General features: G+C 32.5%; 4 protein-coding genes across 5 annotated transcripts; 2 read left to right on the top strand and 2 right to left on the bottom strand.

Annotated features, from left to right (window-relative positions):
• Positions 1-19,872: 19,872 nt before the first annotated feature.
• Positions 19,873-24,130, top strand: LOC124935952 (respiratory burst oxidase homolog protein E-like). The gene is made up of 14 exons (XM_047476396.1): positions 19,873-20,484; positions 20,558-20,720; positions 20,809-20,857; positions 20,961-21,074; positions 21,159-21,587; positions 21,688-22,071; positions 22,158-22,253; positions 22,334-22,449; positions 22,545-22,718; positions 22,788-22,947; positions 23,048-23,236; positions 23,329-23,457; positions 23,630-23,708; positions 23,816-24,130. The coding sequence occupies exons 1-14, from the start codon at positions 19,929-19,931 to the stop codon at positions 23,923-23,925; spliced, it is 2,748 nt and encodes a 915-aa protein (XP_047332352.1). The 5' UTR covers positions 19,873-19,928; the 3' UTR covers positions 23,926-24,130.
• A 10,612-nt stretch (positions 24,131-34,742) lies between these two features.
• On the bottom strand, positions 34,743-35,826 carry LOC124933481. 2 transcript variants are annotated; one of them, XM_047473890.1, is made up of 3 exons: positions 35,511-35,826; positions 35,270-35,446; positions 34,743-35,206 (listed from the first exon to the last, which is right to left on the bottom strand). In XM_047473890.1, the coding sequence occupies exons 1-3, from the start codon at positions 35,708-35,710 to the stop codon at positions 34,957-34,959; spliced, it is 627 nt and encodes a 208-aa protein (XP_047329846.1). In that variant the 5' UTR covers positions 35,711-35,826; the 3' UTR covers positions 34,743-34,956. The 2 variants fall into 2 exon arrangements, with proteins under 2 accessions (XP_047329846.1, XP_047329847.1); XM_047473891.1 differs by having other exon boundaries at positions 35,270-35,437; positions 35,511-35,817.
• A 9,171-nt stretch (positions 35,827-44,997) lies between these two features.
• LOC124935097 (agamous-like MADS-box protein AGL61) lies at positions 44,998-45,708 on the bottom strand. The gene has a single exon (XM_047475557.1). It carries the CDS (start codon positions 45,691-45,693, stop codon positions 44,998-45,000), a length of 696 nt encoding a protein of 231 aa, XP_047331513.1. The 5' UTR covers positions 45,694-45,708.
• A 4,831-nt stretch (positions 45,709-50,539) lies between these two features.
• LOC124934252 (inorganic phosphate transporter 2-1, chloroplastic) lies at positions 50,540-53,531 on the top strand. Its single transcript, XM_047474753.1, has 4 exons — positions 50,540-51,250; positions 51,326-51,447; positions 52,102-52,293; positions 52,382-53,531. The coding sequence occupies exons 1-4, from the start codon at positions 50,698-50,700 to the stop codon at positions 53,213-53,215; spliced, it is 1,701 nt and encodes a 566-aa protein (XP_047330709.1). The 5' UTR covers positions 50,540-50,697; the 3' UTR covers positions 53,216-53,531.
• Positions 53,532-69,377: the final 15,846 nt, after the last annotated feature.

Here is a 69,377-nt window from a genome sequence, read left to right as displayed (position 1 = left end):
GTTGACTTTAGTGTAAGGCCGACATTAATAAAATAGAGCTACTACCGAAATTGACACATTTTTTTTGTAAAAGATTATTAATGTCGACTTTAGTGTAAGACCGACGTTAATAAAGCAGAGCTACTACCAAAATTAAAACCTTTATTTGGAAAAGATTAATAGTTCGACTTTAGTGTAAGGTCGGTGTTAATAAAGCAAAGATACTGCCAAAATTGAAACATTTTTTTGGAAAAGATTATTAATGTTGGATTTAGTGAAATGTCGACGTTAATAAAGTAGACCTACTATCGAAATATAAACCTATTTTTGGAAAATATTAATAACGTCGCATTCAATGTAAGGCTAACATTTATAAAGTAAAGTTACTACCGAAATTCAATCTTTTTTTTGGAAAAGATTAACATCGATTTTAGTGTAAGACCAGCGTTAATAAAGAAAAGCTACTATTGAAATTGAAACCTTTTTCTAGAAAATATTATTAACACTGCCTTTAGTGTAAGGTCGACATTAATAAAGCAAAGCTAATACCAAAATTGAAATGTTTTTTGGAAAACATTATTAATGTTGGTTTAGTGTAAGGACGACATTAATAAAGTAGAACTACTGCCGAAATTGAAACCTTTTTTTGGAAAAGATTATTAACGTCGACTTTAGTGTAAGGCCGACGTTAATAAAGCAAAGCTACTACCAAAATTGAAACATTTTTTTGGAAAAGATTATTAACGTCGGCTTTAGTGTAAGGCTTGAATATTAACGTCATCACACGATAACACCGACATTGATAATCATTTTATATAAAACGGTACACTTTTTTTTGTTCTTTATTTCTTCTCCACATTGGCCATCGCGATTTTCATCTCTCACTCTCTATCGATTCAGCATTCCATTGCGATTCTCCTCTCTCACTCTCTATCGATTTAGCCTTCCACCTTTCGTCGTTCATCCGCCGATCAGCTTTCCGTCGTTGAGCTTGTCGTCGTTCTCCCGTCGTTCACCCGCCGTTTGCTCGCCATTCGTCTGCCTCTATTCGTCCACCGTTCGTCCACTAGGAAATAATCTTTCAATTAATGTTTAGATTTTAGTTTTAATTTAGGTTTAATTTATTGATAGATTAAGGTTGATAAATATTATTAATATATTTATGTTTGAATTAGGTTTGAACGTTTTATCTATTTGATAAGTTGTTTGATTTTGGTTGATTTAGGTTATTTGATTTTGTTTGAGATAGGTTGTTTGATTTAAGTTGTTTGATAGGTATTATTGATATATTTAGGTTTGATTTTGGTTGATAGATATTATTGATAGATTTATGTTTGATTTTGGTTGATATATATGTTGTCTCTATGTTCGCTCATAGATTGTCGTTGTTTTTTATTTTAAATTTTACCGGTCGAAATCAAATATGTATTCAACATTTACTCTTTGTCGGCATTCTCCATTTGGTAAGTTTTAAAGTTTGCCTATGTTTTATTATTATTAGGGTTACATGTTTAGTGAAATGACTTATTTGGATTATTACAGTTGCATGTTTAGAGAAATGACTTACTTGAGTTATTGGGATTGCATGTTTAGAGAAATAACTTATTTGGATTAATATGTTAGGTTTTTTCATTGTGTTTTGGTAAGTATGTTGATTAATTGATTATATGTTACTATTAATTAAATATGTAGATGTTAATTCCAGTATTGGTTGTTAATTTATAGTTAAAATGGAAGTCCCCGATAAAAGATGGATGACTCAACGCCAATATGATCCAAATTATATTCAAGGGGTTAAAATGTTCATAGACTTCGCGATTAGTTCTACTAACAGAAATTTGATTGCTTGTCCGTGTGTAAAGTGTACAAATCGAACTTATGAGAATAGAGCAGTGTTGAGAGATCATCTAATTACGTTTGTTATTTGTCAAAATCACAATTTTTGGTACTTTCATGAACAAATGAGATCTTCAAATGAAAAAGATGATGAGGGGGTGATGATGATGAATTATATGACCTTAGAGATAAGAATCCGGGTGGAGTATGAGAGAATGTCGTTAATGATGAAATGAATAAAGAAATTGACCAAGATGATCAAATTATGGAAGACATTATCAATGATTCGTATCCAACCGTTGAAGCCTCAAATAATGAATGTCTTGTTGACGATGCTAAAGTATTCTACCAGTTTTTGGATGATTGAAAACTTCCCTTGTACAAAGGATCTCGAAGTTCAAAAGCCTTCACCTTACTTAAATTACTTCACATAAAAAATGTTAGTCAATGGACCAACACGTCATTTGATTTTTTATTAAAATTGATCAAAGAGAAAATATTACCAGTAAATTCTGAGTTGCCAAGTTCATACTATGAGTGTAAGAAATTTATTATAGATATCGGATTAATGTATGATAAAATCAAAGCTTGTAAGAATGATTGTATGTTCTTCCGTAAAGAAGATAAAGATTTGGACGAGTATAAAGTTTGTGGTGTGTCTAGATGGAAGATCAACTAATCAAGTAGTACGCTTCGAAAAAATGTGAATGGGAAGTTCATTCCAAATAAAAATTTATGATATTTCCCATTAGCACCGAGGTTACAAAGGTTGTACATGTGCTCTAAAACCGCTCTCCGATGACTTGGAATAAAGATAATATTAATGTTTATGATGAAGTCTAAAGGCATCCAGCTAGTTCAATGACATGGACGTCCTTCGATGAAAAGTTCAAATATTTCTCCTCAAAACCTCACAACGTAAGACTTTCTCTCACAAGTGACGGGTTTCAACCATTTGTCAATGTAAAGACTTTTTATAAAATTTGACCGGTTATTATTATCCTTTACAACTTTTATTATTACTCTATGTATGGACAAAAATAACTTCATTCTTTCCATGTTAATCCCCGGGCTAAAAAGTTTCGGGGATTCGATTGACATGTTTCTCCAGCCATTGATTGATGAGCTAAAAGACTTGTGGCATACTTGTGTAATGACTTGACGCGAGCTATAAAGAATATTTCAATATGAGCGCATCTATGTTGTGGATTATAAATAATTTTCCGACATATGCAAATTTATCTAGATGGAGTACGAAGGGTAAACTAGCATGTCAGTGTTGTAATAAGGATATAGCTTCGCTGAGATTGGTACACTGCCAGAAAGAAAGCTACATGAGTCATCGAGAATTTCTTACGCCTACTCATCGTTGGCACAAGGAAATAGATTATTTTGATGGTAATATAAAGTTAAGATCGGCACCTAATCTTTTGTTTGGAATTGAATTATTAACTCAGAAAAGATATTTGAAAGGCATGTGTTTGACTAAATACCGTCCTAAAAAGAGAAAAATTTCAAATCAATCTCAGGGTGATAATTGGAATAAACTCAGCATATGTTTCGAACTACTATATACTAGAAAACGTTTCTATCTAAGGCATAATTTGGATGTGATGCATATTAAGAAAAACATTTTTGATAGCGTGTTGGGAACTATAATGGATTGTAAAGAAAAAATGAAGGATGGACTCAGAGCTCATAAAGATTTGAAATAATTGAACATAAATCATTCATTGTATCTCATTGAGGTTAATGGTATTCTTCAATGTCCGACAGCCACATACGCACTTTTCTCGCATCAGAAGAAACGATTATGTATGTTTCTTAATGATGTAAAAATGATAGAAGGATTCTGCTCCAATATTGGAGGGTGTGTAAACGTAATTTTTAAGAAAGTTTTCGGATTGAAGAGTCACGATTGTCACATCCTATTACAGTATTTGATTTCACTTGTCACACATGCTTTACTTCCGAATGATGTGTACGATGCTCTAGTGGACTTGTCTAGGTTCTTCCGATTGTTGTGTCAAAAATCCTTAAATCGTGATGAATTTGAAGAGTTGCAAGATAACATTGTTTTGATTCTTTATAAATTGGAAAAGATATTTCCACCTTCATTCTTTGATATAAAGGTACATTTTCCTGTACACTTGTCCATTGAGGCTTTGCTTAAGGGGCTATTTAGTATCGATGAATGTATGCAATTGAACAATATATCGATACCTTGAAAAAGTACCTTCGGAACAAAAAAAATCATGAAAGGTCATTTAGTGAGAGTTACCTTTTACACGAGAGTATGAATTTATGTGCTCGATATTTAGAAGATCACGATTAAATGGAGACATCGATAAAACAAACTTTAACTAATTTCTATATTCTTGGAAATGGAAGATTTATCTATTATAACACTTTACACATACGAACCAGGCGATCGGGAGCGTGTTCACATATACATTTTGATAAATTATATGGAAGTTGAATAATATTACAAGTAAGAGTTCATAAGTTGATTAGTGACTAAGTGTGAATTTTGTAATTAACTAAGTAGAATTAAATTTCATTATATGTAGCGAATTCACGCAAGAGTTGACCGATATAGGGCGATTCAATCTTTCTAATCTTGAACGTGATAAACTTTACATAAGTTTTCTAGACGAAAGTGGGGCAATTGAATGATAAATCAGATCGAACTTTGAGTCTAAAGATTCTTGGGAGTGGTCCGACAATTTATGCTAAAAAGTATAAATTCTGTAAAATAAATGGGTACAAGTTCAACACTGAGAAGCATGACATAGAGTTAAACACGCAAAATAGTGGTGTATGTGTAATTGGCAACCATGGGGCCGAAACAATAAATTACTACGGAGTACTTACAAATATCATAGAAGTTTAGTATTTTAGTGGTAATCGAGTAATTCTTTCAAGTGTGGATGGTTTGATGTACATTCCAAAGATCGTGGTATAAAAGTAAATAATTATGAGTTTGTAAGTGTTAATGTGAATAGGACATTGAGAACATAGAGCCATGATCCGTTTGTAATGGCAAGTCAAGAACACTAGGTTTTCTATTCTACGGATATGGCATCTAGACATGGATGGAAAATTGTCACAAAGATAAATCTCTATTATTCGAACATCTATATATGTTTTATTTGTGTGTGTCAAATAGGATGACTTCTTTAAAGTTTTAGCTTTGTTTTTTTCAAATATCATGGAATCTAAACGGCCTATAAGACGAGCATTATCGAGACATTTAAACGATCTCAGAGCTCGTACAGATGACGTCCAGTCCGATGAGAATAGGAGTTATTTTGGATCACTTCTAAACATTGAGGGATGGGATGATTCAACCATTCCCGATGTGTCTGTCACACCGAGGAGGATTCCTCTATTCCCGAGACTACAAGTAGTTAATTACAACTTATATGTGATATTTAAATGATTATATAAATTTTAAAAAATGTTGTTTCACTTTTATTTTGTAGGGTCTTCATCGAGGAGGGGACGGAGGAAGAATAAAAACATGATTCTCGAGAATCTGGCAATAGGGGACAAGATGGGCTTGGAGTTTAGGGAGATTGATGGAAAGCCCACATGCGATAACACATGCTATTGGTCTCGACGTATTAGTAGCATTGTCCGGAATTCCGGGGTGGTGCCTCATCGTCTAAAAAATTGGTCTGATTTGTCACATTCCCAATTAAATCTTATATGACATTCCATCTCCGTGAGATTGGTATTTTTAACGCGTTATCTTATAATTTAAAGTTTTCTTAATCCTAAAATCTTTTGTTATTTTTCATGATCCTTTCAGATCGGTAATAGTCAATCTTATTGACTCCTACAGAGATAGGGTAATGCCACAAGTGAAGAAAGCATGGGATATGTGGAGATATACGAACAAGAAGAAATACATCGACCCACATAATGAGGAAGGGGAGAGAATCAAACTAAACCCTACTCTTAAATTTGACTTCGAAGATTGGAATTATATCATTGACCGTCATTACTTCACGGCTGAATTTAAGGGATAGTAGTCATTTAAAATTCATTATATGTTTAATCGACTATTAATTAAGAACTATAACTATCTTATAATTGCAGAAAAAAGTACGACCAACACTGGATATAGAGCAAAATATTTATATGCAGACTACACCGACAGTAGACCATTTTCGTAAGTGGAGTAACATATGGTAAATTTTAGTAAGAGTATTAAATTTTCATAATATCTAACAGATGGTATGTATATTATTTGTAAAGGATAGAATAATGGACAAGCCCTTAGTTATGTAGACTTCTTCCTACATACGCATACTAGGAGAGCGACCGTCAAGGATCCAACTCTCGTGCCTTCTCTACATGTTCAACAGGCCGTCATAAGTTGTAATCCTTTCTATCGTTTTAGTTTTCATTTTTAAGTTTAAAATTACTAACAATGTTGTATATGATTGTAGATTGTGATGCGCGAGCAGTTGCAAGAAAACCCTGATATGTCGCCATTTGATGCGTATGAGGCTGTTTTGGGACCACATGGACACGAGAGGGTGACGGGGAATGAGATCAGAAATACGTCCAATGCAATTTAGACCCGATCAACGGGGATGTTCTTCCTTGAGCGTCAATAGCTCACACGTGTCACAACGTCAATAGACAAAATCGATGGTCTAGGAGAACAAGAACATGCAAGTACGGATGTAGGAGATGAAGAGATGCGCGCACAATAGGCACATCAAAAGGAAGAGATGCGCGCACAAAAGGGACGTCAAATGAAGAAGATGCGCACACAACAGGAACGTTAAATGGAAGAGAAAAATGCGTTAATGTGAGCACAATAAGAGGTTATACAAACACTTATGTCTAGGATGCCCCATCCTCCCCCGATTTGTAGTTATTGACATACAATTCGAGATTTTTGTATTATTACTATTTGAGATTTTTGTTGAAACTTAGAATTGATTTTTATTTATGAATGATCTTTTTTTCTAATAGTAGTACAATAACATATGAAACAAGTTTAATAAAATTCAAAAAAAATGCCAAAAACCCAAGAGCATGCATTATCAACGTTGGCGTTAAGGGAGCACAGACGTTAATGAAGAAAAACATTAATATCGGTGTTAGGTGAATGCCGATGTTAATAAGAGAACAAGAAATTTCACAAAAACCCAAAAGCACGCATTATCAACGTCGACGTTAGGGGAGCACTAACGTTGATGAAGAACAACATTAACGCCGGTGTTAAGGGAGCGTCGATGTTGATAAAAATTGGTATTAACGTCAGCATTCCCCTAACTCTAACGTTAATAAAATTCGATATTAACGTCAGCATTCCTCTAACGCTGACGTTGATAAAAATTGATATTAACGTCGGCATTCCTCTAACGTCGACGTTAATAATAGAATCATAAATTATTATCAATGTCGGCGTTAAGGGAATATCGTCGTTAATGATGTATTTTCCACTAGTGTTATGAACGCCATCTCAAGGTGTGATTCAACATGGATGATGTTCATTTTTATCAAAAATAATTTAGGGCCAAAAATTGGGTTTTTGGTTTAAAAGTTTTAATGAAGTGTTAGGAGCTTTTCAATAACTTCTTTATACTTCATATGATTGATTGATACCAAAATATGAACACTGTCTATTCATTTGGACCAATTCTAGAACTCAAAATATTCATTTATTTTGAAATTTTTGATATTGACCAAACATGATCGAGATGGATCAAACATGATCCAAATAGTTGTTCAACATCATTAAAAACATCTTGGGAAACTTTTTGGGGTGTTATTATTGGGGATTATTTTAGGAAAAGAAAATCCTTTTTTTCATTTTTCCAAATTGAAATTTGGATTTTTTTTTTAAGACTGATTGATCGGTCTTGGATTTCACAAAAAGGTTGTAAATGATCTTATGATCAATTTCCAATCAACAAATTCAAAACCAGATACTATACAAGCTTGTGAAAACTAAAATTTATACATTTCTATTTTAAACTGGAAGTATGAATTAAAGGGTGATTGGAAGCATAACAAGGATTGGAGAAAACTCTTTCGACATTAGGAAAGCTTTTAGGATCTTGTTAGGATCGGGGACGCCCTTGGAGGACCGGGGTGTTTTCCGGTTTCGGTAAGGGTGGCCGCTTACGCAACACACAACTCTTTTGGTGATAGTCCGGTTAGAGACTAAAACCTTTCTCAGCACTGCACAACCTGTCACAGACTCTTGAACCGGGTTCAAGGGCGGAAGTGTCTGTTTCAGGTTGAAGCAACGAATGCGACTTTTAGATGATGTTTTAGGAAGAAGTCGGTTTAATGGAGGTAAGTAACCGGTTTTGGAAGTATGATTAGTTTGCGGCTTACGTTAAGAAAGCAAGAAATGAAAGCGAAGGAAAGAACACGAGACAGGAAATTTGTTTATGGATGTTCGGAGCAAACCCTCCTACGTCACCCCTTCTTCTCAGGTTATGAGAAGGATCTCCACTAACTCTTTAGAGTTACAATTACACTTCCGGTCGAGCCCAACTTCGCTACTCGCCGGTTACACCAAACTCACACTTTTGATGTAATACAACAACACAACACAATAACACACACAAAGCTTTCCGGTTTTAGGCACACCGGTTATAGAATACAGAACTTTATCTCTCTAGAATTGAATGCTTTATGACTTTCAGAATTTATGATGCTCACAACTTCAACTACCGAACTGCATTGAATGAAGACGATCCGTCTTCCTTTTATAGCTGAAAGTAGCTAACGGCTACTTTCTTCTCTCTCTTCTGGATTGGTTAATCGTCATCACGCCTGTTTGCAGAGAGATTGCTTGCACGCTTCAACTTCCTCAACACCTGGCATTCATGCAGGTGACTCTGAGCATATGATGACATAGCCGGTTTTTCAGATTGTAACACGTGTTGAACATCCGCCTCCGGTTGTCAGCATCGGATCAACAAAGCATCATTGCTTTCCTCGCATGCTTCTGATCGGATCCGATCTTCTTTTATTCTTTCGAGACACGTTTCTTCCGTCATGGTACGTCACTCTTGAAATTTGAATCTTCTGACTTTTGATCTGTACTATCCGGTTTCTGTGTCTTGTGCATTATGATCCGGTTGGAGTGTAATCTTTTGTTCTTCGTTAACCGGTTGCTTGAGAAAGTGGAACCGGTTCCTCTGATCTTTAGCTTGATCACTTGAAGCTGGTTTCTTTGAAGTATATCAGCAACCGGTTTCTGATGCCCCAACCGGTTCATGCGGTTTTTAGAGGTGCCTGCACATGAAGATTAACCTCTGTTTAGTTTGTCTGGCCGGTTCCAAAAATTAATCTACTTAATTTTTTCTATCAATTTCTCCCTTTTTGATTATTTAGAATAAATATTCAAAAATTGTAATGTATGGCCGGTTCCAAAATTAATCTTCTTAATTTTTCTATCAGTCTGGATCCAAACTTTAAGGCCTTATACAAAAATTCCAAAAATATAGAAGCCTAGAGCTTCAATGGCAGATTTTTTGAAAATTTTGATTCCTGGCTTGAGTTCTTATCTCTTGAATTCAGAATTGTTGAGGAGACTATTTATAACATCCCAAAGTCAGTTGAGGAAGACAAGTGGCTTGAATCAGTCAAACACCACTTAAGGTGTTTTGGCTGTTATTTTGGCCAGTTGTCGATGTAGGTGGTAATTACCATTCTAGATGTATGGGAAATGATCATCATAGTAGGGTGATCATTTCAATTTTCGAATGAAGTGAAACCATCCAGAAACAACTGAATTCCATATTTGAAAAATCAAAGATGGTTGTGGATGTCTATCCTCTTAGTGATCGCGATGAATACGACGATCCAGGAAAAACGATGTCGTTTTGGGCGCATTTGGCAAACACGGAGCATTCCGTTTGTGCTGAAGGAGACGATGTTGGAGTGGTCGTTTGATTATCTGTTGCTTCGTGTGCGTGTCTCCTTCTACGACAGCAGGCGACGCAGGCTGCTCTTGGGCATTTGATCAAGATCCAATGCTCATCTGATGGTCGCGGTTTTAGTTGTAGCCATTCTTTCGAATTTCGGCTACTCCCGATTTCGAATTTAATTTTTTATTTAAAAACTTTAAGAGTTTGTTTGAAATTGATTTTTATTTTACCCTTTTAATTTTATTTGTAAATCTTTAAAAAACACAAAAAAAAAATATTTCAAATAAATATGAAAAATATTTTGTCAATTTATTTTATTTTGTATATTTTTGGGTTAATTAAAAAACATTTGGGACCCATTTTATCCTAAATTATTTATTTTAATCTCTTCCATTTTTCTAAAATTAATTTGAGATCAAATGAGTAAAACATATATCCAACATTATTTTATTTGGCCATTATTCTTAATTAATTAGATTTTAATTATCAATGATAATCTAATTAATTATTTAATTAGGTTTTGGATTTAATTATTTTGATTTATTTATTCGAAAATAATTAAAATAGTTATTTTTCAATTTATAAATTAAATAGGTAGATTTTGATTACAACATTTAAAAGTAATGTTTTTATCTATTTTCTCTATTTAAAAGGCAATGTATTTAAAAGGCAATGTTTTTATCTATCTTCTTCCAAATACTATGCATAAATACATACAAAATTATTATATTTTAAAATATGATATAATCTTATTTCATAATATTATTAATAATAATATAAACATAAAATTAATATATATATATAATGAGCTCTACTAAAATATAATATATATAAAATCTATTAAATATTTTATTTATGAGTAGTTGTTGCCTTCTCTTCCAATCAATTGAAAACATTATATATATATATATATATATATAAGGTTAATATATAAATATATAATGAGTTAAAGCAAAATAATTTATATAAAAGATATTTAGATAATTTATTGATAATTTAAACTATATTAGTAATGAAAACAATATAAAAACGGTTAACAAAAATTAAAATAATTATTTAAAAATAAATATTATATTTAAATATATATATATATATATATATCATTAACTATTAAAACAAGTTTGATTAATATCAAAATTACTTATAAAATAAACCGGAAAAATAAACTAAATCAAACTAACCTACTGGCTACTATATAAAAAGTCGGACAAAAGTACAATTGGTAATGGAAAGAACCCTGTACCATTGGCATAAATGAAAAAGTAAAAGTACCAATCCTTTCCCGTGTTCCAACTCTTCTAGAATTTATTGCCGTGTTAGTTATTCTTCTCACGACAATTATTAAACATTAAATTAAATTACTTTGACCAAACATGTTGCTTTAACAATTTTATTTATTATAAATTAGTAGTCTAATAATATTAATTATTTTCTCATTTTAGATACTTAACCATTTGATATAAATTTTATGGAGTCACAATATAAATTATCTAAGAGAGCTTGTTGAGTTGCAAGTTCTTAATTATCATTTAAGTTAAAAAAATAATCGAATTAGATGTATAAAAAATATATAAAAAATAGAAATTATAAATATTTCTAAAATTATAAATAAATAGAAATTAGTTTAAAAAAATAGATATTTTATATTTTAATTGATAATAGAATAATTTTGATCATTATTATTAAATAAATATTATTAAAATTTAAATAGTGAAATAAAGTAAATAATTAGAAAAAATGCATATTATGCATAACAATTGAAAAAAAAATTTACATTCGAATCTCAAAGGTGAGCTAAGAAGATAATTTTTGCATCGTACATTCTTTTTATTTAGAGAAATGATTTGGACAACGAAACTAATAACACGAATCCGATGTGGTCGGTTACATTTGTAGAATAGAGAAAATTTTAAAAATAATTAAAAATAATTTTATATTTTTTTTAGCCATCCTCTTCGTGTTCTTTTTTTTCTCCCCGCCCATCTCTTCAATTTCTTCTTCGGCTATTTCTTCAACGATTTTGGCGTTTCCATATTCTTTGATTTCGACAACTTATTCCTCTTCAGTTTCTTCTTCGGCTATTTCTTTTTTTCCAGCTATTTCTTCTTTTTCAACTATTTCTTCAACTTCTTCATCCTTCAGCGACTTCTTCCTTCTTTCGCGACTTCATCCACTTCGGCGATTTTCTTCCTTCGAAAATGGGAATCCTTCAATGACCATGTTCATGATTTGATTAACCATAACATGACATTAACCCTATGTCTCTTCGTTTCTTTTCAGGAGAATGAGATTCCTATAACTTCATCCAATTCTATCGAACGCACTAATAAAAGGTAAGTTCATGAACTTTTTGTTAGGTTTATCCCGAACATGACCATGTTTAAGAACTTTTTGTTTTTGTTTCTAGATCTGGCCAAATCTGGAGATTTTTAAATCTGCCAAGGAAATATTTTTTATTTCTATTTCTAGATATGTATCATGATCTTACAAAACGTTACAAAACGTTTGTTTATAATGATATATCTATTTATAAACGTTCCATTTCCGTATATATTTCCCAAGTCTTTTTAAACTTTGCAGTTATATAGGTTTAAAAATGAATGGCACCAGCATGAATTTGAAGAGATATGAATTTTATTTCTTAAATAATTTGTTTAGATATATGTTTCACTCACATGCTTCACCAAATCATGCATTTTGAATAATCTCAAATAGTGTTATCATTTCTCAACAAGCCCATGAATTCCAATTCTATGTTTATATCTTGGAGTAGTGTTTAATTTTGGTCATGTTCAGGACTTTTTGGGCCAAGTGTTTAAATAAAATTTGAATTTTTAGCACTTTTATATTTGTTAAGCGTGGTTCATTTATCTATTTTTTACAGTATATAAAAGGATTCCTCAGTCCTTGATAATATATTTGTCACTACTGGCCACAACTGCTACAATTGATGTTCAATGGTATGAAACTCCCTCCCCAAAAAGGAAAAAAATGTAGTCACAACATATTTTTGACTAGGACCTTGTTAATGAACCTTTACAATCTACTTCATTAATTATCAAATGAACAAAAAGAGGTCGTGAAGGTCAATGACTTCAGAGGGCTTCTATCACTTTGCCTTTCAAAATGTCCGGGTGAACTCTCTCGACACCCTCATCAAGTCATTCAACTGTATTAAGTTTTTGATCATCCTACGAAATGGCAAGAAAGTCAAAATAGATGAAAATAATATTTAGTGCATATTAGGAATCCATAGAAGGGATATTAAAATTATCGAGTCAGTTGGATACGAGACAATATATCCCGAATATGATGATTAGTTGAGGAAGTGGAGGAAACTATGGGGAATGAAACAAAACATCGACGATCCTAAAACAACCGAAATGCTAAAGAAGATTCAAAACAATCGAGCAGATGATAATAAATTTTCAAGATAGACTTTGTAGTTTATATTGTCAGCAACTTTCTCTAGACCTCGTAGAATTAGCAATGGAGGTATAAAGTTGTTCCCAAATCTTACATTTCAAAGCATCCTTAAATTTCTTATCCAATTTTTTTATGACAAGTGCAGTTATAAAATCTTGAAATCTATATTTAATGTCAATAATTCATGAAATTTGAATTAATGTCAATTCACAATTAATGGCTTACTTGATGCCTACAAAAAATGGTAGATCGATGAAAAAAAATTCATTTTCATAGATCGCAGACATTTCTCATTGTAAGTAACCTTTGTCAGTACTTTAATTGACTATTGTTTTACAATTAATGTTCTAAGATATTGATTATTGTTTCAGTTGTGCTGCATGAATAGGGTTGTAGACTTTGAACTCCAATTACCTTACAAACAGAAATTTCCGATATTGTCATGTTGGAATGACAATAAGCGAAAAGTATGATGGAGATGGAATTCAGACGAGGGTGATTCATATTTAAAAGGAATATTGGATGTCATCCACTTTTAAGCACTCACCAAAATGAGCCTAAGACGGTGGTAAATGAGGTGGAGAATAAGTTCTGGCCTTAGATGGTAGAGGATGAGCCTCAAATTGTAGTGGATGTGCCTCATATTATAGAGTATGAGCTTCAGATTGTAGTGGATGGTTAAGGGAAATGACAGAAAGACCAATTTGCACCTTTATTCACCTCCTTCATTGTTAAATATGCATTAATATATATTGTTATATATGCAAAGAATATGGCTACATCTAAAAAGAATATGAAAAAATCCACACAAGTGTTAACAGATATAACATCATCAACATAACAACATAAAATAAACCCATCTGTCTTATTTGATTCTTCGATCCATGTATTATATGAGGCTATGGACACAAATAAATTTCTCAAGGATGTCATGCACAAGTACTTCAAAAAGGCACCCCCTATAAAAGAACCTCAACCCACAAAGGTTAGAGTTGAAATACCACCCAAAGTGATGATGGTTGCCATACATTCTTAGATGGAAGAAGTTCGAGTTCAAAGATCACCGAAGTGGTAGTTGGGGTAGGAAAATATGCCTCAATTAGAACAAAGTCTAAGAGAAAGTTTATAGTTGAATTACCACCGAAGTGGTGGTTGGGGTAGGAAAAGATGCCCTAAAAATAACACAACCTAAGAGAAAGATTAAGAAACTTCGGACAGTTCGAGTTGAAACACCACCCGACATGGTTGTTATACAACCTCAGCATGTAGAGGTTGGAGTAGCAAAAGAAGTCTCACTCCCACTTAAAACACAACTTAAGAGGAAGATTAAGATTAATAAATTTAGGGTGGCGGTTCGAGTTGAAACACTAGATGTGGTGGTGGTTGGCATTGATTCTCAACCCACATATGTTTGAGTATAAAAACCACCTAAAGTGGTGGAAATTGCTATACAATCTTAACCCATAGAGGTTGGTGTAGCAAAAGAAGCCCCACTCCCAATCAGAACACAACCTAAAAGGATTAAAAAACTTTCGTCGATGTTAGCTCTCCATACATGGCAACAACTTCGAAGAAATATGCCATATACTTCAAATCGATCAAAATATATATAAAAGAAAATTTAATTACGGAAATAATTTTTTCCAATTTGGACTTAATGTAATATCTTTAGAACTCTTCATAGTCATTATAAAGTTTCGACTTATAATATGTTTCTTCAATTTCTTTGTAGTGAAGAGTTATTTCGGAGTGAGCGAGTCACGCTAACTAGAGACCATATGATTTCAATGAAAAGTGAAAATATGTGGAATGTTGAGTAATTGATGTATGGGCACAAATTATCAATTTAAAGAATAGTAAACAACCTAGCGTGACCGTCCAGAGAATTTGCTTCTCTTCATTTTTATATTTAAGCTTGTTTTATTTTATTATTATCTTTATTTTTTAATTTGATGTTCATTTGCAGATGACACATTGTTATGAATATACTTTTTCCATTACACTTAAAGACAAAATGTAATTATTTAATATATCATTTCAAGACTTAAAGATGACTAACATTGTATGTAACCTCTCCAATATTTTATTTTTTCGGCTACCTAACAATATGACATCTTAAATAAAATTGTCCTTTGCAGATATTCTTCTCAATTTTAGAACATTCTCATTTTTATGTTTTCTGTATTAATATGGCAAACAAAGAATAATTGACAACCTTCTATTGTTGGAAGATTTACATTGGGAGGAAAAATATCACACATCTCAGGCCTTAGTAATAAACTTAACTTCTCTATCTAAAAGTGTTTATATTTCCCCTCTATGTTTATATTTTTTTTCTTACGTTGGTAAAAAAAACATGCATTTGTGGAGTTAATAAAAAGTGTTGACTCGGGTATCGCCGCTTCAGTGGTTGAATTCACGTTCAACGTTTTCAAATTTCTTATGCAAGACCCAGATAATAAAATAGATTGTGGAATCTATTGTGTATGTCATCTGCTAACATATAGGGGAGATGAAACAAGATTGGATTTTCTTAAGAACAAACAAATGTAAGTTATATAATTTTAACATGTTGATTGATTATCATTTTGATTGATTGAGAATTCTCTTTACTAGCCTACTAAAACTTATTTTTTGAAGTTCAAGGGAATAATTGAGGCGTTCGGGATAAAATACAGTGTGGGGATCCTGATGTTAGAGGTGAACACTTTGAAGAAGGAGTTGAATCAAAGATTACGTCTCCTTCATCAAGAAATGATAGAAAATATAAATGGATGAACACAAATTATAATATGATATATGAAATGAATTGTAACATTATATATTAATACCATTTAGGTGGCATATTATTGCTACATTATACATCCTTATATATTTCTAAATTATCATAAAGTCAATAATTTCATGATCTAAATTAAATAAAATTATGGAACAAATTAACATTTTTGTCCCGAACATTATCATGTTCGGGCTATTTTTTGTCCTGAATATGACCATATTTAGAACTTTTTTGTCCTGAACATGGCCATATTCACGATATTTTTGCTTCGAGCATTACCATATTCGGAACTTTTTTGTCCCGAATATGACCATGTTCAAGACATTTACATAATTCATTTTTAGTAAAAATCAAGTTTTTTTAATAAAATCCAATTTGTAAGTTTTTAATTAATAATAAACACGAACATAAAAAAGTCCCGAACATACTAAATTAACACCTACATAAGTTTTTTAATAATCCACTATCTTATGAAAGTTTGAGTTATAACATTTTACAAAATTAACATTCTTAATGTAGTTTGAGTTACAATATGTTTCTAAAATTAACATCTTTAATCTTTTGTGTTGTCAATGGGATATTAGATATTTACGTCTATTTGTGCATTCATTATCGACCCTATCTGCGAAAGTTGAGATGACAAGAGAAACGTCAATGAAGGATCAAGCATGTCAATGGAGTAGTAGTCCTTCATGTTTAGTTGTGGAGATGATGTTGGAAATTAAAGTTGTAGGTTGAAACAAAAAAACATTTATAAAAATTTTATTAAATATAACATGGTAAATAATTAAGATAAGAATATTGCAGTCAAACATTCGTTCGAGATCTTGAGTTGGCGGTCGACTTACTCACAATTTATTTTAGGAAAACGGTTAAAATCATTTCATTAAAATCACAAAAGTGGGAGGGTCATAAATCAAAGCTAGAAAAACCCTAGATGTGATTAAGGATGACAATAAAATGACCCTAAAAAAACTTATTAGTAGCATACATACATTCTAAAAAACAGAGATTACAAACAGAAAATACTACATTCAAACCTAACCATCCCAACCTGGGATTTTCGCATGTCGTCTATCTTCATTGAGAGACCTTCTTCCCATTCCTCTTCCTTTAACGATAAAAGGAGATTGTATTGAAGAGGATGATGAGTATTATTGTTTCTCATTTTGAATTCTCTCTTTGTACGTGCCCGTTCTGATTTGATAGAAAAAATTGTTTTTTGAGAATTTCAGGGCTTTTACCTTTGTTATCTTCGACTTAAATTTTTGTATTTTTGTCTTCCTTATCTTCAGCTTCAGACTCCACATTGGTTTTGGAATCTTCTTTATCAGCTTTAGAATTCTCTATTTCGGCTTTGAAATTCTGGGTGTTTTTCATCTTGATTTTCCTCATCAACAACTTGAGGTTCATCTTCCATTTTAGGCCTAATCTTTTGTATTACAGAATTTTTTTTTTATCTTAATTCCCTTTACTTTCTTTCTTTCGCTACTTTCCTTTTTCTCAAAATCCTTCTTTCTTTCTTTTACAAATGTTTGATCTTTGAGTTTAGACTCCCATGTTTCCTTCTTTTTCTTTTTTGTTTCCTAACTTTTCTACTCTTCTTCTTTAGCTTTATCACATTTATTGTGCATAAAAGTGTTACATAAAGCACGCCTTTTTGGTTTCCATTCATAAGAGATCTCCATGATATTGCGCTTTCATTTTCTGTCAACAACTGTCATTTTCAGTGGCAGGACACTCTTAAGATGCACTTCAATGCTAATTCTAGCAAAGAACAAGTGCTCTATCCTTCAGTTATTGGATCTATATATAATGGTTTCCCAATTGTACCTGCAAAGTGACTAATCGCTTCAGCATTGTACATGTGGGCTGGAATGTTCCAGAGCTTGAACCAAATCTGGACAGTTTCCTTTGGTTTTCTCTATAGATTCATCTCTTCTGACCACTTTTCCAACTTCATGCAATTTGATCTAATGTAAGTATGCATATTCTCGAATATTTCTTTCAGATTTGAGCTATTTTTGTACTGCAGGATGTAGAGGTCATGTATGTTTGCAGAAAATTTTTCAAGTCCCTTTTCTCCCCAATGTTTAATTAGAAGCTCTTTGGTAGTTGAGAATGATACTCTGTTTTTCCCAATGAAGTTTCCAACCACCACAAACTCTCAGTCTTCAATAGATTTCTCCTCTACATTAGAAGACAGTTTAAATTCAAAAGGAGAGTCGAGTACCTCTACCTTTGTTTGGACTTACTCGCATTTTTCTCAATGAAAGATTATTTCCTCTTAGTTGATGGTCGATCTCGAGTTCTAACTTCCACATGAAAGTGTATCAAAATTCATGTTAATGGAGATACTTCTATGCCTTTGTTTGGAGATAGTTTTATACATTTATCTTCCATAAACAAAAAAATTTCTTTGAAGGCAAATAAGTTGTTGAGAAATACAGAATAATTTTTTTTTTCAGATTTTGCCTCAATGTGTTGAACCTGTTGCATTAATGTGGTTAGACTGTTGTAACGTTTTCTTCTTCCATAGACATATCAAAATCGTAAATGTTGGTGATAGTTTAATACTCACACTTAATATATTTACGTTACCAATCCATGATAAAATACATTGGTACCTCATTCACCCTTAATTTTTTTAACACAGTCATGAAATGCCTACACAGAATACTTTTGAACTCAAACATTTGACATTCACATTTAACATTGTCGTCTAGTTCGGTACAGTGTACTTTGTAAGAAATATCTCTTAAATTTTCTCCATTAATCCCCAAAATGCTCTCCTCAACTTGTAATATAATAGTTTTCCTTTCCTCTTTCAATACAGAGATATTGTAGAACATCAAACCTCTAACCTCTTGTTGGAACAATTTAAATATCTCTTGAGTATAGAAACTTTGGACGAATTGTTTCGGGGATATTTTGGAGTGTACAAAGTCGTTAAAAAAAACGTTCATACTTTCACTCCGTTGAGATGTGGACATTCCCTATCCAAAAGTGACATTTCACATAAATAAATATATTCATTTATATATTTCCAAAAATAAAAAATTCAACTTGTCTCGTCAAATCGCCTTCGCATTGTTGAATAAATTAGTAGCTTGTTTAATAAATAAAATAATCTACGATGGAGGTAACTATGTTAATAAGAAAAAACAATAATTAGAGATCGGAATTTAAAGAAATGCGGAAGTTATTGAATTAAAATATGAATATCACAAATAATAATATATATTTATTTTTGTCTTTAATGTGTCTATGCTATTTTAGTCTAGTTTGGTGTCCAATGGAATGAGCTTTTTATTGAGTAATTTTGTTGGTCGAGTGATTAATAAATTCTTGTAAAATAGAAAAATAAGTAACATTTGAAAGATATTATACCAAGCTCAGCCTCCCTAAAAATAAGACCATGAGCTAATAGTGGTCTTCTCTCTTACTTATTGTAATAAAAGTAGTAGTTTTCTGTCAACTACAACTAACTAATTGATATGATATTGTTAAAATAAATAATAAAAAGGGTTTTATTTGCTAGGATATAAAAATAGTTTAATTACAATATTAAAGATATTTAAAATAAACATAAAGTAATTAGGTAGTATTATTAGTTGAATAGCTGGACAACATGTAATAATAATTTTTGTAAGCGCACATACATGCAGGTGGCATATTCCAGAAAGAGAGAATGAATGGTAAGGAAGGAAGAGTCGAGCTCAACTAACTACCCCCATGGAAGAAGAAAGCTAAGGTGAAAGTTAAAAGGGCGCTGTAATCGTGCACACAGATTGGTTGAGAAGTGCCTGTTTTCACAACTTTCAACCAAGTGTGCGAAGAACCAATCATCCATATTCTCCCCTTTTCTCCTAATTTACTTGCACATCACCCAGAGAGAGAAAACTACGTGTCTACTACATGTTTTTTGTTCGTTTCATAACTGGTCGTTGAGAGAAACAGAGAGAGCAGAGAATTTCTTTCCCCTGATACGAACCGGGATGAGGTCGTCATCCGTTGGTAGCAGCTCAAGACGATCAAATTACAGTCGTGGGTTTGATTTGCCAGATGATCAGGATGATCAAGATGCGAGAGAATCAACAAACGAGCGTGGTACCGTCGGGGGAGCAATGCTGCCGGTCTTTCTAAATGATTTGAAGCACAACGACCAGCATGATTTTGTAGAAATCACTTTGGAAATCGAGGATGATTCAATCGTTGTTTGTAGTGTTACTCCAACTTCTGATAATCGGAAGAGCCACTCTGTTTCATCACGAATACGCCGTAAGTTCCCGTGGCTTACATCTCCTAATTCCGTGTCCTTGCGAAGAGATCACGAGGTTGAGGTTGAGCAGGAGATAGTAGTACTACCGCCGCCTGATAGAGGACTTGATCGAACGACATCCAGCGCACAGCGGGCATTGAAAGGACTTCGGTTCATTAGCAAGACCACCGGTACATCGGAAGCCAATGATCTGTGGAAGAAAGTAGAGTTAAGGTTCCAGAAGCTGGCCAAACAAGGTTTTCTTTCTAGAGAGGATTTCGGAGAATGCATTGGTAAAATTTGAATTTCAATTGAATGAATATGATGAAAGAACTAAAGTTTCTTATTTGATCATTGTTTCATCAGGAATGGTTGACTCGAAAGAGTTTGCGTTGGGGATATTTGACGCTCTGGCCAGAAGAAGAGGTGACCACAAACTGAGTAAGATCACCAAAAACGAACTTCAACACTTCTGGTCACAAATATCAGACCAGAGTTTCGACGCTCGTCTTGGGATCTTCTTTGACATGTGAGTCTCTTCTTCGCACTCTCTTTCTCTGATCTTAATGTTTTCCTCTGATCTGTTTAATTTTCTTTGGGTACCTCACAAAATTCAGGGTAGATCGTAATGGAGATAAGAAAATATCAAGGGAAGAAATTCAAGAGGTAATAAAATCTTATTTGAAAGATTTAACGAGTTTTTATGATAATTAAACTCGTGATCTTGGTTCTTTTATGTATGACATTTCATCCTTCTTTTTTTGGGTAGCTTTTGATTTTAAGTGCTTCTGCAAACAAATTGAGTAAATTAAAAGAGCAGGCAGAAGAATATGCTTCATTAATAATGGAAGAGTTGAATATTGATGGTACAGATGAAATTGAGGTAACAAATCTATAACACCTTTATTAAATTAGTTTACCATTTAATTCTAAGAAAAAACATAGAGTTTTTGTTTGGACTAAGCAGATATGGCAGTTGGAAACACTTCTCCTGCAAAGGGAAAATTACATGAACTATAGTAGACCCCTCAGCAGCACGTCAACCGTTGGCTGGAGTCAGAATTTAGCCAATAAATTCTTCATTAAAAATGTATTGCGGAGAATGTGCTATAGAATGAATTGCCTGATATTAGAAAACTGGCAAATGGGTTGGATCTTGCTGCTATGGATCATAGTAATGGCCGGACTCTTCACATGGAAATTCATTCAGTACAAGGAAAAAGCAGCGTTTCAAATTATGGGTTATTGTTTAACGACTGCAAAAGGTGCTGCCGAGACTCTCAAGTTGAACATGGCTCTCATCCTTCTTCCAGTTTGTCGCAATACACTTACATGGCTTCGGGCAACAAGAGCTAGACGATTTATACCTTTTGATGACAACATCAACTTTCATAAGGTAATAGTTAATTACATCAATTATACATGCCATTGTAATCAATCATATCTTTACCTAATCAACATCAATTAATATTATGTTTATCAATTTGATTGTACAGATAATTTCATGTGCCTTAATAATTGGGATTGTACTGCATGCGGGGAACCATTTGGTCTGTGACTTTCCTCGTTTAATCAGATCAAGTCCCGAAGAATTTGCACGTGTAGCATCGGATTTCAATAATGTAAAGCCCACTTACATAGGTATTCTGACTAGTGTAGAAGGTGTCACAGGGATCTCCATGGTGATTTTAATGATAATTGCCTTCACATTAGCAACAAGTCGGTTTAGAAGAAATGATGTGAAGCTACCTCCACCATTAAATAAGTTTACAGGATTCAATGCATTCTGGTTTTCTCATCATCTCCTTGCACTAGTATATGTGCTGTTATTAGTCCATGGAACTTTCTTATTCTTAGTCCACAAATGGTATCAGAAAACGGTATGAAACTGTTACAATTTAGTTAATTTATACTATTTTGAGAAATTATGATTCCATGTTACTTATATACAGAAGATTTCTCTCAGACTTGGATGTACATCTCTGTTCCCCTTTTCCTCTATATATCAGAGCGAAGTCTTAGAACATGTCGGTCCGAAAATTATTCAGTTAGGATCATCAAGGTAATAGTTCCATCCTCATTTTATATTCGTTTCTTAAAATGTGTAAATTATCGTGATGGTATGGATAAATTGTCTTTCAGGTGTCGTCACTACCAGGAGATGTCTTCAGTTTAACCATGTCTAAACCGAATGGGTTCAAGTTTCAAAGTGGGCAGTATATATTTCTGCAATGTCCAAAAATATCACCATTTCAATGGTAAGTAAATAAGCCATTAATTATTAGTTGTTCCTGAAATTTTAGTACATATTTGAAGCATTTTTCTCACATTGTAATCATCTATATCTATCAAGGCACCCCTTTTCAATAACTTCAGCACCAGGAGATGATGACCTTTGCATCCACATTCGGACTGTAGGAGATTGGACTAAAGAAATGAAACGAGTTTTCATTGATGATATTGGATCAACGAGTGTAATTGGGCGAGCCAAGTTTGGAGAACTTAACAATAATGTGGATCACAAAGGGTAACTAATTCCTAATTATCACCTAGAATATTGCTAGCTTAGCCATTTTAACATGATTCCCAAATGCAGCTTGCCTAGATTACTAGTTGATGGCCCCTATGGTGCTCCAGCACAAGAGTATAAAAATTATGATGTCTTACTAATGGTGGGGCTTGGAATTGGAGCAACGCCTTTTATAAGCATACTTAAAGATCTAATAAGCAACACAAGTGTTCAAGATCATCATCAGGTACTCTCCTTTACATCTATCCTACAGTTGCAGCTCCTTACAACTTACTTTTTTGTTTAAACAAATATAATATCTTGAAATTTTTATTTTGTGGCGATAGGATTTGTTCACGGAATCAAGTAACACAGATGATAGTCTGACCAGTTCTGGTTCCTCGAGTTTGGAATCTAGCAGAAAAAGAAAGCAGACAAGGATTAGTCGAGCACATTTTTATTGGGTCACTAGGGAAGCCGGATCTTTTGAATGGTTCAAAGGAGTAATGGACGAAGTCGCAGAAATGGATCAAAAGGTAAAAATTTACAAGCAAATGATTGAGAATCACATAATATGAAATGGTTGTTGAGTGTCTGTTTTTTTAATGTAATATTTTTGGTGATGAAGGGTCAAATTGAGATGCATAACTACCTTACAAGTGTATACGAGGAGGGTGATGCAAGGTCAACCCTTATCACCATGGTGCAAGCTCTTAGTCATGCCAAACATGGTGTTGACATTTTATCTGGCACCAGAGTATGAATTATTATTATTATTCTGAAAATTGCTAGATTAATATTATTTATTAAATTTGGTTTGGTCATGAAGAGTGGTGGGAATTGAATTATCATCATTATCTCACAACAGCACCAACCCAAAGGAGTGGTTAGCATGTTATTTAATCTGGTTGACTATTCCTTTGTTGCAGGCAAGAACACATTTTGCAAGACCCAAATGGCCTGAAGTTTTCAAGAAAATTGCTTCAAAACATCCTTGTGCTACAATTGGTAAATATTCTAATAACACATATTACTATAATAATAAAATACAACTCAATGTATGGATTATGAACCATAAGTATTTATTTCATCATCTTCCATGCAAATAAAAACAGGAGTTTTCTATTGTGGGACTCCAGTGTTGGCAAAGGAGCTAAAGAAGCTATCACATGAATTTACCCACAAGACTACAACACGGTTTGAGTTTCATAAAGAGTACTTCTAAAGTAATAATTTAAAAACTTCATGAATGTATAACATCTTTACCTTTTTACATCTGTAAGCAACTTATTCCAATTGAAGGAATATATATAGAAAGAAATGAAATCTCCATATATGTAAATTGCGTATTATATATGCAGATATCCAATTGTATTGCCCGAGAGACCCACAACATTTACCATGTGCAAATTTTTTTCTGCATTATTGCCTCCAAACAAATATTCTTGTAACTGGAACTGCAGTAATAATTTCTTGAGCATATATAAGAAGTCTTAACACCGCCATGCATTGTGTTAAGGGACATTACTTCTTTAAATAACTATATGTTTTACCCCACGAGCCCTCGGGTATTATTATCCATGAGGAAAATAAATTACAAATTTTCGAACAAACTATTGGGTCACCATACCCAATCTCAAAAGGTACCCTTAAATGTATTTATAGTCTCTATTAATCTCACTCTTATAAAACTTCATATTTGCTGTGATTTTTCGATGTTGGACAAATGATGTTCTAAATAAAAAATAATAATAAATATGAACTTCTTATAAGAGTGATCACTACAAGAGAATGAGCCATTTGTGAAGTATATTTTCTACATAATTTTTGACGAATCTATAATTAGTGACATATTTTCCATTTTTATAATAAACGTCGGTATACCGTATTTCATTGGAAACTTTTCGTAGGAATATACGTCGGAAACTTTGTGATAAATCCGTTGGAATATCCGTCGGAAACTTCGAGTTAATTCCGTTGGAATATCCGTCGGAAACTTCGAGTTAATTCCGTAATAATATCTGTCGGAAAATTCGTGCTAATTCCGTATGAAAAAATCGTGATAATTCCATAGAAATATTCGTCGGAAAGTAATATATTTCTTTAAAAATTTATTTTCCTAATTAATTATCATATTACATTACATATTTTTCTTAATTATGGTTAGATTAAATTAAATAAAAAAAGAAAATTAATTAACTTAAAAGAACATGTATTACATAATTTTGATGATGAGGTTTGAACAAAACTAAGTTGGGTAATCTACACTTGTGCATGTACAAATATAAAAGACGTCTAACCTCTTCAGACTTGGTCTGACGCAAGCGAAAGTAGACGTCTTAGCATATAGACGTCTCAAGTCGTGACACGCAGTTAGACGTCGTCTAACTCCTTTAGACGCGATCTAAGGAGTGTGCGAGTAGACGCCGTCCAAATCTTTTAGACGCGATCTAAGGAGTGTGCGAGTAGACGCCGTCCAAATCTTTTAGACGCGATCTAAGGAGTGCGCGAGTAGACGTCGTACAACTCCTTTAGACGTGGTCTAAGGAGTGAGCAAGTAGACGTCGTCTAACTTCTTTAGACATGGTCTAAGGAGTGCGCGGGTAGACGTCGTCTAACTCCTTTAGACGTGGTCTAAGGAGTGCGCGTGTAGACATTGTCTAACTCTTTTAGACGCGGTCTAAGGAGTGCGCGAGTAAACGTCTTCTAACTCTTTTAGACGTGATCTAAGGAGTGCACGAGAAGACATCGTCTAAATCCTTTAGACGTGGTCTAAGTAGTGCGCAAGTAGACGTCGCCGAATCTTCTTAGATGTGGTATGAAGAAGAGCGTCGGATGCCTTACTTCAGTATGCGTCTAAAGAAGGCATTTGTCTACTCATCCAGTTCATCTGCAGTGCTTGTTATCAACATTCTAGCAAGCTAGCCGACCTTAATAAATGAACAACTTCCACGTACGCCAGTATTCAAATTGCCAACGATATGTTATACGTTCCAGTATAACTTTATATCAAAGAATATTCGGCGCACTACTTGTCCGGTAGGACCACGATCCCAATGCTCATGCTCTGCTGTATGTTTGTACTATTATCGGTCGTCCAACAATAAGAGGACACGTGTCCACAAAGAAGATTCGACCGTTGGTGTACTTCAAGTATAAATAGAAGCTCAAGGACAATAGACGAATGGCTGAATCTTTCTCACTTACTCTTGTTATCTTACTGTGTAATCTCGCTCAAGCTCAAGTGCAAACTAACTACTCATTGTGTGATTACTCTGTAATTTATCTACTGTCTTTTCTGTGTGAAATCTCAGTGTTGTAAGTTGAACAAAAGTTGTTCTATTCAACAGAGAGTTAACTAGAAGTTTAGAAGTAGGCATTTATTAAGTCCTGTAGTTTCTAACTATGTTTGTGTAGTGTGTTCTATACCAATCAAAGCCTTCTAGTGAATATCTGTCTTGTTAAGGAAGAAGGGGTGACGTAGGAGTTTTATCTCCGAATATCCATAAAACTCCATATTTTCTTTACCTTCTGTTGATTGCATTCATCTGTCTGACGTTTCAAATCCAACAAACTATTCCGCACTTGAACTTGTTTAAGAGTTTGTGAAGATTTGCGAAGAATATAAATAGATTTTAACTTCTAATAGAATTAAAATCGAATAGAAAGTCATAAGCTATTCATAATAGTCAGACCCCGTCTCTATTGTCAACACCGATCCTAACAAGTGGTATCAGAGCCTCGCTTTCTATTCTCAAGCATCACTAGATTTTTGAATCATGTATATGGCTGTCATAAAAAAGGTTCCCATGTTCTCAAAAGAAAACTACAACGGGTGGAAGGTGAGAGTCCAAGCTCATCTAGCTGCCATAGATGATGACATGTGGTATGTCATCACCGATGGTCCAATAATGATTGAGAAGCCAAGGTATGAGTGGACTAGAAAAGATAAGAGGAAGAACAACCTCGACAACATGGAAAAGTATATTCTCTACAAGACATTGGATGATAAAATGTTCAACAAGATTATCTCATGCACATCTTCCAAAGAAATCGGGGAGAGGTTGACTCAACTGTGTGAGGGCAATGAGCAAACAAAAGAAAACAAACTCATGGTTGTCACACAGTAGTTTGATAACATCAAGATGCGTCCTGGAGAGACGATGAATGAATTCGATAAGAGATTCAGTAAAATTATCATTACTCTCTCCACTTTGGGCAAGACTTACAGCAACAAAGAGGTTGCGATCAAAGTCATGCGTGCTCTGCCCAGAGAGTGGGATATTAAGACGATGGCGATGAGGGAGTCTAAAGACCTCAACAAGATGGAGCTCTATTATTTGTTACCCGATCTGAAGGCCTACGAGTTTGAGATAAATTCTAGAAATGAAGAGGAGCCTTCCACATCTGACATCTCTACCAAGGCGCTGATGACTGCTGAGGAGCCACCTACTTCCACTACTGTGAAGATTGCTGTCGAGCAGATCAGTAGCGACTGTTGTTTTTGGCACAATTAGAATCCCACATCGGAAGATGATGGGAGTGAAAGAAGTTTCTTAGTATATAAAAGAAACTATATTCACAATTAGCAGAAATCCCACATCGGAAGATGATGGGAGTTGGGGAAGTTTCTTAGTGTATAAAAGAAACTCTCCCCTCTTTGGTTTATTACACCCAAATTTGTATCTCTTCTTCCTTATTAATTGATAGCCTTAGTGCTCGGAGACGTAGGCAACATTTTGGCCGAACTCCGTTATCAAATTTTGTTAGTGTTTATTCTTTTGTTTTCTTCTTTCGTGGTTCTGTTAGGGATTTCCCCAACAAGTGGTATTAGAGCCGAAGGTTCGTCCTTGGCATGGTGGAGTCTTCAAAAGGGGCGTCAACTCCTTCGTCATCCTGGACGAAGACACCGATGTCGAATTTGAAGTTTGCGGTGGAGATCTTTGATGGAACTGGGCATTTCGGCATGTGGCAATGTGAGGTTCTAGATTGTCTTTTTCAGCAGGGTCTAGATGTTGCTATTGAGGTCGGAAAGCCAGATGGTATAAAAGAAAAAGAGTGGAGTATCATGAATCGGTTGGCGTGCGGAACAATTCGGTCGTGCCTGTCCAAAGAGTAGAAGTATGCTGTGAAGAATGAAACTTCTGCACAGAAGCTGTGGCAAGCATTGGAGGACAAGTTTATGAAGAAGAGTGGTCAGAATAAGCTCCTTATGAAGAAGCGACTGTTCCGGTTTGAATACCAATCAGGTACTACGATGAATGAGCATATAACTAAGTTTAATCAGTTAGTAGCGGATTTGTTAAACCTTGACGTTAGGTTTGAGGATGAAGATTTGGCTTTGATGTTGCTATTGTCCCTTCCTGATGAATTTGAACACTTAGAAACAACGTTACTTCATGGGAAGGGAAATGTTTCTCTTGATGCTGTAAGTTCTGCTTTATATAGTCATGAATTGAGAAAGCAGGATAAAAGAAAAAGCAAAGTAGGTACAGCAGATGAAGCATTGATGGTCAGGGGCCGTCAACAGAGCAAATCAAAAGGGAAAGGAAGAAGATCTGAAAGTAGAGTTGCCAAAGATGAATGTGCTTTCTGTCGTGAGAAAGGACATTGGAAGATTAACTGCCCAAAGTTGAAGAAGAAAGAGAAAGATTTTGAAGATGCGAATGTTGTAGAAAACAAAGGTGATGCAGATTCAGAATACTCTTTATCGATGTCACACACAACATCACATCCTGATGCGTGGATATTGGACTCAGCCTGCACTTATCATATGACACCAGTTCGAAAGTGGTTCTTTGACTTTAAGGAGCAAGATGGTGGAGTTGTTTACATGGGAGATGCTAATACATGTAAAATAAAGGGGATAGGTTCAATCAAGCTGAGGAATGATGACGGATCCACCAGAATTATTAGAGATGTTCGGTACATACCGAATATGAAAAAGAATCTCATTTCTTTGGGGGCCTTGGAGTCGAAAGGCCTACATGTGAAATTAGAAAATGAAGTTCTTAAGGTAATATCTGGAGCGCTAGTGATGTTGAAAGCTATCAGGAAGAGTAATAATTTGTATTACTATCAAGGTAGTACAGTTAATGGGACATCATGTGTATCAACTTCCGGGAGTAGTAAGGAATTAGAGGCAACAAAGTTATGGCATATGCGATTGGGGCACGCTGGTGAGAAATCTATGCAAACTCTTGTCAAGCAAGGATTATTGAAAGGTATAAAAGTTTGTAAGTTAGATTTTTGTGAACATTGTATTCTGGGAAAACAAAGGCGAGTAAAATCTGGCACTGCAATTCATAACACCGAGGGTATTTTGGATTATGTGCACTCAGATGTCTGGGGACTTGCCAAGACTCCTTCTCTTGGAGGTAGACATTACTTTGTTACTTTTGTTGACGATTTTTCCAGAAGAGTATGGGTGTTTACGATGAAGAACAAAGGTGAAGTGTTTGAGATTTTTCTTAAATGGAAAACTCAAGTTGAAGACGAGACATGAAGAAAGATCAAAATTCTCCGAACTGATAACGGTGGAGAATACAAGAATGATCCATTCCAAAAGTTATGCCAAGAGTGTGGCATAGTTCGACACTTCACAGTCAGAAAAACACCACAGCAGAATGGAGTATCGGAACGTATGAACAGGACATTGGTGGAGAAAGTTCGATGTATGTTGTCTAATGCTGGGTTAGACAGGAAATTTGGGCAGAAGCTGTGTCATACGCTCAACATTTGGTAAATCGCCTACCATCATCTGCACTTGGTGGCAAGACTCCATTAGAGGTATGGTCTGGAAAACCTACAACTGATTATGATTCTTTACATATTTTTGGTTCTACTGCATATTATCATGTAGTTGAATCAAAGTTGGATCCATGAGGAAAGAAGGCTCTTTTTATGGGATTTACTACGGGAGTTAAAGAGTATCGCCTCTAGTGTTTGGATGCAAAGAAAACCATTATCAGTAGAGATGTTATTTTTGATGATTATTCAATGTTGAATAAGGTAACACCAAACAAAATTGATTATACTCCGCGACAGGTGGAGTTTGAGCAGATAAAGATAAGCCCAATAATAGGTGACTCTCCGACGACAGACGAAGAGTTAAATGAGGAAGAGGTTCCAACCTAAGAACCTTCAAAACAACGTGAATCAATTGCTGTAAACAGGCCAAGACGAGTTATTCAAAAACCAGGTCGGTTTGTTGACATGGAAGCCTATGCACTTCTAGTCGTAGATGATGCTCCATCCACTTTTCCAGATGTCAGTCGAAATACTGAAAATGGAAAAAGGAGAGGTGTTATGGAAGATGAGATGCAATCTATTCAGGAGAATGAGACATGCAAGTTGACGCATCTACAAAAAGGGAAGAAGGCTATTGGTGGTAAATGGATCTTTGCTAAGAAAGAAGGATTTCCTGAAAAAATTGATGTTCGCTACAAGGAAAAATTGGTAGTTAAAGACTACGCTCAGAAGGAAGGAGGTGATTATAATGAGGTACTTTCTCTTGTTGTTAAACACTCTTCCATTAAAATTTTGTTGGCCTTGGTAGCGCAGATGAATTTGGAGCTAGCTCAACCAGATGTGAAGACCGCAGACATACACGGTCATTAGAACGAGGAAATCTACATTTATCAACAAGATGTGTTCAAAGTTGCTGATAAAGAAAATTGGGTTTGCAAGTTGAACAGATCATTGTACAGGTTGAAGCAATCGTCGAGACAATGGTACAAGCGACTTGACAAGTTTATGATGGAGCACAAGTACACAAGAAGCAGATTCAGTTCATGTGTGCATTTGCGCAAATTGCAAGATGAGTCTTACATCTATATACTCTTATACGTTGATGATATGTTGATAGCATCAAAGAGCCAATATGAAGTTGACAAATTGAAGGCTCAATTGGGTAAAGAGTTCGAGATAAAAGACATGGGGAAAACCAAATCTAATGGTTTAGATTTGGTAAACACATTCCGCGTTTGAGTCGGCGCTGAAGAGCGCCAATTGGAAGCACTGAAGGTTTATTTTTTAATATTGAAGATTAGTATTTGGATATTGTGCCAAGGTGGAAATTTGTTGTTTTTGGCACAATTAGAATCCCACATCGGAAGATGATGGGAGTGAAAGAAGTTTCTTAGTATATAAAAGAAACTATATTCACAATTAGCAGAAATCCCACATCGGAAGATGATGGGAGTTGGGGAAGTTTCTTAGTGTATAAAAGAAACTCTCCCCTCTTTGGTTTATTACACCCAAATTTGTATCTCTTCTTCCTTATTAATTGATAGCCTTAGTTCTCGGAGACGTAGGCAACATTTTGGCCGAACTCCGTTATCAAATTTTGTTAGTGTTTATTCTTTTGTTTTCTTCTTTTGTGGTTCTGTCAAGGGTTTTCCCCAACAGCGACTCCATGGCTCTCTTTGTGAAGAAATTCGGCAAATTCATGAAGAAGAGTAATTCTAACTCAAGCTTTTCAAATAATAACAATAATAATAAGAGTAATTATAAGGCTAACTTGAAGTTTTTTAATTATGATAAACTAGGACACTTCAAGGTGGAATGCAGGAAGCCAAAGTGTGATGACAAGAGAAATGATGAAAATAAGAACAAGAAAGAGCTGAAGGCTCTCATGGATGCTGACAGCAAAGCCAAGTGGGCCGAAAGCGATTCAGATGACTCATCATCCAACAACAGCGATGATGAAGACGTTATCTGCTTCATGGAAGAGGAAAAACCTAAGGTATTTGACTTCTCCTCTGAAGAGTTTATAAGAGATTACTTAACTGATGCACTTAATGATATGGTCACTGAGTACAAGAAGTTGTCAGACTCTCTCAATGAGATGAGATTGAAAAACGAAACTATTAACATCTCTTCATCTCAAACTTCTGAACCAAACAATTTTGAAAATAAAATGGCTAAGATCTTATTTGAGAATGAGAAGCTCAAGGAAAAGGTTCAAACACAGTCTTCTGAAAACCAACGTTTGACTTATTTGGTCAGTTCCTAGACGAGGTGTTGAGATGCAGTCAGACAATAGATTAGTCTGTTAAGGCTTGTCGGATGTAAATACGGTTTAGGATTTGACAATATCAGCCCAGAAAAGTCTAACAAGAAGTTAAACCCAGTGAAAGACAAGCTTAAGGCTATAATCTTTGTCAGGGGTAGTTTAACTGAAAAATTATCTGATACAAACTTTGAGGACTTAACAATAAATGATGAGATTATTTATGGAAAGCCAACTGAAAGATGGATGAAGCCTAGAAAGGGAGTAGCCAGTAAGTCTGGCAAACCAAAATCTGATAGGAAGTCAAGGAATTTTAGACAAAAACCATCCTTTAAGGTTAATGGAACAACTGCTAGCAGGAAGACGTCTGTTAATCCTAAATCATAGGCACTAATCACAATCCAACATGGGAAATCCATCAAGATAACTTAAATATGGATTCCAAGGGATTGATTAACCGATGACCCAATTAAATGTGGGTACCAAAATCTGTAAATATGTTTATTTATAGGTACAAAAAGTTAGATATTTCGAAGAATCAATCTGGTATCTGGACAGTGGTTGTTTCAGACACATGACCGGAGATAGACAACTTCTAACTGAAATAACGAAGTGTACTTGGCCTAAGATCACTTTTGGTGATAACAAAAAGGGTAAGACTGTGGTTAAGGGCAAAATTATCCATGGTAACCTCACCTCCAACGATGTGCTACTTGTTGAGAACCTATGTTATAACCTGATTAGTATAAGCCAATTGTGTGACAATGAATATACTATTGATTTTCAAACTCATGCATGTCTGGTTAAGGATTAGTAGGGTAACACCCTACTGACCGGAAGCAGAGTAGGAAATTCTTACAAAATGAACTGGAAAAATAAGATATCTAATTTCGTATGCATGATAGCCAAAAATGATCAAAATTGGCTATGGAATAAGAGATTAAATCATATTAATTTTAAAACTATTAACAACATTTGTTCACATGATTTAGTTTCTAGTTTACCTAAATTAAATTTTCAAAACACAATTTTTTCCCTGCTTGACAGTTGGGAAAATAGGTCAGATCAACATTTAAGAGTAAAGGGAAATCTCAATCCAACCGATGCTAGGAACTATTGCACATGGACCCGTTCGGTCCAATTCCAGTAAACAGCTTGGGAGGAATGAGATTCTCTGGTCATAATTGATGATTTTTCAAGATTTACTTGGGTTATTTTCTTACCATCTAAAGATTAGACTGCGGAGAATTTGATAAAGATCCTTAAAATACTTCAAAACAAAAAATATTTAAGTATCATCAAAATTAGAAGTGATCGGAGAATCGAGTTCACCAAAGACGTCTATCTTCTTATCTCGAGGAGTCTGGTATATATTAGACACGAGTTGTCTAGTGCCAAAACTTCTCAACAGAATAGCGTTGCGGAGAGGAGAGTCAGAACACTGAAGGAAGTAGTGTGATCTATGCTAGCCAATTTAGGTGTTTCTCAGAAGTTATGGGCATAAGCCATAAACAAAGCTTACTATACACAAAACCGGTCAATGATTAATAAACGCTTTAACAAAACAACTTATGAACTCTTTTATGGAAGAATTTTAAAGTTTCATACTTTCAAATTTTCTGATGTAAGTGTTTTATTCACAACAATGGGAAAAATCATTTGACTGCTTTTGATGCTAAAGCAGATGCTAGAATCATACTAGGTTACTCCTTAGTTAGTAAATCTTATAGAGTATTTAATAATCTAATACTAACTGTTGAAGAATTTTATCATGTTGTTTGTGATGAATCTGTTGAAAATAATTTTAACGAATTCATTGAAATTGCTAACAGATTAGAAATGACAAGTCTTGAATCTGATAGTGATGATGAAGCTCCGATCAATAGAATTTACTTGTCTGATCAGATGGATGATCCGGTTAATAGTCATCCAGACGTCCAAACTACAAGTCAGCAGACAGTTATTATGTTAATTTATATTTTGTACTAACATATCATTTAAGATATTAAGTTTAATTTATAATATTTTATATTGTTTTTAGTTTAAATATTTTAATTTTTAATATTTAATATATTTAAAATAAAAAATATTTAATATATTTAAAATAAGGCAGTTAATATCGAAAATTTAAATTAAATCGATATTTTATATGAAATCATGATAGTTTATTTTAAAATAATTTTAGTTATATATTATTTTTATTTTTATATTTTAAATATAAAATTAATTTAAAACAATCATAAATAAATAATACTACCTAAACTTATAATTACAAAATCAATTAAATAAGTAATAAGTTTTTTTAAATATATAAATATAAAATCAAATTATTTTGTAAAATAATATAAAGTCATTAAATTAAAATAACTTATAAAATCGTAAAATCGTACCATCAAAATTTTAAATCATTAAAGTTGAATTAGGTTAAGAGTATTTCAAACCGGAATTATTAGGATTCTTATAGTAAAATCAAATAAATTTTAAATTTTAAATGGTTGATTAAGAAAATAATAAAATAAATAAATTCTCTTAATCAGTTAGGAGACTACTCATCGGGATCCAATATTCGACTAATCAAAATAATAACAGAAATAGAGACATACATAATGGTAAGGTAGGAGTTATCCTCAAGTAGAAGGTAGTTGAATTGATCATTGTTTTGTGCTTATCAAAAAAAAGATAATCAATAAAGAATTAGATCAATGATAGCAGCCTTGTATGGACTCCAATTAGAAACACCTAATTATGTTTCTTCTATCTAGATGTTGAATGCGGTGTAATACTATTTGAAAACAAAGTGTATATGAAATTGTTTCAACTTAAACCCAAGGATGCGATGATAGAATTGGCACAACTCATGTACAATAGTTGGACGATAAAATAATCAAGTACATGGAAATTGCATGATTTTGGTGTATCATAGTTTCATATCACACTTGCTCTGAAAGGTTCATTTGAAAACACAATTTGGTGTCATATTTTTTTCCACAATATAAGGATCAAGATGAAAAAACCAAATTGAATCCAAATAGGGGCAATTTGTATTTTCAAATTCATTCACAAATTTTTTGCCATACCTAATTTAGATACAAAAGTGTTTTTTAAAATGAAGCCAATTTATGGTCCTCTTGGAACCGAGTTAATTACAATGGATATTCATATGAGATGATTCTTTTTAACTATCAAAGAAGAACCAAAACACAAGAAGAAGAAGAAGAAGAAGAAGAAAAGTATTAAAGTTATCTAGTAATCATCATCTTCATCCCTAGATCCACCAAAGAACTTCCTAACCACAGCAGCAGCAGCACCAAGAAACAAGAAAAGTGCAAGTGTATCAAACCCACCTCCAACCCCAACCGCCACACCAGGTCCAGGGGCAAAGAATGAAAATGGAGACCATCCCCAACCTCCATAGAACGGTACGCCATATCCTCCGTATCCATATCCTCCACCCAGAGGTGGAGCAACTCGAGGATTAATATAGATATTGGTCCTGCAACCGTGCAACGGGAAAATATCATTTCACTTCATGAAGATAGATTGATATATTTCTTACCTTGAATTGTTGATTCTAGGACTTGAAGGGCGAGGAGCTGAAGGGCGGAAAGCCTGACCTCCAACTCTGCCGCCACTCTTGGCGGCCGATGCTGGATCTACTGAGCTCAGTGCTAAAACTCCGGCGGCTAGTGTGACCACGGCTAGCTTAGCCAGATGGGTTTCCTTCCTACAGATCCTCGTGATGAATAATCAATCAATCGGAGATGAATAAATGATGGAAGAGAAAGAAAGAAAGAAACCTGGTAGAAGAATTGTCGTCGTTGTCTTTGTGATGATGATGATTATGGGATTGGAAGGAAGAGTTGTAAATGGTAGTGTGAAGTTTGGAATTGGGGTTTGGGATATTGGTAGAGGTTTTGGAAATTATGTGGGAAAAAAATGGAAGGGCGTAGTTAGTACCCAATAAGCTTTGGTGTGAGAAAGCTATTGACATTCCCATGGCGGATTGAATTAATAGATTTGCTGGTGATGATTGATTTGAGAATGGGGGAGGAGAAAAAGAAATAAGGAACAAGAAGAACAGCTGGCCTATATTTGTTTGATTGAGTTGAATCCTCATCTCTATTTCATTTCATGACTCCGACGCAGTCCACGTGCTGTCTTCCTACTGGTGTTATTTCCCTTATGAAAAATGAACATTCAATATTTACTTTTTAAGACTACACATTAATATATATATTATTTAATAATTTTTAGATTATCAATTATAAAAATATCATTGATATATCATTAATCTATTATTTATTATAATGGTTATCCTAATATTACTACAATTTATAAATTTGAATTTTTATGGGAAGAAGATCAATTTTATACACCAAATTGTAAGAAGGTGTCAAATTTACTTATTAAGTATCAAAATTCTATTTATATATACTAAGTTGTCAAAAAGTGTAAAATATATTTAAAATAACATAAATGTTAAACATATTTTGACACATGTAATATCCACATATTTTTTATTTTTTTAAATTGACATTACTTTAATTATTTTTTATTCAAACAAAACATCAAAATATTTTCTTATTTATTTTTTCTCTCTTTACTCTCACACCTTACCATTTTCTTTAAATACTTCTCTCTTCATTTCTCCATAATATAAGTAATTTTATTATTAATAAGAATATTTAATTGATTAATTAAAAAAATTGTTCTAAAAAGTAACGAGTTATTAAGACTTCGCCACAGCGCTGGCGATTTAGGATTCGGCCAACAAAGATTTCACCACAACGTTGACGATTTAGGATTCGACCAATGAATGTTTCAACCAATGACGATGATTGTTTAAGGTTTAACTGAGAAAGACTTGGATTTGGGGTTTACGTCTGAGAGCTGATAAAGTTTAACAGTGTGAGTATTATGAAAACTAAAATTAAAACAAGTCAGTTAAGGGAGATTTTACCTTGATTCGGCATTTTCCGTTAATGGCCACAATGATTTAGGGTTCGACTAATAAAGATTTTGGCCACAACGTCTATAATTTAGGAATCGGCCAACAAAAACTTCCACCAACGAGGATGACTGTTTAAAGTTCAGTTATTTAGCACTTGGAGGTTAATAGAAAGAAGGTAAAAATCCGAAAGAACTTGGGTTAATCAAAGAGAGAAAAGTTAGAAAAAAAATGGAGAGTTGTGGAGGGATGAGAGAGAAAAAAATGGGTAAGTAAAAATAAGTTTTGTTTGAATGGAAAAATAATTAAAAGTAATGTCAAATTAAAAAATAAAATAGGTGGATATTACATGTGGCGAAATTTTTGACGCCGCTAATATTTCTGTTATTTTAAATATATTTGACACTTTTTGACAAGTTCATACATATAAATAGAATTTTGATATTTAATAAGTAAATTTGACACTTTCTTATAACTTAGTGTGTAAAATTGGCATTCTTCCCAATTTTTATGTGGGTATATGACTAACTCTTATTATATGTCTCTACTCTTATACCATATTAATTAGTAAAATTATAAATAAAATAATAAATTAATTGCTTTTACATGTTTACACCAAATTTTAAATATTGATAGGTGCAATTTTAAAAAAAAAATATATTTCAATATTGATTGATTAAGAATAATAGGAACACATTTTATAATTAATTATCTTATAAATAGTAATCAATTTGACTGAATTATTGATATATGTTTAATAATATATTTTTAATCTATTATTTATCATATATTATAAAAGTCATTTTATTATTTATTTTTATATAAGTATTTCAAAATATTTTTAAAAGATATGAATTCTTTGGTTCACACAACGTATAATTTATTTTAGAACAGACTGAAGTTCAAAAGACTAATCGAAGTGCAGTAAATATTTATATTTGAATGTTTGAATCAAGAATCCAATGATATGAACAGTGATGATTGTATGCGTTTTTTTTTTTAGGCGAGACTTTCTCGTCTAACAATTTTAGAGTTTGTCTAACTTTTTTGTTTTAGAGCATGAAATGATATGTTCCTAAGAGTAGATTCATCAATTTGAATGCTCCGTCTTTAAGATCGGTTTGTACGATCCAAAATTGGTCGGTCTCATCCCTTACCTATCCTTTCGAGTGCTTCGTCCATATAGGGGGCTTCGTCCATATAGGGGACGCATCGAAAGACTTGAATGATAAACACGACCCGTGCGGTTTTAGAATGAAAAAAAAAATTGAAGGTTATGTTATAGAACCCTATGGTTTACCTTCCTCTCGAATCTCACAAAAAGTAAATAAGAAGATTATCCTTATAGGATGTTGTCTTATCTGTTTGAGATGAGGAACCAAAATGTTGTTCTACATCATAGACTTCTTTTAATTAGCACGTACAAGTTTCATATTAGTACGTGTACAAAATATAATAATTCAGTTAACTTTAAGATTTGTGACTTTAGTTTACTTCAAAAATAATTAAAGAAAAGTAAACGGAGTAATCATGAATTATAAAGGGTCGGTGCTTGATTACACATGAGAAAATGGTCGAAGTTGCTAACTCTTATGCGCCTATCCCGTGGGATAGTCTCTGCTCAAATGTAGTTGGCAATTTGTTTGTGAATGTACGTTACATGTTTGCATTCTGAGTTCAGAATTCTTTTGTTTGTGTAAATCCTAACCTTGTATATAATCTAGAAGGAGTAATCCTAGTTTTGATTAGATCTAGATAATGGTTAACATCAAGCCATAAAAATTCTCTTGGTTTCTATTTAACAGAATACCCTATGTTTAGTATAGAAATAATTTTTGACTCTCGTTAGGTTTTTCCTAGACAAAAAAAGATGTAATGAAACTTCGAATGCACTCCACCGGCAAACATGTGAGCCATAATGTGAACTAATCGCTTTGCATATTTGCTTGGAGATTTGCTTGTTGATCTAAACTGTGAATCCTTGTACGAAAAGGAGTTCACAAGTGTATCGGGATGTGGATTAAAGAAAGAAAATAATAATTGGATCTCTAAAGTATGCAACAATCGAAATCGAGTATTTTCCGAAAAGAATCTCAAGATTTTTGTGCATGTCGAACATATTTTTTAGAAGTACTTCGCACTCGATTTTAGAAATTTTCGGGGATACAAGACTCTCGATATGACTCCAATAAAATGAGCATTTTTTCAAAAGAGTTATGAAAATTTCTAGGGAGGTCAAAAATAATTTTGTGGACCTATTGCCAAAATCTCATAATTTTCTAGGCTATGCAGCTCAAGATATGAGCGTTTCAAAATAAGTCGTTTTTCAAACGAGCCCCAAAAGTTTTGGAAAAAATATATATATTGTTGAAAATAATATTTTTGACCATTCTTAAATTTTTTAAATGTTTCTAAAATCATTTGGAAGCTCTAATTGAAGAAACAATGTTGTTTGGTGTTGAAGGAACCAAACAAACCAAGGTATTCCCAAAAAGTTATCAATTGAACTTTTTTTTATTCAAAATTGGACAAATATAAAGTTAGATGGTCGAAATGGACGTAAGAAATAGTCCAATGATCAAATTAATTCAAATGTATTTAAAATAACCTAAATTTAAAAGTTCGAGGTCAAAATTGCACAAGGCAATTAGTTGGAGGGCCAATTTAATTTTTAATTGTTAAATTAATTTTGAATTTAAGTTCTTGGGAACATTTAAATGTTTGAGAAGTCCGAGGGCCAAATTGAATGCACCTCGGAACTTCAAGGAAGCAAAAAAAATCTCAGAAAAGCTGAAAAGCTTTCCGTCGTCTTCCTCGGGTGTGTTGATGCTCGTCGATTCTCAACATCGTGGATGCTCTTGGAGATTCCTCGACCGATGGCTGTAGTCGCCTTAGAATCAACTGATCCTTGTCGTCATATAGTTTCGTCTAGTGGCTGCTGGAATTAAAAGTCGAAGAATAGAGGCGGACTCTATTCTTCTGATCTGGACAAGAAACTTCCGACAAAGTTTCGTTCTTCATCGTCTTTGTCTCATTTTACTGGAACTCGTCGCTACAGAAGTTCGCCAAAGCATTGGAAACCTCAGATGATAATTTCGACACAAGGAGATGAAGAATAAAGGAGTCGATGATGATTCCTCTATAGATCTGAATATTGGAAAACAGTACCGTTTGTAACTCATTATCTATCGATGCATTGACTCCACGATCAACACATGAGTGCTCCTTGCTTTCCAGAGCTTCAACTACACCTACGTTGCGTCGAAGAAGCGGTTTGGAACTTCTCTGAAGAACTGGTCGGTATTTCTTCCTCCAACGACCAAATGTTGATGATTCTAGCGAGAACAACTTCGAAAAACGAGGCTAGTCAAGACCTAGACTCTTCCTAATTAAAATCAATCTAACCTAGGGATTATAGCAGCATCTAAATTAACCAAGCATTTAATCACCATTCAAACAAACTATAAATGAACTATAAATTAATCGAATACATTCATAAATCCAACTCAACGTCGATTTCAGTGTATAGAACTGGCGTCCCGAATGAACTACAACATTCTTAGATTCGATAGACCTACCTGAAGAAAACAGAAGAGCAAAAATAATCGAAGTTGAACTCAAACACGCGAGAGAAGACTTGAATCTCGTAGAAATCGCCTTAGCTTGTTCTTGCTTTGGTTTCTTTCTCTCCAATCCTTGTTCTCTCTTATGTGTAATGTGAAAACTTAACAAATGAATCAACCATGCTCAATTTAATCAGATAACCTTCTTAAATACACCCAGGCAAGGGTAACTTAAGAATTAGGATTGTAAGAAATCGGTAACTCATTAATGAGATGAACCGACCTATTTCCCTATTTATCCGAGTCTGAGCTGAATTTCTTCTTGTAGGTAACCTGTTAGGCTACACATTGAGCCTTTGTTTGAGCTAAATGGTCAAGTGTAGGCTGAATTACCCTTTTTTGAAGTCAAGGATCTTGTGGTTTCGTTTTCAACTATCTTCGTTCAACTGAAACTTCAAAATTCTATAACTTTGACTCAAATCTCCAATTAGACTGAGCTAGTATACATTGGAAAGGTGAGCTTTTCATCTACAATATTTATATTGGACAAAATTTTCAAGACCAGCCACAAATTCATGCAATTCTTGATGGAACGTCAGTGGTCTTGAAATGAACATTTTGGCTTACTATTGTGGCTTGTATGTTAAATCGTGAGTGCTACTTGGTATCAAAATAAAGCTAACTCAATTTCCTTTCCAACGGTATCTCATTTGCACCAAATGGTTGAACCAATCAAAATATATAAGATTTCAAAGTCACAACTTGCTCTAGTTCGCTCTAAGACTGAAATGGGTGAACTTACATCGGGTTGTCGAGCTGAATTGACCATCTTTGTTGTCGAATGGATTCCCAAAACTGGTATCATTTGAACGGTATATGTCTTAGCTTTCCAACCATAGGTCACAATCTAAATTCGAAGCACTATAGCTTCAGTTATGAATTTTACACTACAGTCATGTCCGATTTGATCATGTCTTGGTCGCATAGTCTTGTACCACCGATTCCGAGGGGTTAAGAGATTCGACTCAATTTTGGATACAAACGAACCTTATATAGGACTCTTAAAGCCTTCTAAATCATCCAAGATCAACTAATTCCGTTGACTATAGTGTTTTAGGTGAATTTTCCTAGTTTATGATCCATTCATGATTTCCTTAGCGAATCTATAGCACCAAACACACACATTTGGGCATTTTTCAAATAATTTGTGCCTGGCGTCAGCATAACATCAACGTTTGTATTTTTTAATTTCTTTAGGTGTGCAATCTGAGTCGTTGACTTTCGTCGACTCGTCTGGTTTAACTCGGTTTTGACATTTTTGCCCATTTGAAGGTCTTCTACACAAATTACAAACAATATTATTATACTCAAAATTTATAATTTTTCGAATCGGTTAATCTGAACGTATCAGATCTCCCGGATTCTTTTTTTTTTATGAAAAATGGTGTTTACATACACAAACAAGCCCCGAACTAGTTCTTTTATATATTTTGTTCAACAACAATATTATACTCAAAATTTATGATTTTTCAAATAAATCATCCAGAACGTATGAAAACATCTAAAACTTGAGTATTTTTGGAAATTGGCATTTGGACCGCTACTCAAAGATCATTCTAAGACAATTCCGAAAAGTACTTTTGATTTTTGTTCTCCCGATCCAATAATCAAGTATGATCATCATAATAGACCGGACAAATTTATTTCAATTTTGGGGTGTAAAAATTCAGTGTCTACAGAATGACCTTCTTAGACAGAGTTTGGAGAAAATGACTTCTCAATTTTTAGGCGTTGGGGGCATTTTTGTTTTAGATTTTAGATCTTGGTTTTAAAATTTTATTGGGTTGTTGGATTTTAAATTTTAAATTCCCTTTTTCTAAAAAGAATTTTGGAAATTATTTAGTAGTCTAAATCTCATAACTTATCATTCTCTTATATCTCGTAAAAGAGATAAGGAACCGAAATGATAGATTTCACTACAGAAATATTTATTTATTTTAAATGGCTAGCCTTTTATTTTTTAAGAGTCGATACATAATTTTTAAAATCATAAAAAATCTTTACGTGTACAAACATATATCCAAAAAAAGGTTTTGGGTTTGTTGTTGGCTGACACTCGGAAAAAGGCTTCCGTGCTATGTCTTTCATGTCGGTTAAAGAACATTATCTACTTCAAATTTTTTTAGCTATTTAGAAAATTAGATTTTACGTTTTATTTATCCAATTAATTGTCTAAATTCTAAACATATATTTAATTGTCATTTTAATTTTCAAATATTAAAATAATGTTAATAATTGTGATTGATGTCGAGAATTATTGAAGAGTGGACATGAAAATATCAATTAAATGAGTTAGATTTAAAAAATAAATTCAAACAAGTCTTTAATAAAATATTTTTTTCCCCCAAAAATATTTTTTTTTTAAATTTTGTTCTAATAATATTCTAAAATCATTATATATTGTTTTAGAATTTTTAAAAAAATTTAAAGCCTTTAAAATATTAAACATGCAATTAATTAAATGGGAAGAAAATAGGTCCTAAGGCCATTTGGACCGAACGCAATGTGAACCACTAGTTCATGGGTGTGGCCTCAGCGTAGTCTGAGTGCGGTTTGGACCAGGGTCAACGCAGTCTAGTCCAAAGTCAAAGCGGAACGAGGGTGCAGGTGAACTAGTCGCGGCACGGGCTGGACTCAGGCGTAGGGTCGAGTTGATGCTCGTCTTCAACCTTGTCAAAAATCAAACTACATGTTTTGATTTTTTGTTTGGAGTTTTCAAACTCCAAACTAAATACATGAGAATTTTCTCATGATCGTTTAGAGTATGTTTAGAAGGTTCGGAGTCAAGTATCATCGGAGCCTCGACGGAAAATGAGGATCTTGACCGGAAAAAATTAGTTTTTCATGATTTCAAGTTTCATATCAAATTCTAAGCTTGTAGAAAGCTTCTTTAAGCTTATTATAATCGAAACCAAATGGTTAAAACCAACTGACATAACCCTTAAACCAATTCCAAAACTCAAACCAAAGGCTTTTTAAGAAAAATGTAATTTTGGTTGAAACATGACCAAATCACTCTTGTTTCAAAATCTTCACAGTATTATTTACACAAAATTAGAAAGCTTGTAGAGTCTCTACTCTAAAGTTACTTTAAAAATTAAACTTGTGATATTTTAGTCTCTTAAGTAACTTTTTCCACTCAATCAGTTTGGTGGGGTGAGTCAAACTAGTTTCTAACGTTAAAAAAAATATTTAAATTTAAAATATATAAAATAAGAAATATCTATTAATAAAATATTTAAATTAAAAATAATCACTCAATTTTAATGAGTTGTTAGAATTGTGCTGAAAATTCTTAAACTGAGGTGGTGCTAACCCTGACCATGTTTGTAAGGGAAGTTTGTCATAAATATAAATATAAATATAATTCTTAATTAATTCATAGCTTACCTTGGTAATCGTGTTGTTGTAAGAGTGTTTTGATTCATAATATCATTAATGAATGATTTTTAGGAGTTAGGAAATCCACAAGTTTGGTTTAAAAACATTAATGACTTATAAAGTCATGACTCAAATTTAATTTAGTAAAAATTAAATTTAAGAATTTTAATATTTAAACATTAGTTATAAAAACTAACCAATTATAATTTATAAATATATATAGTACAAGTTGTATGATAGTATAATTGTAAGTCAATGATTTTGTGTTTGTTAAATATAATATAAAAATATAGCATAAAATATAAAATAAAATCAATTTTACCTTTCTAGTTACAGTGATTTTATAAACTTAGACTTTATTATTAATATTTAATAACTTTTATCTTACTTTTTTTATTCTATTATTATAATTTTTATTTTTAATTATTATATTTAATAATTAATGTTATTTGATTAATATATCAAAATTAATTATAATATATATTTTACAAAATTATCAAATTTATCTTTTTAAGAAATCATCATCTTTCTTTATTTGTCCAGTTCAATTTTATTATATATATCATCACAAATTATAATATTATACTAAATTTGAATAATTTAATAAAATAGACAAATGGTTTTATTAAAAAAAATACAGCCATTTCTATAGTTAAGAGTTATAGATGAAGATGTGTCTAATGTTCGAATTGGGTTTATGGTTTAAAAATAAAAATAAATAATAATGAATTATAATTTTTAGAAGGTGATTGTTTTTTTAATAAAAATTTATTGATAATATAAAAAATAATAATTTGAAGTAAAAAATATTTTAATTAATAAATTTAAAAATCTTATAGAAAATAGAAACTATAATTATATATAATTTGGTTTTAGTTATTAAAATAATTTAAACTCAATATCCATATTGGGAGAAATTGATGATTTTTTTTTCTCAACTCATCCATAAATTGTGGGATCTATATATATTATTTAGTTGATATGTATGTAATTTACATCTATTTAAATATTTATATATTTATATAATCATTTATTCATTCTTTTTTTAATTATATTGTTTACTTTTTTATGTTACCTCAAAATATTATATATATATATATATATATTTTTTGTTTTATTTCCAGATTTAATCTTATTAATTTTTTATTTCGTCAATAAAAGAAAAAAAAATGTGTTTTCTTCATAAAGACTCAATAGTAATAAACTAAATTCAAATTAACATTTACCTTGCTCTTCATTATTTCAAGCAATTAGCTAGCTAGGCTAGTAAGTCACTAGGTAGTCTTAATTAATAATAATCTCATGAGATTCAAAATGAAATTATAGAATGAATTAACGTTGAGCAAAGAAGACATGTGAACCGGCCGGCCCGACCTTAGCAAAAACCGCTGCTTGATCCCCTCCTCCATTATTTCCATAAACATGGTTAACTATATAATTGTTGCACATATTTAAAGACGGTTGTTGGATCTCATGAAACCCTAATTCTTCATTGGCTGGTGGAAGAAATGCTGCTGATCCAGCAGCCGCGGCATGTGTGAGTGTGAGAATCTTGTTGGTATGATCCTCCATCACATTCTTCTTCAAATTTTCCATAGACTCCTTTAATTTCTCAAGTTCAAACAAATTCAACTCCTCAATTGGAGCATTCCACCAATAGTTATTCCTCTCTCGAGACTTTTTTACTTGGTCTAGAGCCTCTCCTCTCTTCTTTTCCCCATCCATCTCGTTAGATATGTGTCCGAGTCCACGGTTAAGATCAAGAACCGCGTTACATCCTTGTGTAAGATGACGATGATCGATACTTGATTTTATCGTGAGGTATCGGTTGACGATGGATTCGACATCAGGATGACCAAAGGAGAATGCTTTTCCAGCTGGAGAAAAGACTATGATCGCAATGTCGACTCCACATAGTGTGGAAAGTTCGCTTGCTTTTTTGAAGAGGCCGGATCGACGTTTTGAGAAAGTCACTTGCAAATGATTCTTTATTTCTATTTTAGCGATCTTGATTTTTTGTCGTCCCATGCTTGGCTTTTTTGCCATGATTGAATGAAACAAATCAAAGATCAAATTGTGATATGAAAAAAAAGATGGTAGAGATGTTGATATTTATAGTCTAAGCCATTAAAGAGGAGTTAATTTATAGGTTGTCATAAATGTAAATATTTGGTATTAACTAGCTAGCTAGTGATCGTGGGTTTAAGAGTGTTGATTAATAGTATTATTAATGAGTGATATTAGGAGTTAGGAAATCCTACTCTTTTATGTATAGTACAATAAATTAATACCATAATTGCTTGATTTCTATAAAAATAAAAAAAATAAAAAAAAGTCAACAGATAATTATATAATAATAACAAGTTTATAACTTGTTTTCCATTCAATTTTATTTTTTTGGAATAATATTTTTTTTCTTTATTTACCAATAACATGGTAGCTAATAGCTAATAACCTTTTAGTTCAGCAAAAATAAATAATTCATATAAATTTATCATTTGGGTTGAGTCTTGAAATCCATACAAATTAACCCAAACAAATATTCCAAGTAGGCCAAGTCAGATAATAATGATAAATTAATTATAATAATAGACCTGGATTTTATGAGCTATTTATTACTAATTCCTTGTAATTCTGATCCCATATTTATGCAAATCATGGAAAATGATCATGTAACTATACGTCCACTAATTGCATGGTTTTGTAACTTACATTCATATTAATCATATGGAATTGTAATGATTATATTTATTCCCAAAATCATTGAATTTATGCAAATAAAATTTATAGAGGGGTGCTTAATTATTGAACCTATGTCTGCCATTGGAAATCATGACCATAATTTATGTGTTAGAATTTTGTTGATTAAAATACTTTATCAAAATATTTGAGGTTTATGATTATTTTATAAATAAAATTTTCTTTTACTTGAAAAAGTGGGAAAGTGAAAAATAATTTAGCCAAGTTACCGCTCACGAGCTGCTCGGTCAAAGTTCGACTTAAGTTTGACTTTGACCGAGTTCGAGCATGCTCGTTTAATATTCGCGTTGAGCTCGAGCTCATATAATACTTGTTCGAATTTGATAATATATAATATATATTTTTTTATTTTAAAAGGAAATTCGGTAACAAAAGAAAATAACTCTTTTTTATATATATATATATATATATATATATATATATATATATATATATATATATTGGAATTTTGAATAGTTAGGATAGTTTCATATTTTCATTTTAAAATATCATGAATGTTAAATAGGTATGAAAGTTTGATATTTTCATTTTAAAAATAAAAGTTTGTTTGAATTCGAACTCGAGCTCGAGTTCGAGCTTTAAAATTTAATTTTTATTCAAGCTTTCGAGTCGAGTCGAACTTGTAGGTAAATAGTCGAGTCGAGTTCGATCTCAAATTTATAAACTTGTCCGAACTCGAGTTCGAATCGAGTTAATAAATACTTAATCGAGTCAAGTTCGAGCTTTCGACTCATTTGCAGTCCTAATATGATCATTTTTTGTTCAGTTAGAATTAAATTGAGTTAAAAACTAAACTACACACGAGGAAGAGTGTTAAGCTCGATCAATAATGACATGCACCCAATTGGGGTGGACTTGTAGAAAATAAAAGGAGTAATATAATATGTAGTTAAAGAGAATCAAACTTAATGTGTAATATAAAAAAATTGAGCTTGACCCAGTACATCTCTTATATATGTATATTTGTTTTTACCCAGCAAGAATATGCAATTCTAAGTTAATCTTAGCTCTTTTGAATAACTCAATTTTGAATTGTGAAGTGTATTTTGGTGCTTCAACACAAAAGGAAGGTTGTGTTAAAAAAGCAAAAACAAAATGTAATTAAAGAAATCATTACGATTTTAGAATACAACAAATTAATATTGGGTGCGTCTCCAATTCTTTTACAAAAAAATTGTCTCATATAATGTTTAAGAAGGTGAAGAAATTTAAGAAGAAGGATTATAAAAGGGCTGAAAGAATAGTGTTCAAATTTTAAGAAAACATGTTGAGATTCTTAGTAAAGAAAGGTATTTTATGAAAATAGAATACTTTAGGGAAATTCAGTTAGAGGGTGCTAATGTAAAGATGAGAAAACAGGAAGAAGACAATTTTTGTCTATTTGAAGGACAAGATGTGAAATTAGAGACGAGTCAAAAAATAGAATTAGGGGTGTAATATACTAAAAGAAAAATTATTTAGGGTGGAAATGAACTTAATTTAAGAAAAATAATATAAAAAAATGTATATCTAACTAAGAACAAAATAGATATTGTTTATCTTAAAATCAATTAAATTACAAGTCTATTATAAATTTTTTAAAAATTGAAAATACAAATGAATACTATATAATAAAAAATATGCTGTTAAAAGGTAAGCCCAGTAAAACCCTTAATAATTCCATTAAATATAAAAGAAGATAAATGATGAATTGTAAACTGTTATATAGAATTGTGTTTTGAGAAGCACATTAGTGGTCCAAATTTAGATAGTATTGAATTTTGAAGCATTATTAACATGCAATGGAATGGAGTTGGAGGATAAATTCACTATGGATGATGTTTGGCGTCTAATTGAGGATTGTAGGAGGAATAAGACACAGTTGATGGATAGTAGTTGTCATTAATTAGTAAATCATGGAAATTCATTAATAAGGCATAACAAAGATCATGGACGCATTAAATCGAATATTCAGTTATAGAAAGAAGTTGAGATTTAATCTATATATATAATGATGCATAATTTTTAAAATGTCTGAATTATCGGATCGAGAGCTGTGATTAATTTGGATATATATGTGAGAGTAAATGAATACTTGGGTCGTATTATGGATTGACCCGCCCATAAATTTAAAACGGTTAAAAATAAAATTAAAAATTCTATAGATATGTTTTGAACTTACAACCTAACAAAATAAGTACAATCTTTTAACCAACTAGACTAATAACATTTTATATTTTAAATTCAACACCAAATTTGATGAGCACGGGACATTTTTAACTAACTAATTAAAGTGTCCGAATTGTTTGGTCGAGAGCTGTGGTTAATTTGGATATATATGTGAGAGTAAATGGATACTTGGGTCGGATTGTGGGTTGACCCGTCCATAAACTTAAAACGGTTAAAAATAAAATTAAAAATGCTATAAGTATGTTTCGAACTTGTAACCTAACAAAAACAAGTATAACATTTTAACCGACTAAGCTAATAACACTTTATATTTTAAATTCAACACCAAATTTGATAAACACGGGACATTTTTAACTAACAAATATATATATAATGATGCTTACTTTTAAAGTGTCCGGATTGCCGGGTCGAAAGCTGTGGTTAATTTGGATATATATGTGAGAGTAAATGGATATTTGAGTCGGATTGTGGGTTGACCCGTCCATAAATTTAAAATGGTTAAAAATAAAATTAAAAATGTTATATGTATGTTTCGAACTTGCAACATAACAAAAACAAGTACAACACTTTAACCAAGTATGATTGAGATGTAGTTTGTCGAGGGATAATAGACCGGTATCAATTGAAAGTGGTTAAAAAAGTATGAATCAAATATTTGATTGCCAAAAAGTGTGAGATCACAATGTTAAATATTAAAAAATATGAATCAAATATTTGATTGACCAAAATGAATGTGTAAGGTCACGAGATGAGATGTTCGTTCGGAAAAAATATGTGATGAGATATATGAGATGATAAATTGTTTTAACGAAGTGAATAAAATGTGAAATGAGAGCGTTCTATTTTTTATTTTATTAGATTATTCGTGATTTATTAAGAAATTTAAATATTGAATAATAATAATTATTATTATTTTATTAAATTTATTTTATTTATATTTTTATCAGTATGCATCGCACGAGAATCTTACTAGTTTTAATAGTGAGGATTAAAAAGGCTCTTATTATGAACGTAGATTTAATTTTTTTTAGATGTCGAAGTCATCTCAATGGAGTCATTCAAAAACTAATTGACGAAAAATATATTTTTTATTTTTAATTAAAAAAAATAGCATGAGAACACTATATTACTATTATTAAAGGTTGACAAATTTTAATTATTCACTTTTAGGCTAATGAATTTGTTGATTAGTCAAATCAACTCATTAAAATGTGCAATTCATTAAGCCAAGATTTTGGATATGAACTACAAATCAAATTCAAATTTGATTTTTGGTTTGAATTCGAATAATTTGTATTTGAACATAATTTAACTTTTTAATACATTATATAATAAATTATATAGTTATATGTAATAAATTATATAATATATAATTAAATAAATAATAAAAAAAAAAATTCGATTTTCGGTTTGGTTTCGAGTTGAAATCTCAACTCGAAAATTAAATCAAAAATCGTATTTGAATTCGAATTGATTTAAAATTAAATTCGAAAACCGAAAATAAAATTTGAATTCGATTTGTTCAAAATCGCTAAATTAAAATTCGGTTCAAAAAAAAAATATAGTTCACCAAGCCCAAAATTCACCAAATTATAAAATTAATTATTAATAATAATTTAATTCAAGTTATAACATAATTTGACAAAAAAAAAAAAAAAAAAAAAAAAAAAAAAATTATTCAAAATAAATTAAACTCAACAAACATACATAATTATTCTAACAAAAAATAATAATAAAAGTATTGGGAAGCCTCCACTTTAACAAATTAATAAATAATGATGTTCACAATTAGGATAGAAGAAAAAGAAGCCAAAAAAATTTCTTGATATAGATAAGGTGAAAAAAAATCTATCATCCAACTACTCATCACCACACATTCCAACAGCCAAATTGATGCTGACCTCCTCTTTCTCATTTTCCTTTCATCCAGAAATAAAGAATTCCTTCCCCAATTCAAAACAAAAGAAAAAAATTATATACACAAAGATGATATTCGAAGAAAGTGAGCTACAATGGTCAAGAATCTTTCTTTCTGAAAAATACCATTTTCTCTTCTTCCCTTTTCCCATTCTGAACTTCTCTCCATCTCTCTAATTACAAGATATGACTTCCTCTTGTTGCCTAAGAAGAGCCATTACTCCTGAATTTGTCCTCCTCCATAGAAACAGAAGTATAAGCTCAAGTTCTTCTTTCATTTTGAAGCAACAAAACACATTTTTATCCATTCCCAAACTTCTAATCAGAGTCAAGAGTGGTGGCAGATTAATTCATCACCCATCTGCTTCCTTATCCTCCTATGCCGAATCCGAAGGTGAGAAACAACATACAACTGATGGGAAATCTGAAGAATTGGATTCACCTGGTATGGCACAGGCTTTCAACATATCTTCCCGCACTGCCTCAGCAATATCGATTTGTATAGCCTTTGCAGCACTCAGCTTGCCATTTTTCATGGGATCCTTAACTAAGGCAATTGGGATTAAGACAAAAATCCTGTCTTATGCTACTCTACTGTTTGGATTCTACATGGCATGGAATGTTGGAGCCAATGATGTAGCCAATGCTATGGGAACCTCAGTTGGATCCGGAGCTTTGACGATTCGGCAGGCGGTTCTGACTGCAGCCATCTTGGAGTTCTCTGGGGCTTTGTTGATGGGTATTAATGATATTGAACTAACTTCATTAATACTTAAGTGTTTATAGATATTTGAAACTCAATGATATGTAACAGGTACCCATGTCACCAGCACAATGCAGAAGGGAATTCTTGTTGCCAGTGTGTTTCAGGGAAATGATACTTTGCTTTTTGCTGGCTTGCTTTCTTCATTGGCTGCAGCTGGTACATGGTTGCAGGTTTATCTCAATACTCTCCACTTTCCTTTTTCATAATGATGGGTTAGGCAATGTGATAGGTTCTTTCATAACCCGAGCTTACATAATTCCAATAGGATTTATCATTCTTGCATGTACACAATGTTATAGAAATTTCTTACCATAATATATCAATAAGTCTGTATTTGGATGAGGAGTTCCAATTACAATTCATCTATTTAAAAACAAATCAAAAAATTGTGTAATTGAAATTGAAATTGCAGATTTTATTCTAATTACTAAGTTTTTTTAGAACATTTATAATTAAGAGTTAGAATTATAATAATACAATCAAAATGAGATTTTGTAATTCTTAATTATACTCTTTTTAGATTGGAATTTCAATTCTAATAAAAACATCTTGTATTTTATTATTAGAAGTCCAACAAATATTTATGTATTTTTTAATTTATGAACCACATTTGTTTGTAGTGACTAGTGAGAATCAAACAATAGACAAACTCTTGTCTTTTGAGATATTATCAAACTCACCCTAGGGTATCATTTATCACTAGAAAACTCACCCTAAGTTATTATTTGATTTGAAGAACTTACACAAACAGCATAATTAGACAATGTCTTATGATTTTTGGTTAGCTCTAATGCAAAAGAAATCCATTCATCATGCAAGTTTAGGTTGCTTCATTTTTTGGTTGGCCTGTTTCTACAACCCACTGTATTATTGGATCCATGGTGGGATTCGGCCTCGTTTATGGTGGTCCTGGCGCTGTTTTCTGGAGTTCACTTGGTATGGTGATTTTATCATGGCTGATCTCTCCCTTGATGGGAGCATTGGCATCGTTTCTTGTTTACAAATGTATCCGAAGGGTATGTTTTTGTTCTAAGGACTTAACTTCACATGATTATCAATCGTAGAGATAACAGTACTTACTCATGGGTATTTTTCTATCTCAAGTTTGTATACAGTGCACCAAATCCAGGACAAGCTGCAGCTGCAGCCGCACCGGTTGCTGTCTTCGTGGGTGTGACTGGAATATCTTTTGCAGCCTTTCCTCTTAGCAAGATATTCCCTTTAGCTATTGCACAAGCTGTTGGTTTAGGGGCAGTTGGTGCAATCCTAGTCTATAGAATCATCCATAAACAGCTTGACCACCTCCTTAACAAGCCCAAATCAGAAGAACTATCAGAGGAGGAGGAACTAGCTGCTGATCATTCTAAGAATATCGGTTTTCTTACAGAAATAGCAGGTCCGAAAGGAACCCAATTGGAAATAATATATGCAGTGTTTGGCTACTTGCAAGTTTTATCAGCTTGCTTTATGTCTTTTGCACATGGTGGCAATGATGTTTCAAACGCCATTGGCCCTCTGGCTGCCGCCTTGTCGATTCTTCAAGGTGGGGCGACGTCTGGGGCTGAAATAGTCATTCCAAATGATGTTCTTGCATGGGGCGGTTTTGGAATTGTTGCAGGACTTATGATGTGGGGGTATAGAGTGATTGCAACAATTGGGAAGAAAATAACAGAGTTAACGCCAACTCGAGGCTTTGCAGCTGAGTTTGCAGCGGCTTCTGTTGTTTTGTTTGCGTCAAAGTTGGGATTACCAATATCCGCAACTCATACACTAGTGGGAGCGGTTATGGGTGTTGGTTTTGCGAGAGGGTTAAATAATGTTAGATCAGAAACCGTGAGAGAAATTGTTGCTTCTTGGGCAGTGACTATTCCGGTTGGGGCTACTTTGGCGGTTTTCTATACATGGATCATGACGAAGTTATTGGTGAATATAATCTAAGGGGGCCTGTCAAAGTGACTAAATTGAGGATGTTGGTGTTGGTGTTGTTAATTGACAAAACCCGAGAATAATTTATTCACGGCTGAAGATGATAACTTATCGTGACGGGTGGAAATTGGGTCGTTTTGCACATTTGTTTCCCTCTAAATTTTGTAACAATTCTGAGATTCATGTGTTCAAAGGGAATAACTTCAAAGGTTTGTATAATTGCAAACAATAATTTTTAACTCTTGATAAGTTCAACCACAACAAAACATTGAATAAGCAAAACATGCATAAGCTTGGATGGTAAGACTTTCAAATTTTGTTGTTGTTATACTGAATGCATTTTTCTTAAAAGAAATTTACAAAATGTTAACTATATTATCAGAAAATAAGACCAAATCTTTGATTGGATATCTATTCTTTTGTTAATTATAAATTGTTTGTTTTAAGTGTCTATTATATACATATAGATATTAACTTTTGTGATTTGATGTACTCACTACAAATACTATATAATATATGATTTTAACACAAGTTGTAAGAATCAGACTTAAAATACCAAAAGTTATGAATTAAAAGACTATGACCTTACCTATCATTCAAAATAGTCCCATCTTTTAAAATAAAAAGATAGATAAAATATATGATTTTACCTTTACAAAGTTTAAAAACAGATTATTTATGTTGAGAGCTAAGGTAGAAGAAAGCTCACTCTTTGATGCTTGCTTCAATGTTAATGACACCAAATATTTGGCCATTTGAACTTTAAATCTCTTGAGACCATGAAAACTAAGAGATTGGTTGAAAGCTATCTGCAATCAAGGAGACCAAAAGGAAATGCCAACATTGTCTAACAGGAAAATAATCTTGAGATCAATTGGAAGAGAAATAGGAAGCTACAATTGGTTAACAAAAGTTTAAAATTATCCTAGCATCTGTTGAAATGGAAAGTAAGGTAATTTTGACTTGTTTAAGTAAAAATCAAACATTTATGAATGAGGTGAGAAGTATCTTATTTGACAAAAGTGTGCCTAGAAGATTTCGTCCAAAAGCAATTCAATGGTATTTTCATGTACTAAACAGAAATTGGACTGCCCCATTAGTTGGAACAACTCGAATTAAGAAGGTCCTTGGAGTAATTCAATTTCTTCTATGAATCACTTCAAGGTAGGCATGACCAAATGTCGGGTTTGGGAACCCGACCCGATTCTTCTCCGAAAAAGTGGGTACATGAGCGACCTGATGGGTACCCGATTCTACACCAATCCGATTTATTTTTTTAATTTGTTAAACATTTATTTTATCGGTAAATATCTATACCACAAAAATTGACTATATATATATATATTTTCATGAAACTCAACCATGAAGGTCTTATCCATGAACCAAACCCACCCTTCTCTCTCACTCGCTTCTTGGACCAATATTATGGGAATAAGAGGTTCTCTCTTTCCACCAATAGGGTGGGAATAGAGGTTTTCTCTTTTCAACCATTTTATGTCTACCCACATTTTAAATCATTTTTCTCGCATTACTCACCTTTTTATTTTCATTTTCAAAATACTCACATTTTTTCTGTATACCATTAATTACATCTTTCATTTTAAACTTAATAATTACTTTATTTTATAAATATAAATAATATAAATATATAATTAAAATTAATAATATATAGAATAAAATATATTATATAAATAATATATATATATATATATATATTATTTTACTTAATTTTATAAATATATATAATTAAAATTAAATATTTTAAATTAAATAATTAAATAAATATTATACACTAAAATAAAATATATTACATAAAACTTTAATATTATATATTAAAATAAAATATATTATATTGTATAAATATTACCTAAATATTAAAATAACACATATAATATTATGTAATATATGTGTTATTTTAATATATAATATTAAATATTTATGTGATTTATTTTATTTTTGTGTATAATATTTTTTTTAGTTTATAATATTTATTTGAATTATTTAATTTATAATATTTAATTTTAATTATATATATTATATTTATAAAATGGAGTAAAAATAATATATATATATATATATATATTATATTAATATTTATATAATATATTTTATTTAATATATGTATTATTAATTTTAATTATATATTTATATTTATAAAATAAAGTAATTATTAAGTTTAGGGTGAAAGATATGTAATTAATAATTAATTAATTAATGATTTAAAGAGAGAAAGGTGGGTATTTCAGGAATAAGAATGAGAATGAAAATGTGGGTAGTTTGAGAAAAATTATTTGAAATATAGATAGGACCGAAAATGATTCTTATATTTCTCTCTCAATCTTTGTCTTCTTGATGGGATTTACAATTACTTAGACTTCACTGGAGACACAATTTATGGGTAAGAGAGAAATCTTAAGGTATATTTGGAGGGGTGAACGAAATAGAATTGAATTACAATTTAAATTTTATATTTAAAAAAATTCGTATTATTTTAAATGTTTTTTTTGGGAAAACATTATTTTAATTTTTATGTTTAAAATAAAATAATTTAAATATATATTATTTATATTATTAAAATATTTGTTTATCACAACTATTATAATAATTCAAGTATAAAGAGTTTTTGTTTAAAAGTTGATTTTAGTGAAAATAAATATTTGTTCGACATGTTAATTTACTAAAATTAAAAAAAATGTTCAACATATTAACTTTCTAAAAAAAATAAAATACCGGCTTTACAGTTAACTTTTCTAATTTTGAAAACAAAAATAAATTCAAAATGATAATTTAATATATATATATATATATATATATATATATATATATATATATATATATATATATATATATATATATATATATATATATATATATAACTTTACAAAAATAATTGTGAGTTTAACACAGAGACGTATCTAGAAATTATAGTAAAGGTGTGTTGAATTTAAAGTAAAAAATTATATATATATATATATATATATAAAAGATTTTAAAAATAAGACTAATTTATAAAAAGAATTATTTACATATATAAAATGTCAAGAAAATATCATTCTTTTTGTTACGAACTTTGGTCTCCACATTTTTAATTGCTAAAATGTCCTATCAATAGTAGTAATTGAAACATGTAATGTTAAAACAAGATAATCAATATCGATCAATTGTTTTCACAACTCAACAAATGTAAAATCGTTTACATTCTGTATTACAACAAATTTATAATGTATCAATTCATACTTCAAAATAATAATGTCTTCATCTATAAAACTTTCATAATAAATATCGTAATAAATTTGTAAATATTCAACTATTAAATCAGTTGAAGGAATTTATTTAGTATAAATATGGACTAAGTGACCTTAAAATGATACATTGTCATTGTTATACATTAATCAAATATATATATAAAATCATTTATAATAATTATATGCATAAAAAGATAAAAATTGCCCAAAAATTTAGAATATTAAAAAAAATGGGATTCAACATATTTGGGAATTAGAAAATTAAACATTTCATATTTAGATAAAACTAACTAAAGTACAGAGAAGTTATGAAATGAGAATTAAGGAAAATAAATCTAAGGTAACTAACTATTTGATTGCAAACCACTAAAAAACAATATGAAAAGAAATAATTATATATATATTAATTACATAACATAGTTGCACATAAAAACAAAATTAATTAGGGATGGGCTTAACCGTAGTGTAAATGATAAAATAATAACATATTTTTGTTTAGTAAATATAAAATATAATTTTCTGAAATTAGAAATCAAAACAAAAAAAAAGTGAAATTGAGAATTATAAAAATACACTAGTTTGAAATTCTAATTCTAATTCTAATTCTTAATCTTAAATGCACTATTAAACCTATTAATTAAAATTGATAATTCCGATTTCAATTTCAATTACAATTTCAATTACATGGTTATCAAACACAACTTTAAGTTTTTTTTTGCTTTTCTTTAGATTTTTATAAAAAAAGGAAGTTAGTTTTGCAACAATGAGTTGGGGTGGATGAACCAAAGAAGAGATATTGATAAAACTTGATGTTCGGGTCTCGATTCGGGTCTGGGTCTTTTTATTGGGTATCCGAACCGATCGATTCCAACTTGATATGGACCTGAAACCAAACATCAAAATATATACCCGAACTGGTCGATTTAGTTCCTTCGGATACCCGAACATTCGGGGCCTTAGTGCCATCCCTACTTCAAGGTGTTAATTAACTGCCTAGCACATGTGCATGTTTTATAGAAAAAGATAAAATTGAATAATAAAATTCATGTTTGTATTCTCTTTGGAGTAAGTAAGCAGTCCAAAGCTTATAGGTTATTTGTCTGAGTTGTTAAAATGGGTCGAAATGTGATCTTCAAGAAAGGGAAAAGTTGGAATTGGATTGAAGATGCAATTGAGGCAGACAAGATTCTTGAATGGGAAAGAAAATTGTTTGTCAAAACAAGTGTAGAAAAGAAAGAAGCTAATGGACATAGGATTCCACCTTTGCTACATCTCCATCATGAATGTGGAGTTTACTTTGAAGTTTATGAACCTCATAATGGGAATGATACCATAAAAGCGATAATTTCATTAGCGTGAAACTTATCAATTCAGGGGAAAAGCGCTTCATCCGTTAGCATGGACATTGTCAGAAACTGCAATCGTAGAAAAGGGAAGTATTGAAATTATAAAAAATAAAAACAAATGCATATGCAAATAACATGACTTATAGTATAAACATCTTTTAAGCGCTTTATATACTTGCTTTAAAGAACTACCGATTTTACACGGTTCAAAATTTCAGAGTTCCGTGTTTGCTAATTAATTATACTACCACCTTATAACTCTTTACTTATTTAATAGTGGTAGAACTAAATGCTCCTCTTCAGGGGGAGCGAGTCATGCTACAATAGGTAAAGGTGACAGAAACTTCATCTTTTTCTCCTTGTTGACGTCAATACTCATCTATGATCTGGTCGAGATCATCCTTTATGTATATCGATGCCCATCTTGATTGCATTATTCCACAACTCAAGTTAATTTGCAAAGTCATTGTGTTAAATGGGACTGTCTATGACGACCACACAATCACGACAAGGAGGCATGAAATCTCACCTAAATTGCTTAAATAGTTCGCTGGTGTAGTAAGAAGTGATCAATTTAAGACCCATAATCATAATTACGGGTTGATCATCCATTAGATAGACTATTTTATTAATACCGTACCATTGTAGAAGTTCCCGTATGGAATCGTTATCATGGATATGTATTTATGACTTGCCACTCCTAATGCATAGTGTCACGGGATCGGTCTTTCCACCAACGATTCGTGCGGCACTAGTTACGATCTTCGTAAGAACGACTAACTAGTTAGCCTTATTCGAAGCAACACTCGATACTTATTAGAAATGACACAAGAATTCTAGAGAGAGAATAAACTCTTACAAACACTTTTCTTTGTAAAAGTTTGCTTTCTCTCTCTCTAGAGTTTTTATATTTATTTAAGCAAACATCGTGTGTTTCTTCGAGTAAGACTGACTAGTTACTCGTTCTACCAAAGACCATAACTAGTGCTATACGGATCGTTGGTGGAAAGACCGAGCCCGTGACAATAAGCATTGAAGGACGACATTCATCTCATTACTAGGAAGCGGGAGAGGTATACGTTCCATCTTTTTTAAGAGCCATATGTAGAGAATGATGGGAGCCCCTCTCTTGTTGAGATAGTAGGTGAAGTATAATTTATTTAAACCTAGCAATGTTTCAACTAAGATAATTTTAGTGGGATCCTTATTTCCTCCCTTGAGGTGATAAGCCACTTCCAGTATCTTGGAGGATGACGGACGGTTTCCTAAGAGAGCGAGGAGAAAATAGGCCATCATGATTATTATGGTTAGGAAAGGGGTAGTGAAGTTTAGTGGAATTTCCCTGATTTGAGTAGCCAGTTTTACCCAATGTGGAAGGTCAAAATATGTTCTTGTTAGAATCTTATCTACCGTGGTATTAGTATATCCAATTTCTTCATGGATTAGGCGCCTAAGATACATGGACTCCATGAAAGCCTTTAGCCTTATGATGTTTTTGTTATCGATCATCATGATGGTTTTGAATTCTTCGATAGTTGGACAGAGTTTGGTGGTCACGTAAGATGAATGCCCCGTGTATCGGATCCCACTTTCGTTGCATCTCCATCATGATGTTTTGATGGATACGAAAGTGAGTATACTTGAGAGAGGCAATTAGACCGTAGTCTCGGTAGTACCATTTTGTCTCGTGGAAATGGTGGCTCTACAGAAACATATCTTCGTTCTCTAGCAAAGACACTCTACGATCGTATAATCAACTTGATAAACATGTCGTTTGATTTTGATGAAGCAAATATGCGTAGAGATGTTTATTATATCTATTATAGATGTATGCATGTATAATAAATAAGCACGTGCATGTTGATTTGTTGAGGCTTTGTTGTTTAGGAACTTCAAACAACAGTTGTGTAAATAATCAGGTTTTGTGTTCTAAAGTTTAGTCGAGGTTTGGTTTAGAATTTCTCCCCACCGTCGCTAAGGTCGCATCCCGATGGATGTATCAAAGCCGAAAAGGGGGATCTATTTCAAGTTTATAATTTTTCCTCACACTACATCTCTCGATCACAAACCGATATGATCGGTCTTCACGTAATTTGTAGAAGTACAGAGTTCTGTCCTGGTACTTCTTCACATAATCACTAGTGATGTACGTGTTTGGGTTTCTAGAATTTATTATGATAAAGCCTATGTACCCTTTAAGGTGATGAACCTTGTAAGGTGGACTATTGTGAATGTTCTTGAATGTTATAATTAAAAACTTGTATAACCAAATATTTATTTATTTATAAATTAAAAATGATCCCCAGTAGAGTCACCAAGAAAGCTGTAATCTCCAGGAAGTTCCCTCTATAGCATAGCACGTGTTGATTGACACGTGACAATACGAGGAATCGTGGAGTGACTCGAGGTTCAATATGTTTCAACCTTGGTTTGCATGTCAAACATCTTTTTTAAAATAAAATATTATTTTAAAATTTTTTGATAGTACTTAGATGCTTTTAAAATTTAATTATGTAAAAATAATTAATTTATTCAAAATTTAATAATTTGGTGATCAAATAATAATTTGATTAAAATACTATTTAAATTAATTAGTAAAAGGTACATTAAATGATTTTAGAGATATCAGTAAAAATGTACGTTTACAAACATACTTTATACTAGAGTTTCTATAAGGGGTCATGTTTTGGTTATGCTCAGGGAAGAGCTTCCGCGCTATGTCCTCCACACCCATCAAATGACAGTTTTATTTTTAAAGTAAAGTCTGACTATTAAAAGATTTATTTATAACATTTATTTCATTTAATTAGTAGTCTAAGGGTCCTAAACAAGAATAAATTTAGATTATGTAAATAATTGTATAAGGAACTTCATATTACTTAGAGAAAATTTCAACATAATATTTTTTCCTTTACGAAGTGACCTTCACAACTGGGTGAAACATCGACCGTTGTGTTGAGGGGAGCTTTGATAAAAGCTTATTGGGAAATGACTATTTCCATTTCTGTTTCAAATAATATTTGAAAACAAAAGAAACCTCAAAGAAACCTCAATTCTATCCACAAATCATGGAAACTTGGATTCAAAATGTATTTAGGACTAAGCTATGAGTGTTTCTGCAATTGGTAGAGATTATTTCACTTAAAGATCCCGAATTCCTTTATCTCCTATGTTAAGATATAGATGATAAATTCAATCTTGTGCAGACGATTATCCAATATCTTAACTTACAGTGAAGGTGGCCGAGATGTGAAGTCTCGTTTAGTTATATTTTTGGTTGCTTTTGCCGTGAGCCGCAATCCTTCAAAAGTTCGATTATTCCTGGTATAGTTGTAGAGAGAGTTTCAACTTCTTGCTTTGGGAATTTTTTTTACTTCTGGGGTATATCTAGAGGAATCAATACATTTTTCTCTTGTGATAGTCATCGGGATAACCATACGAGTAAGTATAAATGATGATTTTAACACCTCAACCTACATAGGAGCATATATATATTTTAGTTCCACGGGTATATCTGGGGGAATCGATACATTTACTATTGCGATAGACATCAGGACATTTTCCCGAGTGAGCATAAATGATGATTTCAACACCTCAACCTACACGAGAGAATATATTATACATATATGTATATATTTTTTTTTGAAGCCTTGAGTCTAACTCTTTGTTGTTTTCTTGTACGAATGGGAATGAGACCGCCTTTCTCAAATTGCGGCTTTGACTTGAGTTTTGGGCGATTAATTTATTGGATAATCATGTAGCACGAAAATGAGCTTATGAAGAATATCCATCGATTAGAGTTTTCTAGAGACTCAGGGTCATATTCGGGAGATTAATTATTTTGATTAACAAAGCTGCTCTTGGAATTTTCCATTACTTATTTCCTAAAATACTTGTCACCAGTTGGTGGAAAGAACCAATGTTCCTATTGTCTTTTGACTTTATGTGAGTAAGATCTAGGAATAGTCTTCATTTATTTATTTATTTTTTGAGTATTGAGACCAAACCTATATATAAGCTGCCTACGTATCTTCCTTTTATACTTGATATATTCTTTTTATTCCTTTGGAAGAATCAAGTCTCATGTTAGGATCGGGATCGCCAAAGGAGACTAGAGTCTCGCAAAGGTGAACGCTTACACACATGCCGATCGATAATAACCCTATTAGATGTTAATTATCTGATCTCCACTCTACACAAGTTGTCACAAACTCTTGAACCGAGTTCAAGTGCTAACATATTTCAAATTAAGTATAGATCATTTTATCTGATTTTTCAAAAATATGTAACTAGAATAAATTTTATTATTAATTTATAGTTAGATCACTATTTCTATCCAATTTTATGAGTATGTTAGAGAGTAAGCATACGAGGATAAGGAGGTGAGAAAGATATGATTATATTGATTATTTTTAAATAAATAAAATAAAATAAATTAAAATTAACGCCAAAACATCATTAAAAATTAATTGAATTAATTATTGTGATAATTTAATCTTAAATTAATTAAGGATAATGGTAAAAAAAAATAATTTGGGATAACTGATGTATTAATTTTGTCTCAAATTAATTTTAAAAAATAAAAAGGATTAAAATAAATAATTTAGGATAAATATTGTATCCATTTGATCCCAAATAAATTATTTATTTTACTCAAAAAATATAAAATAAAATAAATTCACAAAATATATGTCATTTTTATTTTAAATATTTTGTGTATTTTAAATATTTAAAAGAAAAGTCAAAAGGGTGAATGAAAAATCAATTTCAAACAAAATTTTAAGGTTAAATAAAAAAATGTATCAATAATCGTGTGCACCTGAAATTCGAAAAGATTACTGTAGCCGAAACCATAACCATCGGATATGCGTTGTGTTTTCATCCAACGTGCAAGAGTTGTCCGCGTCGCCCACTACAACAGAGCAAGGGCGCGCTCGCGAAACACATAATCAACTAACGCGCACCCTAGCATCGTTAATTGAAATGCAACAAACCGCTCGGTCGCCGACGGAACGTGGACAAAACGCCAATGGAGTGTTCCACCTCTAACTTTTTCGTCCAAACTGACTTCGTTTCAAGCCTGAATCGTTGTCTTCAGCGCGACGTCGGGAGGATAGGAACATTAGCCATCTTTGATTTTCAAAGATGAAACTTTTCCATTTCTTGATTATTTGACCTTATTCAAAAAGTGAAATGATCACCCTACTTTGGTGATCATTTTCCTAAGTCTACGATCATAATCATAACCTACATCGACGACTATCCAGAAAACAACCAAATGTCATTAGGTTGTTTGACTGAATGAAGCCCATTTGCTTCTCAAACCGACTTCGAGAGGCTATAAATAACTTCCCTAGATTTATCCAAAGTTAGTAGATAGACTCTCAAGCTTCCAATAAAGAATTTTCATAAATCCGCCATTAAAGCTTCAAGTTTCTAGATTTTTAAAAATTTCTGTGTAAGGTATTAAATCTTGGATCCAGTCATCTCCAAAGCTTCCACAAGGGCTAAGGAACTCTCGATAAGCTTCCAATTATCATTTAATTCAATGTTCAAGTTTAAAATTGAAATTTGTAAATTTCAGTTTTCACATTTCATATACTGTTTGGTTGTTGAACTTTTTGATTGAACAAGAATTATAAGATCATTTATAAGCTTTCTATTGAAACTAAACCCGATCAATTGATCTACAGAAAAAAAAACCCAGATTTGAATTAAGAAAATCTTAAAATCGTTTTTTCTGTTTGCTCAAGAATAACAACCCATAAAACTTCTTACATGTTTCTAATGATGTGGATAACCTATTTGGATCATGTTTGATCATTTCCAATAATATTTGATCAAAATCAAATTTTTCTTAAAAAATGAAAATTTCAAGCTCTTGAATTGTGGTAAAAAAGAATAGTCAGTATTCATATTTTGGTTTCATTCAATCATATGAAACATAATGAAGCTATTGAAAATATCCTTACACTTCATCAAAGAGAAAATCCAAAGTCCTGATTTTTTACATCAAAACTGTTTTAGCTGAATGAATCATCATATGGATCGAATGACACCTTAGAAAGATGTTCATAATGATCACGGAAGCTACATAGGCCCCTAGATAAAAGAATTCAATCCTCAAACAAAACTACAAAACCTAAAGTTTTGATGTTCTTGAGGACCGAATAACCTAGCATATGTTCAACTAGGCTCGAGAGTTCCGACCAAGGAATTTCGACTAGGACCGAGAGGTCCAACCGATGATTTTCAACTAGGACAAAAAAGTCCAACTGAGGATTTTCGATTAGGACTGAGAGGTCCGATTGAGAATTTTTTACATCCAACCGATGATCTTCAAACCTATAAACAAGGAGGTCCGAACGAGAATTTTCGCACTCGGTCGAGAATTCTAACCTTAGGACCAGGAGGCTTTCGCATCCGACTGAGAATTCTAGCCCCAGGATTAGGAGGCTTTAGCACCCCGACTGAGAATCTTAAACTATGACTGAGGGGAACTCAATCCCAGGACCGAGGGTTTTAATATCGACCGATAAAAGCGCACTCATGACCGAGGACACCGGTCCTAGGGTCTATTTGGTTTTACTTTTAATTTCCAAAATTATTTTTGTAATTTTTGGATTCAAAACCATTTTCTTAAGAATTCTACAAAAATAGAAAATGATTTCAAAATATATTTAGAATGTTTTTACAAAATATTTTGATAAGAGTTCGTTGGATTTATTTTTAAACTCTAATACTTTTAAAACTAATATTCTATAGGGACATTTGCTGATGTAACAACATTTAAATTTATTGCTAAAATTTGAAGTACGCATGTCTATAACCGCAAGAATATTTTGTTAAAATAAAATGTTATATAAACAATTTTAAAAATTCAAGATTTTATAAATTAGATATTATTTTTAAATTGGTATGGAGGATTAAACACGAAAGTCTTTTTTTTAGTATCACCAAACTACAAACTAAACGAAATTCTAATGAAAAATACGTTTGTAAACGTATACGTTTTATTAATTTTAAACTAAAAATCAATTAACGATTTTGTATAAAATAAATAATCTCTAAAATTAATTATTTTAATTAATTTTAATATAGATTTCTAAATAAAAAAATTTTAATTTCATTATTTCAAATCTAAAAGATTATTTAAACTTGAACTCAAATTAATTATTTTTATTATTAATTTTAAACTGTCTATTTGTTTTAATCTTTTAAGATAATGTTTTATGTAAAAATGATTTATGACACACAAATTGAGGTTGAAATTTCTCGAACCTCAAGTTTTTCCGAAAGAAGGGTTTTTCAAGAGTTACAATATTATATCGGTTAGATTTAGATAGACTTTTTATATGAATCGAAGCTTTCCTCATAGGAGCCGAGATTGTGGAATTATGTGAGGGCCTCCTTTTTTTCGCCTTACCCTTGTCTTGTATCGTTGTGGCAGATGTGGCTTTTTTAGATGGCTTCCAACTTTGACTTGGCTTCAAGGACTCGGCGTGAGATATTATTGTATCATTTTCTGTCAAGATTTTGGAGTTTTTTTTTGAGGAGGGAAAGCTTTTGGATGACTTGGTACATTTTTGTATCAAGAATCTGTTCGGTCCAAACGTTTTTGACAATGATACTGAATCGTTACTTTTCATCCAGAAATTGAAGAACTTGAAGGGACGTTTGTGTTGAGTCAAATAAATTTGATTAAAATAAACTAAGGAAATAAGTTTATTCAATGCTGACATTATTTAGATGATTTATGTTAAACTTAGTTATAATCAAGCTAAGATGTCTATTTGTTTTATGCAGGCACAAATCTAAAAGACTTTGCTACTTCAGTCGCGGTCTGAAGTAAGTTGTCTAAATATCTTACAAATTTAGATGAGATATTCTAAATCCTTTAGACGATGTCTAAAAGGAAACATAGTTAGACGAGGATGTCTAACTCCTTTAGACGCGTTCTAAATGGAAGCATAGTTAGACGGGGACGTCTAACTCCTTTAGACGCGGTCTAAAGGGAAGCGTAGTTAGACGAGGACGTCTAACTCATTTAGACACGGTCTAAAGGTAAGCGTAGTTATACGAGGACGTCTAACTTATTTAGATGCGGTCTAATGGGATGCGTAGTTAGATGAGGACGTATAACTCCTTTAGACGAGGTCTAAAGGGATGCGTAGTTAGACGAGAATGTCTAACTTCTTTAGACGTGGTTTAAAGGGATGCGTAGTTAGACGAGGTCGTCTAACTCCTTTAAACGCGGTCTAAAGGGAAACGTAGTTAGACGAGGACGTCTAACTCCTTTAGACACGGTCTAAAGAAGAACGTCTGATGCCTCGCTTTAGCAACTGTCTGAAGGAAGCATCCGTCTAACCACGATCACTCAATCGTTTGCTCCACTTACTTTCAGCAGTCTGACAAGCTAGTTGATTCTATCAAACGAATGAATGCCACGTACACGAATATCTACAATTCATGTGCAAGACAAGATTAGAGGATATTCGGCGCAATACCTATTTAGTATGGCCACGATCCAAATTCTCAGAGTTTGTTGTACTCTTGTACTATAGGAGGTCGTCCACCGGATACATGTCACGTGTCCACAAAGAATATTCGACCGTTTGTGTACTTCAAACATAAATAGAAGCTCAAGGACAATGGTTGAACCACTGATGAACAAACGAACAACTGCTTAACATACACGCAAATCTCTTACTTTCTGTCGAGCTGTGATCATATTGTAATTATATACTGTCTTTTCTGTGAGAAATCTCAGTGTTGTAAGTAGAACAGAGTATGTTATGTATAATAGAGAGTTAACTAGCTCAGTGAGTTGTATCTAATTCAAAGTTGTTAATGGATATCCTTCCGGTTGTGGAAGAAGGGGTGACAGGAGTTTTATCTCCGAACATCCATAAACTCCTCGTTTTCTATACTTTCTGCCATTTACATTTAGTTGTCTAAAGCTTGAAATCTAACAAATAGTTCCGCACTTGAATCTGTTTCAAGAGTTTGTAAAGATTTGTGAAAAATAGAAACAAATACAAATCCCTCACAAGATTATTATCGAATCTTTTATCGTAAGCTATTCACAATAGTCAAACCCGTGTCTCTATTGGTAACACTAATCCCAACAAGTGGTATCAGAGCCTCATGTTCTATTTTCAAGCACCAATAAAGAATCTGAATTATATTTATGGTTGCGACCACTAAGGTTTCCATGTTCTCAAAGAAAAACTATGACGTGTGGAAGGCGAGAGTACACGCTCATTTAGCTGCCATAGATGATGATATGTGGTTTGTCATCACCGAAGGCCCGATGAATATTGATAAGGACAAATCTAAATGGACTAGTGAAAACAATAGGAAGAACAACCTCGACAACTTGGCCAAAGATATTATGTACAAAACTCAGGATGACAAAATGTTCAACTACATCATATCATTCAACTCTTCCAGAGATATCTGGGAGAGGCTGACTCAACTCTGTGAAGGCAACGAGAAAACCAAAGAGAACAAACTCATGGTTGCCACAAAACAGTTTAATAACATTAAGATGCGTCCTGGAGAGACGATGACTAAATTCGATGGGAGATTCACCAATATTATCACCACTCTTTCCACCTTTGGAAAGACTTACAGAAACAGACATGTTGCAATCAAAGTTATGGGATATCAAAACGATGGCGATGAGGGTGTCTAAAGATCTCAACAAGATAGATTTTTGACTTACTAGTCGATTTAAAGGCCTATGAGTTTGAGATAAACTCTAGGAATGAAAAGGAGCTTTCCACATTGGCTATTACAACCAAGGCATTAGTGACTATTGAGGAGCTACATACTACCACTAATGTGAAGACTATTGTAGAGAAGATCAGTAGTAACTCCATGGCTCTCTTCATGAAGAAATTTGGCAAATTCATGAAGATGAGAAATTCTAACTCATTCTCTTCAAATAACAACAATGATGATAAGAATAACTATAAGGCTAACTTGAAGTGTTTTAACTGTGATAAACTAGGACACTTCAAATCGGAGTGCATGAAGTTAAATCGAGATAAGAAGAACAAGGACATCAAGAAAGAGTCGAAGGCTCTAATGACAGTTGATAGAAAAGCCAAAAGAGACCAAAGCGACTCAGATGATTCATCATTCAACGATGGTGATGATGAAGAGGTCACTTGCTTTATGGAAAAAGAAGAAGAAACATCTGAGGTATTTGACTTCGCCTCTGAAGAATTTATAAGAGATGAATTAACCGTTGCACTTAATGATATGGTCATTAGGTACAAGAAGTTGTCAGACACTTGTAATGAAATGAAAATGAAATATGAAACTGATAAATTTTCTTCATCTCAAACTTCTAAACCAAAAGATTTTGAAAAAAAAATATATGAGCTCTCATCTGAGAATGAGAAGCTCAAGGAAAAATCCCAAACAATGTTTTCCGAAAACTAACGGGTGACATATGTGGTCAGTTCCTAGATAAGATCTTGAGATGCAGTTAGACAACAAATAAGTATGATGAGGCCTGCCGAATGCAAATCCGGTTTAGGATTTGACAATGCTATCCCAGACTAGTCATCTAAGAAGTTAAACCCAGTGGAAGACAAGCTTAAGACTATAAGCTTTGTGAGAGGGAACTTAATTGATAAAGGAACTGATCCAAGCTATGAAGACTTAACCTTAAAGGATGAGATTATTTATGTCAAGCCAACTGTAAGCTGACTAAAACCTAGGAAGGAAGCAGCCAACAAATTTGGAAAAATAAAACCTGATAGTAAGTCAAGGAGTTTTAAGTAAAAATCATCCTCTAAGATTAACAAATCAGCTACTAGCAGGAAGACGTCTGCTAAGTTTAAATCATACGCATTTATCACAACACAACATGAGAAATCCATCAGGATAACTCAAATACGGATTTTTAAGGGACTAATTGACCGAGGACCCAAGTGAATGTGGGTACCAAAATTTATAAATATGTATTTATGTAAGTAAAACAAATAAGCTTCTTAGAGGAATCTGTATGGTATCTGGATAGTGGATGTTCCAGACACATGACTGGAGATAGACGACTTTTGACCGAAGTTACGAATTGCTTAGGGCCTAAAATCACGTTTGGTGACAATAGTAAGGGTAAGACCATGGGTAAGGGTAAGACTATCCATGGTAATCTAAACATCAACAACATGCTACTTGTTGAAAACTTGTGTTACAACCTGATTAGTATAAGCCAATTATGTGATAATGGATTTACTATTGATTTTCGAACACATTGTCTAGTTAAAGATCAGCAGGGTAACATTCCGCTAACCAGAAATAGAGTAGGAAATTCTTACAAAATGAACTGGAAAAATAAGATATCTAATATCGTATGTATGATAGCCCAAAATGATCAAAACTGACTATGGCATAAGAGATTAAATCATCTTAATTTGAAAACCATTAACAACATTTGTTCGCATGATTTAGTTTTTGGTTTACCTATTTTGAAGTTTTCAAAGGACAAGGTCTGTCCTACTTGCCAGTTAGGCAAGCAGAGCAAATCAACGTTCAAAAGTAAAGGAAAATCTTAGTCCAACAGATGCT

This window comes from Impatiens glandulifera, chromosome 4 (assembly GCF_907164915.1).
Source record: "Impatiens glandulifera chromosome 4, dImpGla2.1, whole genome shotgun sequence".
Lineage (NCBI taxonomy): Eukaryota > Viridiplantae > Streptophyta > Magnoliopsida > Ericales > Balsaminaceae > Impatiens > Impatiens glandulifera.
Note: the sequence above shows the minus strand (reverse complement) of the source record. Positions and strands in the feature narration are given on the sequence as shown.

Bases quoted from the DNA above. Each gene is read 5' to 3' on its own strand.
- LOC124935952 (XM_047476396.1), top strand. From the start codon at position 19,929: ATGAGGTCGTCATCCGTTGGTAGCAGCTCAAGACGATCAAATTACAGT. The intron at 21,588-21,687 runs GTAATAGTTAAT...TTGATTGTACAG, and splicing joins ACAACATCAACTTTCATAAG to ATAATTTCATGTGCCTTAAT. The intron at 22,254-22,333 runs GTAATAGTTCCA...ATTGTCTTTCAG, and splicing joins ATTCAGTTAGGATCATCAAG to GTGTCGTCACTACCAGGAGA.
- LOC124933481 (XM_047473890.1), bottom strand. From the start codon at position 35,710: ATGGGAATGTCAATAGCTTTCTCACACCAAAGCTTATTGGGTACTAAC. The intron at 35,447-35,510 runs GTTTCTTTCTTT...ATTCATCACGAG, and splicing joins GACGACAATTCTTCTACCAG to GATCTGTAGGAAGGAAACCC. The intron at 35,207-35,269 runs GTAAGAAATATA...GCACGGTTGCAG, and splicing joins CCTAGAATCAACAATTCAAG to GACCAATATCTATATTAATC.
- LOC124935097 (XM_047475557.1), bottom strand. From the start codon at position 45,693: ATGGGACGACAAAAAATCAAGATCGCTAAAATAGAAATAAAGAATCAT.
- LOC124934252 (XM_047474753.1), top strand. From the start codon at position 50,698: ATGACTTCCTCTTGTTGCCTAAGAAGAGCCATTACTCCTGAATTTGTC. The intron at 51,448-52,101 runs GTTTATCTCAAT...ATGCAAGTTTAG, and splicing joins CAGCTGGTACATGGTTGCAG to GTTGCTTCATTTTTTGGTTG. The intron at 52,294-52,381 runs GTATGTTTTTGT...TTCTATCTCAAG, and splicing joins TTTACAAATGTATCCGAAGG to TTTGTATACAGTGCACCAAA.